General features: G+C 40.1%; 5 protein-coding genes across 5 annotated transcripts; 1 reads left to right on the top strand and 4 right to left on the bottom strand.

Moving 5' to 3' along the window:
- Positions 1-5,034: 5,034 nt before the first annotated feature.
- On the bottom strand, positions 5,035-5,994 carry LOC122213917 (olfactory receptor 7G2-like). The gene has a single exon (XM_042928321.1). It carries the CDS (start codon positions 5,971-5,973, stop codon positions 5,035-5,037), a length of 939 nt encoding a protein of 312 aa, XP_042784255.1. The 5' UTR covers positions 5,974-5,994.
- A 9,554-nt stretch (positions 5,995-15,548) lies between these two features.
- Positions 15,549-16,487, bottom strand: LOC122213919 (olfactory receptor 7G2-like). The gene has a single exon (XM_042928323.1). It carries the CDS (start codon positions 16,464-16,466, stop codon positions 15,549-15,551), a length of 918 nt encoding a protein of 305 aa, XP_042784257.1. The 5' UTR covers positions 16,467-16,487.
- An 11,069-nt stretch (positions 16,488-27,556) lies between these two features.
- LOC122213911 (olfactory receptor 7G2-like) lies at positions 27,557-28,505 on the bottom strand. The gene has a single exon (XM_042928312.1). The coding sequence runs from the start codon at positions 28,475-28,477 to the stop codon at positions 27,557-27,559; it is 921 nt and encodes a 306-aa protein (XP_042784246.1). The 5' UTR covers positions 28,478-28,505.
- A 5,875-nt stretch (positions 28,506-34,380) lies between these two features.
- On the bottom strand, positions 34,381-35,319 carry LOC122213908 (olfactory receptor 7G2-like). Its single transcript, XM_042928309.1, has one exon. It carries the CDS (start codon positions 35,317-35,319, stop codon positions 34,381-34,383), a length of 939 nt encoding a protein of 312 aa, XP_042784243.1.
- Positions 35,320-55,844: 20,525 nt separating this feature from the next.
- LOC122213916 (olfactory receptor 24-like) lies at positions 55,845-56,810 on the top strand. The gene has a single exon (XM_042928320.1). The coding sequence runs from the start codon at positions 55,860-55,862 to the stop codon at positions 56,808-56,810; it is 951 nt and encodes a 316-aa protein (XP_042784254.1). The 5' UTR covers positions 55,845-55,859.
- Positions 56,811-72,022: the final 15,212 nt, after the last annotated feature.

Below are 72,022 nucleotides of genomic sequence, written 5' to 3'. Positions count from 1 at the left end.
TCTTTTTTTGTTAAATTTATTTTTATTTTTTGACAGAAAAAGGGAGAGTGCGAGCTGGGGGGGGGGGGTGGGGTGGGCAGAGGAGAGAAAGAATCCTAAGCAGGCTCCAGGCTCAGTGTGGAGCCTAACACGGGGCTTGGTCCCACTGCCCTGGGATCATGACCTGAGCTGAAATCAAGAGTTGGACACTCAACTGATGGAAACACCCAGTCGCCTCCATCTTTATTTTTTCTGATTGAGGTACAATTGGCATAAAGCATTATATTAGTTTCAGGTGTACAACACAATGATTCAATATTTGTATACATATTTTGAAATGATCACCACAATTAGTTAGTAGTGGTCATGATAAATAGTTACAAATATTTATTTCTTGTGATGAAAATTTTAAGATTTCCTCTCTTAGCAACTTTAAAATATGCACTACGATTTATTGCATTACATCCCCATGATGTATAATTGGAATTTTGTACCTTTTGACCACCTGCACCCATTTCCCCTACCCCACTCCCCACCCGTCCCTACCTCTGGCAACTACCAATCTGTATTTTGAGGCTCAGGTTTTTGTTTTGTTTCGCTTCATTTTGAACTCAACATATAAGTGAGATCATATGGTATTGCCTTTGTCTGTTTTACTTATTTCACTGCACATAATGCCCTCTAGGTCCATCCATATGTCTTGAATGGCAGGATTTCCCTCTTTTTTATGGATGAATAATATTCCATAGTTTGTATGCACACCCGTGTGTGTGTACATTCATATGCCAATCACATTTCTTTATCCATCTAATGCTGTTGGACACTTAGGTTGTTTCCATGTCTTGGCTATTTGTAAACAATGCTGCAATGAACATGAGAGTGTACATATCTCTTTGAGACAGTGATTTCATCTCCTTCAGACATATTCCCAGAAGTGGGGTTGATGGATCATATGGTAGTTCTATTTTTATATTTTTGAGGAACATCATACTGTTTCCCATAATGACTACACCAATTTACATTCCCACCAATAGTGGGCCTGACTTCCCTTTTCTCCATATCCTTGCCAACACTTCCAAAAAGAAGTGTACAGAAACCATTTCAGGCTTCCAGAGGAGCCCAATAAGGTTACAGATACAGGCTTATTAGAGCCCATAACTTGGGCAACAGTTGGGGAAGTATGCAGTCAAACACATTACAGGAGAAAAGTGGGAATTGTACCTCTATTGTCTTTTTGGTGATAGCCATTCTAACATGTGTGAAATGATACCTTATTGTGGTTTTGATTTGCATTTTGTGATGACTGGTGATGCTGAGCATCTTTTCATGAACATGTTGGGCATTTGTATGTAAAAACCTACAGCTAATATCCTAAGTGGGGAAAAACTGAGAGCTTGTCCTCTATGGCCAGGAACAAGACAGGAATTTCCACTGTCACCACTGTTATTTAACAGTACTGAAAGTCCTGGCCTCAGCAATCAGACAAGAAAACGAAGCCAAGAGCATCCAAATCAGCAAGGAAGAAGTAAACTCTCACTATTTGCAGATGATGTGATACTATACATAGAAAACCTAAAACACTACACCAAAAATTTGCTAGAACTATATGTCTTCCTTAGAAAATATCTATTTAGTTCCTCTGCTAAATTTTTATTTTTATATAAATGTTTGTTTTGAGAAAGAGAGAGAGAGAACAAGCAGGGAAGGGGCAGAGGGAGAGGGAGAGGGAGGGAGGGAGGGAGGGAGAGCGAGCGAGAGAGAGAGAGAGAGAGAGAGAGAGAATCCCAAAGAGGCTCCACACTGTCAGTGCAGAGCCCAACTCAGGGCTTGATGCCATGAACGGTGAGATCATGACCTGAACCGAAATCAAGAGTCAGATGCTCAACCGACTGAGCCATGCAGGCGCCCCTTCTCTGCCCATTTTTAAATCACAGTGTTTATTTTTTTCTATTGAGTTATATGTTTTTTAAAATATATTTTGGCTATTAACCTCATCAGATAGATGATTTATAAGTATTTCATTCCATAGGTAGGCCTTTCATTTTGCTGTGCAGATGCTTTTTAGTTTGATGTAGACACACATTTATTTTTGCAATTGTTGCTTATGTTTTTGGTGTCATAGCTGTTGCCCAGACTAATGTCAAGGAGATTTTCCCCTATGTTTTCTTCTAGGAGTTGTATGGTTTTCAGGACTTATGTTTAAGTCATTAATCCATTTTGAGTTAATTTTTGTGAGTGATGTAAGATAGGGGTTCAATCTCATTCTTATGCATGAGGATATATAGTTTTTCCAACACTGCTTACTAAAGAGATTATCCTTTCTCTTTTGAGTATACTTGACTCCTTTGTCAAATACAAGTTGATTGTATATGTGAGGGTTTATTCTGGGCTCTCAGTTCTGTTCCATTGGTCTATGTGTCTGATTTAATGTGAGTATCACACAGCTTTGATCACTGTAAGTTTGTAGAATAGATTGAAATCAGGACATCTGATGCCTCCATCAGAATTGTACAGAAACCAGGGCACCTGGGTGGCTCAGTTGGCTCAGTGTCTGACTTCAGCTCAGGTCATGATCTCACAGTTCATGAGTCTGAGCTCTGTGTTGGGCTCTGTGCTGACAGCTCAGAACCTGGAGCCTGCTTTGGATTCTGTGTCTTCCTCTCTCTCTGTCCCTCCCCCACCTGTGCTCTGTCTCTCTCTCTCAAAAATAAATAAAACATTAAAAAAAAAAAAAGAAGTGTACAGAAACCATTTCAGGCTTCCAGAGGAGCCCAATCAGGTTACAGATACAGGCTTATTAGAGCCCATAACTTGGGCAACAGTTGGGGAAGTATGCAGTCAAACACATTACAGGAGAAAAGTGTGAGCCTTGTGTTTTCGCAGCCTCCCTCTTTGCTGAGCCCAGGAGTATAACCACATGTACCTGTGTAAAAACTGCCCATTGGTTTCCTGTGGTATCTGGGGACTTGTAATGCCAAGCCACATTGCTCTCAGCTAGAGGATTTGGGAGCCAATCCCTAAGGTTTACCATAAAAGTTGGTGCCCTATGTGTGTGGTCCTAACCCTTCACTCCTCAGGGATAAGCTGAGTCTGGGATTCTCTCCTGGTTGTAAGGTGCTGTCCCAGCGGGTGGGGTCGATGGTGTGAGCATACCTCAGCTTTTCTTACCTGTTTCTATGTAGGTCCTTTCTCAGTCCCCTGATATGTACGAGCCACCCAGCCAGTTTCTGAGTTTCTCTCAAAGGAAATTAATCTGTGTGTACCAGTATGGTCAGTGTAGGAACCTCGTATTCTGCCATTTGGTGATGTTGGTGAGAATTCATTAAGTTTAAACTTCTAATAAGGTCAATATAAGGTCAAATTTATTTAATTCATAGAATTGGGTAATGTTAAGGAGTGACAAAGACACATTAGGGTCCTATAAAAATGACAGTTTTGTGGGACAAGAATGGTCAAATACTGGAAATCAAATACTGTCTGCATGAGGGGTGCCTGGGTGGCTCAGTCGGTTGAGCGTCCAAGTCTTGGTTTCAGCTCAGGTCATGATCTCACAGTTTATAGTTTTGAGCCCCCTGTCAAGTCCTCTTCTGTCCCTCCCCTGGTCACACTCTTGTGTGCTTTCTCTCTCTCTCTCTCTCAAAAGAAATAAATTAAAAAAATACTGGCTGTATCAATGTAATATCTGTCTCCATGGTCACATTGCCTCTTTCTGTGTCTCCTTCACTCCCATCTATTTTATAAGGAAACATATCATTTATGGTTAGGACCCACCCATTTAATGCAGTATAAGTACATCTCTTGCAAAGGCCCTTTTTCCAAATAAGTATGTTCATCCTTTCATTATATACAAGTTACTTTACTTTTTTTTTAATATTTATTTATTTTTGAGAGAGAGAGAGAGAGAGAGAGAGCGTGAGCAGGGGAGGGGCAGAGAGAGAGGAAGACCCAGAATCTGAAGCAGGCTCCAGGCTCTGAGCTGTCAGCACAGAGCCCGACATGGGGTTTGAACCCATGAACTGCGAGATCATGACCTGAGCCGAAGTTGGACACTTAACCAACTGAGCCACCCAGGCGCCCCCATTATATATGAGTTACTAATCACAAATTAAGGGGATTGGGATATTAGCCATATTGGACTGAGGGCCACCATTTAACCTCCACCAGATGTCTTTTGGTTGACTCCATCAAAAGGCCTGTTATCATCTGACCCTGGGAAGGACAATTTTCTGTCTCTGGAAATCAGGTGCAAGTATGGCATCCATATTTGCTGCCACTATCTTGTGACTTGAAGAGAACCAGTCCTAGGACAAAGCCACCAAATGGAGAAACAGAGTGAGGCCTACTCCCCTGTTCCTGTACATTCCCTATCTCTAAAGTCCTAGTAATGACAAACAACTGTTTACCGTTTGACCATATTAGAGATAGGAATTTTTTCTTATTAGAACCGAAGACTTCCTCACTGATGAAGTACAAATAGCTCATAATTATTTCAGACTGAGATGATATCATCATACCAATTTTATAGATAATAAAACTGTGTATAGTGAATGCTAAGATTGCCTCAAAAGAATACAGTTTACCAGCGAATGGTCTCTATGATTACTAAATTGGGGTGTAAAAGGTGAACTCCCTTGCCTCACTGTAGGCCTGACTTTGGGTTTCCACTGACACGTTCTATTGTGGGATAGATGGAAGCCAGTGTCTAGATCTGACCACAGCTGCACTTCTATCCTGTCTCTGAGCTATCCATATTCTACAGCTTTCCTTTTTCTGAGAATCATCCATATAAACATTATAAAACTTTAACTTCTGCCTCAGGTTCTGCTTCTATGGAACTGAGAAAAAAATTGAGGAATTGCAATAATTGGTCAAACATAACAAAGCTAAATAAATGTAAAAGTCAGGTTTCAATCCCAAGTCAAAATGTACTTGGCTGTTATGTTATCTAGTCATGTTAGAGGCATTTGATGAAAGAATAATCTAGCATCCGAGTCCTCATATGACTCCTATAACTTTGATTTATTCTAAACACCCAGCCCAAAGTGGATGGCACAATCACAGAAGAGAAGGTATCCTACTGACAAGTTTCTTCAAGACACCCTGCATGTCACTGTTCCTCAGACTGTAGATAAAGGGGTTCATCATTTGAGGAATGACAATGTACATCACTGAAGCCATGTTAGTCTTCCTGGAAGAGTCAGTAACTGCAGAATTAATGTACACTCCAATACTTGTCCCATAGAACAAGAACACAACTGACAGGTGAGACCCACAGGTGGAAAAAGCTTTATACTTCCTGCCCGCTGATGGCATTCTCAAAACAGAGGAGAAAATTTGAGTATAAGAGAAAATGATTCCAGAGAAAGGAACACCCCCAAGTAAACTAGCCATAAAATATACTAGGATATTATTGATGAGGGTGTCAGAACAAGCAAGCTTGACCACCTGACCAAGCTCACAGAAGAATTGTGGGATGTTCAAGTCCTTGCAGAAGGAAAACCGTAGCACCATCAGACTATGGAGCAGGGCATTGGCACTACTAATGAACAGTGAGAGCACCATCAGCAGACCACAGAGTCGGAGGTTCATGATAACGGTGTACCTCAGGGGATGGCAGATGGCTACATAGCGGTCATAGGCCATTGCTGCAAGAAGAAAATTTTCCAAACCAACAAAAACCAAGACAAAGCAGATCTGTGTGAGGCAGCCTGCATAAGTGATGCTCTGATTCTGTGCCTGGATGTTCACCAGCATCTTTGGGATCGTGGCTGTACTTAAACAGATGTCAGTAAAGGACAGGATGGAGAGGAAGAAGTACATGGGCGTGTGGAGGTGGGAGTCTGAGCTGATGGCCAGGATGATGAGCAGGTTTCCCAGGATGGTGACCAGGTACATGGACAGGAACAGACTAAAGACTAGGGGCTGCAGTTCTGGATCCTCTGTCAATCCCAAGAGAAGGAATTCGGAAACTCCTGTTTTGTTTCTGGGTATCATGTTGTTAATGAATCTGATGGAAAAGATGGAGTGAAAATAAAATAAGATGAGTGGTCCCCGACCGAGTGGCAGCAGCATCAATGGGGACCTTGTTAGAAATACAAATGCTGGTATCACTCCAGACATGCTAGTGATAAACTCTGAGGTGAGGACCAGCGACTGATGTTTTGGCAAGCTCTCCGGATGAATTTGATATATGCCAAAGTTTGAGAGCCAGTGCCTTCTAAAAAATGAAAATGAAAAAAAAAAAAAACCTATTTAGAATCAATGTGAACATTTCAATCTTTCCCTCTGCTAATTTTTCCCTCTATCATCTTCTTCCCTCTTTTCCCACTATTGGCCTTTATATCACCAGCTCTGTTTCACACACTGTGCTAAGTGCTGAGTCTAAAATGAATAAGAATGGTGCTTCCTTCAGAAGTATTTCTTGCCTTCGAACAAATAGATGAGAATAAAGTTATCCGATCTCTCCTGCAGAGTATGCTTCCCAAACTTTGACATGCTCAGAATCATCTGAAGGTTTGTCAAATTACTGATGACTTAAATCATATTACTCCATTCTCCCCTGGGGACACTCAGATGAGACGAGATTATATCATGGATGTGAAGTACACAGTGTATGGAAAAGACTAGATCTGAGTTCAGGTTGTCTGACTGCTGATTTGATGGTCTTTTTTTTTTTTTTAATTTATTTAAACTCCAGTTAGTTAAATACAGTGCAGTTTTTAAAAATTTAAATCCAAGTTAGTTAACATACAGTATAATAATGGTTTCAGAAGTAGAATTCAGTGATTAATCACTTACATATAACACCCAGTGCTCATCCCAACAAGTGCCCTCCTTAATGCCCATCATCCACTTAGCTCAATCTCCCCACCCGTCTCTCCTCCAGCACCCTCAATTTGTTCTTTATATTTAAGAGTTTCTTATGGTTTGCCTCCCCCTCTGTTTTTGTCTTATTTTTCATTCCCTTCCCCTCTATCTGTTGTGTTTCTCAAATTCCACATATGAGTGAAATCATGATATTTTTCTTTCTCTGACTGGCTTATTTCACTTAGCATAATACACTCTAGTTCCATCCATGTTGTTGCAAATGGCAAGATTTCATTTTTTTGATTGCCAAGTAATATTCCATTGTGTGTGTGTGTGTGTGTGTGTGTGTGTGTGTGTGTGTGTACCACATCTTCTTTAATTATTCATTATTCATGAACATTTGGAGTCTTTCTATACTTTGGCTATTGTTGATAGTGCTGCTATAAACATTGGGGTGCATGTGCCCTTTTGAATCAGCAAATCTTTTATTTGAATCAGCAGTATTTTATTGCATTTTAAATACAGTGCACTATTAGTTTCAGGTGCACGATACAGTGATTCAACATCTCATAATACCAGGTGCTCAACACAAGTGCCTTCCTTGATCCCCATAACCTATTTGACCCATCCCCCCACCTCCTCCCCTCTGGTAACCATTAGTTTGTTCTCCATAGTTAAGAGTCTGATTCTTGGTTAGCCCATATCTCTCTTTTTGCTCTATGCTCATTTGTTTTGTTTCTTAAATTCCTCATATGAGATGAGTTGAGTGTCTTGACCAATCATTGTTAATGCCTCTGGATGATGCAGCATTAGCATTCTTAAACCATTTCTCATGTTTCAGAATTTCCTTTTAAAATTTTAATATTTTCATCCTGAAAAATGCCTCAAATCTTTTCCCTCAGCTACAAGGCATGTCCACCTGTACCCATGAAATAGAGTAGCAGTGTGAAAAAATACAGTAGGTCATGGCATCCATTCAAGTATATCCTCTGCACCTAAGCATAGATTTTAAAATGTTGCTTATAAACCTGAAATTCATAGGACTCCTCCATGGACATGTTAGTCACCTGTGTTAGTGATTCATTCTAAGAGAAACTGGACAACTATGTCAATGATGTTCTCCATCCTAAGGGGACTTTTCCGACCAAGGTGATAGGTAGGGTATCATTTTTAAAGAACAGCTAAATGAGAGAAAAAATAAAATGCATAGACACTTAAGGAAATAAAGGGAAATCACAGCAGTTATTGACCCTTGGAAGACAAAGACTTTCAAGAGAGTACAGATTTATAAGATACTCGTAAGATAATCAAGTGCCCTAACAGAAATGTTTCTGTAAAGCAGTCGCTCTCCTTTGCCTGGGGGAGACAGAAGTGGTCATGACAGCCTTTATCATTTGGTGTGTTACTTAGACTCAAACATTCTGAATTTAATCCAAACCACCACTTGCTTTGTGAATAGGGAAAATTGTTCAACGGTATGAGATGCCTTGGTGTCCCTGATGTAGAGTGGAAATTGTCAAAGTCTTATGGGGATGCTGCAGTGATGAGCAATGCATAGAAAACAAGCAGCCAGCACAGCACTGAGTATATGGGACCCTCCTAATAACATTTCCTATTGTGTGTGTGGTGTTTGGTCCATGAACAATGGCACCTGGAATATTTCAGTTCTCAGAAGGAAGCAGTGGGGTGGGCAACAGAGGAAAGACAATAAAAAAAGAGTACATCCCTAGCATGATAACTGCAAATTTCAGGGAAGCATTTATGAGCTGAACCTCTAGCTGGGAACCTTCATTGTGTGGAAAAGGTATGAAATGAACACGAATGATATCAATATTCATTTGGCATGGGCAGATGATGAAATATATAGCAATTAAAATGAATTAAATAGTAAAATGAATCATATTTATAAGTTGAGAAAAAATAAAAACCTATATATTATGCTAAGTGAAATTAGTCAGAGAAAGACAAAAATCATATGACTTCACTCATATGAGGATTTTAAGAGACAAAACAGATGAACATAAGGGAAGGGAAACAAAAATAATATAAAAGCAGGGAGGGGGACAAAACAGAAGAGCTCATAAATATGGAGAACAAACTGAGGGTTACTGGAGGAGTTGTGGGAGGGGGGATGGGCTAAATGGGTAAGGGGCATTAAGGAATCTGCTCCTGAAATCATTGTTGCACTATATGCTAACTAATTTGGATGTAAATTTAAAAAATAATAATAAAATAAAAGCAAAAAATGTAAAAAAAACCTATAAAAATTTATATGACAGTAAGTCTATAGCATGAGAAAACATGAAATATATATTGAAATCTTTCAGATAGTAATCCATAATAAAAATAAACCCAAGCAAAAAATAGCAGAGATAACAACAAAGGTCCATGTTTCCCACTGGTTGACATCATTAAATTTAGACACTTTACTGTCCTCATTCTAGGTGTTTTTATTGTAACATAATATAGATATAGGTGAAACCCCCACATCATAAATCTGCACCATCAAATCTTGATTCTTTTCCTTCCCCAGGGGAACCACTACACTCACTTTATATACATTATTCCCCTGTGATTTTTACTATGATTGGTATTATCATTTTATGAAAATTACATTCTCTTGCATTTTAAAAGCTTCATATAAATGGAATCATACAGCCCATACCATGTAAAATGAGCATTCTTATGGAATTTATTTTCTGATTATGTTGGTATATTTATTACTATTTATTTCTCCATTCCCTATCAGATAGATATGATGTTAATGCCTTTTATCCTATACCTGTTTATGAAAACATGTGCAATATAAAGCCATGCATGGGGGGATGACATCATATTCAAGATTGTATTGTCTCTGAGAAGGGGAACAAAGAAGAACTGGGTAGGGACGCCTGGGTGGCTCAGTCGGTTGAGCGTCTGTCAACCTAGGTCATGATCTTGTGGTTCCCAAGATTGGGAACCACATCGGGCTCTGTGCTGACAGCTCAGAGCCTGGAGCCTGTTTTGGTTCTGTGTCTCCCTTTCTCTCTGCCCCTCCCCCACTCACGCTAGGTCTCTCTCTCTCTCAAAAATAAACATTAAAAAAAATGAAAAGGAGGTGTATAGAAAGAGGTGCTTTCTTTTTGCGCGCGCGCGTGTGTGTGTGTGTGTGTGTGTGTATAACTTTATAAAAATGACCTGAAGCCAATACAGCAGAAAGTCAACATTTAAATGTTTACTAATTCTGGAATGAGTTGAAGGGTGATCATATGTTTTTTATTGTATATCTCTGCTATAGTTATATAAAATGATTGGTAATTTTACAGAGAAATATGTGTACTAGGAAGGTAGCCGGCTATATCTTTGTATCTTGTGTCTCCTTTGTGTCCTCAAGGAAGCTACAGGGATAATACACCCTTCTATGCAATGGTATATCAAGAATCAAGAAGGCAAATAAAAGGAAAAGCTGACCAAACCCGTTCCCTACAACCACCACAAGAATTCAAGTAAATGTCAGAGAGTTTATAATAGTCATCTTGTGTTAAAAAGAGCAGATTTCTAAACCATCAAAATCCTAGAGAAGAACATAGGCAGCAACCTCTTTGACCTTGGTGGCAACTTCGTACTAGACTCGTCTCTGCAGGCAAGGGAAACAAAAGCAAAAATGAACTATTGGGACTTTATCAAGATAAAAGGCTTCTTGCACAGCAAAGGAAACAATCAACAAAACTAAAAGGTAGCCAATGGAATGGAAGAAGGTATTTGCAAATGACACATCTGATAAAATGTTAGTATCCAAAATCTATAAAAGAACTTACCAACCTTAAACTCAAAAAACAAATAATCCAGTGAAGAAATGGGCAGAAGACATGAACAGACATTTTCCCAAAGAAGACATCCAGATGGCTAACAGAAACATGAAAAGATGCTCATCAGGTAAATACAAATCAAAACCGCAATGAGATACCACCTCATACATGTCAGAATGGCTAAAATCGACAACACAGGAAACAAGTGTTGGTGGGATGTAGAGAAAGAGGAACTTCTTACATTGCTGGTGGGAATGCAAACTGGTACAGCCATTGTGGAAAACAGTAGGGAGGTTCCTCAGAAAGTTAAAAACAGACCTACCCTATAACACACTAATTGCACTACTAGGTATTTACCCAAAAGATACAAAAATATTCATTTGAAGGGGCACATGCTGAGAACAGAGGGTTGCTGGAGGGGAGGTGGGGGGGAGGAGATGGGATAAATAGGTGATGGGTATTAAGGAGGGCATTTGCTGTGATGAACACTGTGTGTTATGTGTAAGTGATGAATCACTAAATTCTACTCCCAAAACCAATATTACAGTATATGTTAACAAGAATCTAATAAAAATTAAAAAAAAAAAAGAAATTGAAAAAAAAAAAAGAAACCAAAAAAGGACAACAAAAGTTCCTTGTAAGCTTATACCTATAGGTGACTTTTCTTTACATTAATATTACACATGCTGCTTTGTTTTTTTTTTTTTTTTTATTTTTTTAACATTTACTTATTATTGAGAGACAGAGAGACACAGAGCATGAGCAAGGAAGGGGTAGAGAGAGGGGGAGACACAGAATCCGAAGCAGGCTCCAGGCTCTGAGTTGTCAGCACAGAGCCTGATGCGGGGCTCGAGCTCACAAATTGCGAGATCATGACCTGAGCTGAAGTAGGACGCTTAACCGACTGAGCTACCCAGGCACCCCTACCCATGCTGCTTTGTAATTTACTTTATCCACTTGAAAGTATATCATGATTTGCTTCACATGTCAAATGTCCTTTTACATTAAAAAAAGGGAGGGGGAGATTTCCACTCAGGAGGGAAACAGGTTCAGTTATTTTTTATTTTTCTGTCATTTTTAAGAGAGTTTTGGAGACCAGCAGATTGAGAATTGGGTGAGTGATTGGTACAAAGATAGATGGGAACTAGTCAACAGGAAGTCAACCTGGAGTGCCATTGGATACTCGGTTCCCATCATTCCATGCATGCACACCCCTCATTGCTTCTTCTGGATGAATCTAGTAAAATACCTGTCCTCCTTACAGAAGCATTAACTAAGGTACTTTCATTTACTTGGCTGGCATCAATGTGGAATGATGTATGACATGTCACTGAGATACAAAGATTGAAGATCTGTCTTCTGGAAAGGCAGAGAGACTGAGTAAGGCAATGGGCTTGTGGTCAAGAAAGATCATTCCTGGATGGAACCTCAGGTGTGCTTCTTCCTGACTAGGCAAGGGCTGTTGGAAGAAGCTGTCACAGGCTGGCACTTTACAGTGTTGTATCTCTGGGGATCAATATCCAAAGCTCCTCATTAGACAATACTTTTAATGTCATTCTGATCCCTGGGCTGTGAAAATCCTTAAAGACCAAGACCATAGAATAGAGGAATGTATGATGGCTAATCCTTGACCCTATTAGGCCAGGTGTATGCCCTCTATTTTCTCTACCTGCTCATGCTCACCCTCATTTGAAATACCTTGTGCACATATACACAGAATCCTTTTCTAATGAATTCTAGGTTTCTTTTTTTACAGTTACAAAGAGAGGCATCACTATGTGATTAATGATGTATTGAAACCTGATTCCAATTTTAAGTGTGCAAATATTGTTTATGTACTGGGTATAAATACCATATTTGTGATTATAGTTAAGATATTGTAAAATTCAAACTCCTAGACATATTTCACCTCTAGAGTCACTGAATGTTTCCTGTACCTTTTTTCCTTTTCTCTGTATTTTACATGGCAGATTCTCATCTATCCTTTGTGATCCTTGTAGCTGCAATCAATGTAGATAGGCTTCATCCTCTCCTTTTAAACTTTCATAATCACTGGTTCCAATTCCACAAATGGGTTCAATGTATATTATTCTTCACACTGGGAGATTTTGGATTGAATTATGGTTCTTCATTTTTTTTAAGTTTGTTTATTTTTGAGAGACAGAGAGAGACAGAGCATGAGCAGGGGAGGGGCAGAGAGAGAGAGGGAGACACAGAATCCGAAGCAGGCTCCAGGCTCTGAGCTGTCAGCACAGAGCCCAATGTGGGGGTCGAACCCACAAACTGTGAGATCATGACCTGAGCCAAAGTTGGATGCTTAACGGACTGAGCCACCCAGGGGCCTCTGGTTCTTCATTTTTAATTGTGTTGTGGTAAAGTACAACGTAACTGAAAGGCGGTAATGTACAATTTGTCCATTACCCAGAGATTTCATCTGTGATTTAATAGGTATAGATGATATTCCATGTTAATACTCAAAAATATTTTTCTTTAAGGACTTCAGTATTTTCATGTATTCACCAATTTATTTCACATTTTAACACCCTCTAAAGGAATTTTCTTTATATTTTGAAATATAATTTTCGAAAATAAAGTTATGACAAGATGGCCTTGTAATATCACTCTTCCCCATATTAACACTAATGAACTTGAAACACATGAATAATAGGGAAATACGAAGACTTTGCTGAGGTCAAAAAATGATAAAGTTTCCCACGTACCAAAAATAAACAAATAAACAAAAAAACCATAATTGGTAGGTGGACTGGAGCCAAGCAGTTCTGCTGATTTATGTAAACAGGTGAGTGGATACTAACTCTTCTGGGTAATGAGGATTAAAGAATGAAACTGGGTCCCAATCTTACACCACTCACAAAAGTCAATTCAGAATGGATCGAAAACTTACACGGAAGATCTGAAACTGTAAAGCTCTTAGGAGAAAATGTGGAGGATAACCTCCCTGACGTTGGTCTTGATGATGATTTTTTGGACTTGACACCAAAAGCAAAGGCAACAAAGCAAAAACAAACATGTCAGACTATATCAGACTTAAAAGACTCTACACAGGAAAGGAAACAATCAACAAAATGAAAAGGCAACTTGTGGAATCCAAGAAAATCTGCAAAGCTCGTATCCAATAAGGGGTTGATATCCCCACTATATAAGGAACTCATACAACTGAATGGCAAAAATACAGATAATCTGATTTAAAATAGGCAAAGGACCCAAATAGACAGCTTTTTAATTCATTAATTAATTAATTTTAATGTTTATTTACTTTTGAAAGAGAGAGAGAGAGAGCACAAATGGGGGAGGGACAGAGAGAGAGACAGGGAGACACAGAATCCAAAGCAGGCTCCAGGCTCTGAGCTGTCAGCACAGAGCCTGACACGGGGCTCGAACTCACAAACCATGAGATCGTGACCTGAGCTGAAGTCAGATGCTTAACCAACTCAGCCACCCAGGCGCCCCTATTTTTTATTTAAATTCCAGTTCATTAGCATACAGTGTAATATTAGTTTCAGGTGTATAATTTAGTGATTCAACACTTACAGCTTTTTTTAAAAAAAGACATAGAAATTGCCAAAATGTACATAAAAAGTTTCCCAACATCACTAAACATAGGGAAATGCAAATACAAACCTCAATGAGATATCACTTTATACCTGTTAAGATGGCTATGACTAAAAAAGACTAGACAACAAATACCAGCAAGTACATGGAGAAAAGGCAACCATTTTACACTATTTATTGGAATATAAACTGGTACAGCTGCTATGGAAAACAGTATAGCAGGTCTTCAAAAAAATTAAAAATAGTTATAAAGAAGACTCAAATAAATAGAAAGAACACTCTATTTTTGGATAGATATATACAATAGCATAGAAATGTCAATGTGTAGGGCACCAGGATGGCTCTGTGGATTAAGTGGCTGGCTCTTGGTTTTGGCTCAGGTCATGATCTCATGGTTCATGAGTTAGAGCCCTGCTTTGGACTCTGCACTCATAATGCAGAGCCTGCTTGGGATTTTCTCTCTCTCCCTCTCTCTCTACCCCTCCCTTGTTCACTCTGTCTCTCTCAAAATAAATAAACATAAAAGAAATGTCAATTTGCCTTAAATACCTTTATAGATTAAATGGAAATTCTGAGATGTTACTGTATTTGAGGGACAGATTTTAAAATTTATATGAAAGAGCAGTGGAGAAAGAATACTTGACTTGATGAGAGAGAAGAACAAAGTAGAGTAATTGCTTTCACGTCTATCAAGATTAATTATGGAGATACAGTAACTAAAATGGTGTGGTTCTGGCACAGACTGAAAAGCAGAACCAATGAAACCTGCACACATGTGAAGATTTATTGAGGACAGAAGCATTGGACAATTTACTTATGACAATGTGCTTTTGCAGGGGAAGGATGGTGTCATTCAACAAAAGCCTTTAGCTTATAGGACTCAGAATATTTAAACAAATTGGTTAGCAGGAAGCTGGCACCATTGGAGTTCTTGTTATAGAAGATTATCAGGAGAATTGGTAAAGGAAAGGAGACCTTAATTTGCCAAATTCCTTCTCTTTCCTAAATTCACATAGGCTGATTATCTCACGCTGAGAGACTAAGAAATCTATGCTTTTCTCTCTACCTCCTTTTAAAATTATATGTTTAAGGTGCACATAATGATTTGATATACAATGGGATGTAATGGAATTATTACCATCTGCTTTGATGGTTCCAAAAAAAAAAAAAAATCAAGCTCAGAGTGTCCACATAAATTTTCAAAGATACCAAAGTTAAAGAAAACTAAAGTTGTTTTTCAAACTAACTTGAGCTACTCTTATGGTATTTAACCACTGAAACTTAAGAACTTAGTGAAGGAAGGGTCAGACAATCTGACTCTCCCAATATTCCTGCACTTTGGCTTACCCTAGAAGCCCAAGACCAAGACAGGTAACACAATAATAAAAAAGGAGATGTTTCTCAGATCAGTTTCCTCAAGGCTCCCTTCATGTCCTTGTTCCTCAGGCTATAGATAAAAGGGTTCAACATTTGAGGGACCACGGTATACATCACGGAGGCTACTGCAGTATCCTTGGAAGAATGAGTAACTGCGGAACTAATGTACACCCCAAAAGCTGTCCCATAGAACAAGGAAACCACGGAGAGATGAGACCCACAGGTGGAAAAGGCTTTATGTTTCCCCCCAGCTGATGGCATTCTCAGAATGGAAGAGACAATTTGAGTATAAGAGAAAATAATCCCAAGGAAAGGAATACCACCCAAAACGCTAGTCACTAAATACACCACGATGTTATTGATGAGGGTATCAGAACAGGCGAGCTTGATGACCTGAGCAAGTTCACAGAAGAAATGAGCAATTCCCAGGTCTGCGCAGAAGGAGAGTCGCAGCACCATCAGACTGTGGAGTAGGGCATCTGCAATGCTGATGCTCAGGGAGAGTAGAATCAGCAGGGCACAGAGGTGGGGGTTCATGATGACTGTGTACCTCAGTGGATGGCAGATGGCCACATACCGGTCATAAGCCATTGCTGCAAGGAGAAAGTTTTCCAAGCCTGCAAAAAACAGGACGAAGCAGACCTGGCTGAGGCAGCCTGTGTAACTGATAGATTTGCTCTGTCTTTGGATGTTCACAAGCATCTTGGGGATGGTGGTGGTGCTGAAACAGATGTCAGTGAAGGCCAGGTGGGAGAGGAAGAAGTACATGGGTGTATGGAGATGGGAGTCAGAGCTGATAGTCAGGATGATGAGTAGGTTCCCAAGCACAGTGGTCAGATACATGGTCAGGAATAGCCCAAAGAGAAGAGGCTGCCATTCTGGATTTTCTGAGAGACCCAGGAGGAGGAATTCTGTTACACCTGTTTGGTTTTCTGGTTCCATGTTCTTGATAAGTCTGATGGGAAAAATACAGGTGAGACAACACATAACAGAGAGGACACATAACAAGGATGCCTTATTTTAAAGTTTGTTTATTTAGAGAGAACGAGTGGGGAAGGAGCAAAGAGACAGGAGGACAGAGGATATGAAGCAGGCTCTGTGCTGACAGCAGAGAGCCTGCTGTGGGGCTTGAACTCACAAAATGTGACATCATGACCTCAGCTGAAGTCGGATGCTCAACTGACTGAACCACCCAGGCACCCCAGTGATGCCTTATTTTAGAAAATCCTGACATGAATCGAATTGAACTCAGGCTTCCAGACTTTGGAGCTGAACTCATAACACCATATGATGCAATCTCTGACTAGTGCAGATTTAGGTGTCCTAAAGCATTGATCAGACTTCATCGCTTGCCTTTTGGAAGTTTCCACTGGCATAAGACTGCAAGTGCTTTCCTGGTGCTTTAAGCTGTTGTGGTTATTATTTTAATAGGATTCACTTTTCTCCTAACATTAGAGTATTTAAACACTCGCAGGGTGCCTGGGTGGCTCATTCAGTTAAGTGTCTGACTCTTTTTTTTTTAAGTTTATTTATTTTGAGAGAGCAAGAGAGAGCGAGAGCAGCGGAGGGACAGAGAGAGAGAGGAGAGAAAGAGAATCCCAAGCAGGCTCCTTGCTGTCAGTGCAGAGCCCAACACGGGGCTCAGATTCTCAAACTGTGAGATCGTGACCTGAGCTGAAATCAAGACTCAGACATCTAACCAACTGAGCTGCCCAGGCGCTCCAAATATCCAACTCTTGATCTCAGCTCAGGTCATGATCTCATGGTTTTCAGGATCGAGCTCCAAGTCGGGCTCTGCTCTGACAATGCAGAGCCTGCTTGGGATTCTCTTTCCCTCCCTCTCAGAGCCTCCCCTGCATTGCCTGTGTGCTTTCTGTCTCTCTAAATAAATAAATAAATAAATAAATAAATAAATAAATAAATAAACAAACGTTAAAAATGTAAAAAAAAAAAAAAAACCCATTCTTATAAGGTGATACATAACACATCTCTGTTTTTTTTCCCCCAAACTGAGGAATTGGATGAAGGAGGAAATGCACGGGGGCCTTGAAAGAGAGAGAAAAAAAAGCAAAAACAAGTATGTTTTTAGTTTTTAAAACAAGTAAAACAAGTAAAAAAACAAGTATGTTTTTTTAGTATGTTAAAAGCAGAATCCTGGGATGAGAAAGGTAAAATCTACGGGCACTAATGTTCAGGATGTTTGACAGGAGCATTGCTGCAGTAGTGAGAAGAGGAAGCAGATTGTCAAGTTAACCCTAAGAGGGGAAACGGAAATCAAGAAAGGTATATCTGGATACCTCAAACCCCTTGTTGGTGGGACTTAAAAAGTTTAATCAATATAAATGGGAGCTTAGTTTTAGGAATGACTTACCTCCCCCCACCAGGGACAGGGACACACACACACACACACACACACACACACACACACACACACAGAGCAACAGCATATGAAATAAATACATGTACACTCCTTAATTGCCAGTCACATTTTTACATGCAAAACAATGGGAAAAGACTATAAACAAATTCAAATTTTAGAATAACAAGTTGATCATTATCTTCATTAATAAGCAATTACTTCTAAATCAACTTTGACTGTTTTCCTTTCCAAGGTACCTTCTTGAGATCAGTGCCTTCTTTCGTTTTCCTCTTTTTATGGTAGTTTATGGACCACCCAGGCACCCCTCATTTCCCTCTTTTTTTTTTTTTGCTTAAATATGAAATTTATTGTCAAATTGGTTTCCATACAACACCCAGTGCTCATCCCAACAGGTGCCCTCCTCAATACCTATCACCCGCCCTCCTCTCCCTCCCACCCCCCATCAACCCTCAGTCTGTTCTCAGTTTTAAGAGTCTCTTATGTTTTGTCTCTCTCCCTCTCTAACCTCTTTTTTTTTCTTCCCCTCCCCCATGGTCTTCTGTTAAGTTTCTCAGTATCCACATAAGAATGAAAACATTCCCTCTTTTTACGGTAGTTTATAGAAATAATCAATCCCTTCCTACTCAGCAGTTTAATTGATTTTCTGTTGCTTTTTGACAAACGACAACTCTGTCTCTATTGTAAAACAGATAATTTTAAGGAAAGAAATGTTGAAAATCAATGATAGAAATTTAGATCATCCTCTTTCTATGTCTTTTAGGCCCCATCAAAGTCTGGGTCAGGCAGCATTGGCCAGTCGTTTCCAAAGGAATCCTTAGTTTATGTATCAGGAAGAACTCAATGACACTCCTATTTCCTGTTTTACAGTGAGCTCCTGAGAATAATGTTATTGGATTACCTCAAACAGACAAGACATAATTGGCTATGTCCTGGGTGCATCAATGGACCTGCTAGATACTCTTATGAACCAAAGTTTTAGAAAAAGTCTAAAAAGTTTTCTTCTGTGAACAGTCCATTAACATACTAATGTTTAGAACTGAATGGCCCTAGGTAATCTCTGTTTCACCAATGAGAAAATATGAGCCCTTAGCATGGAGTCATAAAAACAAGCAACCGAGAGCATCCATCAGTATTTCAATTCGGACACATCTAAGTTTAATTCTGTCTCCAGTACTTGCTTTGTAAAGAAGGGCATTTTGTTTTTTCAACTGTGTGAGAAGACTTGGTCTCATTTGGATAATGTGAGACACTGTAAAACCTTATGGGAATGTTGCAAGAATTAGTAATGAGTAGACCAAATCACCAAGCACAGTGTTTGATATATGAGACACTTTTAATACTTCCTATTGTGATTTGGTTCTGTCACAGACACAAGTGTACCACCTGGTGTGATTCATTACAAAAGGGAAGTGATAGGTGGGACAAAGTGTAGGAAGAGAGGAGAAACAAAGGATATCTTTAGCATGGCAACCATAAAATTCAGGGAAAAATGGATGTGTTGAATCTCTTTGCGGAATAATTGCTTACATAGGGAAACAGAGGTGAACAATCTGAATGGACATCAATGGTTAATGCTCATTTCTCATAGACATGATAAAATGTATAGCAAATAAAATGAATACATTAGACCCAGATGTATCAACACAAATAATAAAAACTCCAAAGAGAAAGTAATTCGCCTAACAAGACCTATATCATGATATAATTTAAGTGTTTTAAATAACACTGATCTTAAAACTTTAATTTCTTATTATAAAACATTTCAAGTATACAAAAAGTATAGAGAAAACAAAGTCCTGGGTATCTACCACTAAGGACCACTAAATTAAAATGTATTGCCATATTTTAGTAAATATTTTAAAGAATTAAATTAATACATATTTATTTTCCCATGTCCTCAATAACTTTTTCTTGCCCAAGGGAATCACCATATTGAATTTAGAATTCATTATTCCCTTGTGGTTTTAATATTTGAATAAAAATACATAAGCTTTTGTTTTGCATTTTAAACCTGACATATTGCATTTGATTTTTGTTTATTTTTTAGGAAGTTTTTAAAACTTTATTTTAGAGTGAGAGAGCAACATGTGCACGAGTGGGAGAGAGAGGCAGAGAGGGAGAGGGAGAGAGAGAGAGAGAAAGAACCCCCAAGAAGTCTCCCTGCTCAGCACAGAGACTGATGCAGGGCTCAGTTCCATGACCCTGAAATCACAACCTCAGCCAAAACCAAGAGTCAGATGCTCAACCGACTGAGCCACCCTGGCACCACTACAGTTTGCTTTTAAAAATAATACATTTAAGGTCTTGGTACTTTTTTCTCTGGTTTATTAACTTTAACTACCTTACTTTATTCTAATGTCTTATTACATCACAATTTAACTTTTTTCCAGCTGAGAAGCATTTTATTGTTGCCTTTTATACATCCCTCCCCCCCCCCCCCCACACACACAATGTGTAAACAATTTAAATAACATGTGGAGAACAACCAAATTCAAGACTGTGGTTGCCTCTGGGAATGGAGGGGAACAGAAAGGATATGCTGTCTTTATTTATATTATTTTGTTACCTTTTAAAGGTTTTTTTTTTTGTTTTTTTCCAGTATAGTTAACATACAGTGTTGTATTAGTTTCAGGTGTACAATTTAGTGATTCAACAATTCTACACATTACTCCGTGCTCATCACAATAAATGTACTCTTAATCTCCCTCACCTATTTCACACAGTGCCCCCAACCCCCCGCCACGTCCCTCTGATAAACAATAGTTTGTTCCATGTTATTTTGTTATTCAAAAAAAGAACTCTGTGTGAAAAATAGTATGGATGTTCCTCAAAAAGTTAAAATAGAACTACCATATGATACAGCAATGGAGCTACTGGGTATTTACCCAAAGAATACAATAACACTAATTCAAAGGAACACACACTCCCTTTGTTTATAGCAGCATTATCTACAATAGCCAAAATATGGAAGCAGCTCAAATATCCATCAATTGATGAATGGAGAAAGAAGAGGTGGTGTATATGCATACAATGGAATATTTTACTCAGACATAAAAAAAAAAGAATGAAGTTTGCCACTTGCAACAACATGGATGGAGCTAGAGTGTATTATGCTAAGTGCAATAAGTCAGTTAGAAAAAGACAAATGCCATATGATTTTATTCATGTGGAATTTAAGAAACAAAACAAATGGGCAAAGGAAAAAAAATAAGAGAAAAAGAGAGAGAGAATAAGAAACAGACTCTTAACTATGGTGAACAAACTGATGGTGAACAAACTGATGGTTACAAGAGGGGAGGTGGGGGTGGTGGTGAGTGAAATAGGGGGTGGGGATAAAGGAGTGTCCTTGTGATGAGCACCAGGTGTGGTATGAAAGTGTTGAATGACTAAATTGTACACCTGAAACAAATATTACACTGTATGTTAACTAACTGGAATTTAAATAAAAACTTAAAAGAACTCTGGTGGCAAAATAATCAAGTCTTACTAAATCTTGAAGCATGGGTACATGCTTATTTGTTTTATTATTCTATGCTCTTTTGTCTTTTAAATATTTCATAGATTACTAAAAAGAAACAGGTAGGCTGTGGTGTAGTTTTGGGATCTGCCTCATTCTCTACCTCCTCTTTCTCAGAATACTTACAACCAGGAAACAGTGTCAAAACCAAAGATCTCTTCTAGAAAGGAGTATCATGAGCCAGGAGAGGAAAGGAAAGGAGAGGCTGGCCATACATCTCTGTACTATGCCGAAGAAATTTTTTAAAATGTTAGAGAATTCTAGAATTGTATTCAAAATTGAGCAAAAGTAGATTGCTCTTGAGAAGGGAAAAAGTACCAGGACTTTAGGATCGGAGTCGGTGATTAGCAGGATGAGAGATGGTCAAGCATTGGTGCAAAGGTGAAATCAAACAGGTGGGGGAGAAGATTGATGGGCCATTAGGGAGGCACCTCAGAGGTGGCCCAATTCTCATCTTCTGCGTGTTCTCATCTCAAAATCGCCAAATGGCCCTGTAAACAAAGAACTGTCCTTATTGTAAAACATAAAGTACGGGACTTGAGATTACCTGGGTGTCAACAGTAAGGAATAACATTTAGTTCTTCCTTGGGTGTGAAGAAGAAACACGAAAGCCCTGTTCTCATTGAGCACAGAAAGATAGTGAAGCACTGGACTCCCGTGCAGAAATAATGGACCCTGAGACTAGCCCCAGGTGGGTGTGGCTGTTGAGTGGGGTGGTCACAGGCAGACTATTTGCAGTCTCTTTGTCCTTTGGGGGTTCAATATCCAAAGCTCCTCATTAGCCGAACTCTTTTACTCTCATGTGATCACAGGGCAGCACAAATCCTGGAGGCTTGTGGCTCAGAGATGAACTCTGTTTCGTCTGATGCTCTCACTCTGAGTGGTCAAACATATGCTTATCTTCTTCCTCCACAGTTCTTGGCTCACATCCATTTCAAGTCACCTACACACCCAAACACATCTTCCTTCTGTTATTAGATTCTAGTCTTTTTTAGAGGTCTGTTTATTTGTTTTTTTCATGTTTATTTATTTACTTTGAAAGGTGGGGGAGGGGCAGAAAGAGAGGGAGAGAGAATCCCAAGCAGGCTCTATGCTGGGGACAGCCTGATACAGGGCTCCGTCTCACAAACCGTGAGATCATGACCTGAACTGAAACAAAGATCAGATGCTTAACTGACTGAGCCACCCAGGAACCCCTAAAGGTATATTTAAATTCAACCCTGTTTTAATAACAATCTCAAGAAGACCTACACATACTACATTTGAGCTAAAAACATATAATTTCCTTCCATGGATTGATAAATATTACCTAGATTAATACATGTGATAATGTAGGAAATATGCCTTAAAAATGCAAACACTAAGGGCTAATGTTATGTATGGCTCATTGAATGCTGATTTCACCTGTGCATATTATATTTAGCAGTTGCTGATATAGTCTATGTACTCAAGTGTAACAGACATTTGTTCTCTTTATAAAATTTCATTACCAACTTTTCCCAATTCAATATTAATGGCTTAAATACACTTTTTTTTTTCACATCAAGGACCATGGGTTAAAATTATGGTTCTTGGCTATCCATATAGTTGCACTAAATTACAAATTATCAGAGTAGCAGTCAATCTGTGATGCCATATGGCTCTGAGGATGTAATCGTAAGATTTGAGGACTGTTTACTTGTTGGGGACAAGAAATTTTATTTTAGCTGTTAGGATACAATTTTTTTTTAAAGTAGACTTCATGCCCAACACAAAGCCCAAAGTGAGGCTGGAACTCACAACCTAGATCAAGACCTGAGCTGAGATCAAGAGTCGGACATTAACCGACTCAGCCACTCAGGCACCCCATGTTATGAGACAATTATTAAGACATTGACAGAGACAAGTGATCAGAAGCAAGAGCCCAGATATGAACGGGCAACTTTTTTTATTGAAGAAGTGGGATTACAGTGAATGAATGAACTAATTAAAAGGTACAGGGACATAAAATGAATTTAGCTACCGATATCACATCATAGTCAAGGTCAAACTCCAGGTAGGTTCATGCCTCAAATGTACAAGCCAAAGCTATAAATCCTTTATTTTGAGGTAAGTATGGGTTATAGAAACAAGACTATTGAGAACAAACCACTCAAGAAAACATTGACAAATTCAACAGTAGTAAAACTAAGCATTTATGTTCATCCAAAACACATTGCAACTTATTTACAAAATAAAGTACAAAGTTTTTGAAACAAATTTTCAATGTATGTAACTAAAAACAATTTACCATCTCAATTAAATAAAAACTCCTATGAACTAATAAGAAAAAATAGGTAGCTCAATAGAAATACTATAAATAGATATTTCACAGAAGAGGAAAAATAAATGGCCCATAATAAGTGACAAGATACTCTCTCTCAGAACAAGAGAAATCTAAATTATTGAGATAATGTTTTACAACCACTAGATTGTTAGAGTCGTGTTGGGAAGTGATGTGGATCTCAAGAAACATCATATGAGAATTAAAATTGACTCAACCACTTTGAAAAACTTGTGTGGACCACCCAAAGGAGAATAGGCCCTTATATCCAATAACTTGGTTCCTAGTATAAAACTTTCCCTCATTTTTGCCAGGAGATACGTATGAGATTATTCAAACTGTGGTATTCATAATAGTGAAAAACAAGCTACCAAATGTTCCATCCATGTAGGAATGGACTACTATTTTGTGATATCATCCTTCACAATGTCAAATTATATGATATAGAAAGTGAATAAATTAGTGCTATACCCCACAAAAGGTTTGAAACCCAATGGCAAAATGATGCAAAAAATAAGACACAGAATTCAAACTTAAAGACTAAACTTTTAATAAGTTCAAAAAGAGGCAAATTTATTTGTAGAATATAGTTAACAAATGGTATAGGGATATATACAGGGTGATAGAAAGACGCAGTTGAATCTATGAATATGTCTGAGTGTAGAGGAAACATGACAAAATACAGGCAATTTCATAGAATTCAATGGACTAAAACATTAAAGAAATGGTGCATATAGAATTCAGAATAGTGGTTACCTCTGGGATGGGAAAGGTGATGTGACTTGGAAACTCTTTGAGTATATTCTTTTTCTTTTTAAAAACATTTTTTTAACGTTTATTTATTTTTGAGACAGAGAGAGACAGAGCATGAATGGGGGAGGGTCAGAGAGAGAGGGAAACACAGAATCTGAGGCAGGCTCCAGGCTCTGAGCTGTCAGCACAGAGCCCAACGCGGGGCTCAAACTCACAGACCGCGAGATCATGACCTGAGCCAAAGTCAGATGCTTAACCAACTGAGCCACCCAGGCGCCCCTCTTCAAGTATATTCTATGCTTTAACCTGGTAATGGGTATTATGTTTTCATCATATTACCATTTAAGAACTATAGATGTACTTTATATGCCACTTCATCTACGATGTTTTAACGAGTAAAATTGAAGTAAGGTCTTTCATATTCTGAAATACAAATATATTCTTCCACGTTCTTTTAATATTTATGTCATGTTTCTCAGACTTTGGAGTGTATCAGAAATTTACAAAGTACTTATTTACAAACTCATCCTTTCGATGTCTCTCCAGTGACACAAAGTCAGTAGTTCTCAGAGGCAGATCAGAAATCTGCAGTGTGGACAAGTGCCTCAGGCCATCCATCTGTGCAGGTGTTCTGTGGGTGTCAATGGAGAGAGTTCTGCATTAGAAGACTCACCAGGGCAGCAGGCAGGGAGCTGTCCCCCAGCTGGGTGCTGACACAATACCTCCTCAAGGAATGGCACTCCTTTGGTTATCCTGGGAGACCTCTGTCCTTCTCCCCTAATACACACATCCATAAAGATACTTCTGTCTGATGGCTCCACATTTTTGTACTTGTGGAAAAAGTGATGGCCCCTAATGCTACCAACTTCTTTTCTCCTCTCTTATTTTACACTCAATGTCTTCTCTGCAGAAACACTGTTTTCTTCATAATAACACATGATAATGTTTTGCATAAAAGCCCTAATTTAGCAGCCAACTCTTTAAGACTTCAGTCATTCCATCAATTTTACTCAGTCATATATCTCTGTGTGGACCCCTCCTGAGATGAGTGAGAAATACTGCATGGAGAGGTAACTAAAGAAATAAATTAAAACACAGATAATTCTGTTATTTTTTTAAGGTACATTCTTAATACATCAAAGAGGGGCACCTGGGTGGCTCAGTGGGTTAAGCATCTGACTCTTGATTTCTGCTCCGGTTATGATCTCAAGGTTCATGAGATGGAGCGTCGTGTTGGGTTCTACACTGACAGTGCAGAGCCTGCTTGGGATTCTCTCTCTCCCTCTCTGCCCCTTCCCCTCCCTCTCTCTCAAAATAAGCAGGCTTTTTAAAAAAAATAAATAAATGAGAAGGAATCGAAGCAAATAGAGTGTCAGAAAAAAAGATGAACACCCATTATCCTACCTACTCAATAATTAATGATTACATTGCTCAGACCAGAAAAGCTGCAGTAAAGATAAACAAATATAAATGTAGAAATAGGCGGCAAAAAGATGTGAGTTCAAAAGGATTATTAAACTTATGTATATAGATAAGATATGAAAAACTATGATACCAGTTAGATGCTGTTGAGTTCCCCAGTATGTCAGACATCGTATTAGGTGCTTGTAATAGTTATGACAGTTGATTGTCCAACAAGAATTAACCTCAGACAGTCAGTCTAAGGCTTTGATTTTAATCATTTCTCCCACACCAGTAATTAGATTAAGAAGGAGCATATGATTCTCTTCTCAGCGATGAGACTTAAGGGGATATCTTCTGAATGATGCCATGGAAAAACCAATTATCAAATAGCTCAGGGAAAGACAGTATTCTGTCCCTGGGCATCATGACTGAATATGACACCTGTGTCTGCTGCCACCATCTGTCCTTGAATGAAGCCACTTCATCTAAAGCTAAATATATTCCTACTCTCCCATCCATGTACATTCCCTATCTCTGAAGTCCCTGTATGAAAAATAGCTCCTGGAGAACCTGAGTGGCTCACTCGGTAAATACTCTGGTTCTTGATCTCGGTTCAGGTCACAATCTCATGATTTGTGAGATCAAGCCCCAAATGGGGCTCTGTGCTGACAGCATGGAGCCTGCTTGGGATTCTCTCTCCCTCTCTTTCTGCCCTTCCCTTCATGCTCATGTTCTCTCTCTCTCTCTCTCTCTCAAAATAAACAGTAAACTTAAAAAAAGAAGAAGAAGAAGAGGGGTGCCTGGGTGGCTCCGTCAGTTAAGCGTCCGACTTCGGCTCAGGTCATGATCACACAGTTTGTGAGTTTGAGACCCACATCGGGCTCTGCACTAATAGCTCAGAGACTGGAGCTGGCTTAGGATTCTGTGTCTCCTTCTCTCTCTGCCCCTCCCCCAATTATACTCTGTCTCTCTCAAAAATAAATATTAAAAAAAAATTTTAAAAGAAGAAAAAAGATAGCTAACTTTCTTGTTTGCGAATATTAAAGAAATTGTCTTTTTATTATAAGAACCAAAGATTTTCAGTTTCAAGTTCACATATCTGACAACTGCCTAAAACCACTGAGATAATCAGATTTCACTGATGCTACAGATGATAAAACTGAGTTTGGTGGATTCTTATGTTGCTCCAGAGAGATAGAGTTTGAGAGAGACAACTCTCAGTGATTACTGCGTGGGGGTAAGAAAGGCCAGCTTTCTTGCCTCACGGTGTATGCCTGTCTGGGGGAAGATTCTCACGGTCTTAACTGTGGGATAAGGTGGAAGTTAGTCTGTACCTGTAACCATGATGTTGCATATACCTTTTGCCTGCCCTATCCATCTTCTCCCACCTTATTCTGAACATGCTGTCCCCCAAAATCACTATAACAAGATCCCAGGATTCAGGTTCTCCCTCTATGGAACATGACCCCAAAAAACTGATTTTAGACATTTGAAATCACTTGTCAAACATCACAAAATCAGATATGAAGCCCAAGTTGATGCGGCCATCATGTTATCTAGTCATTTTAGATGATCTTGGTGATAGATCTGAAACACCAGAATACCTTTTACTTTGTTTGACTCATTCTGAAAATCTGACCCAAATATGATGACAGAATCATTAAATAAAAGTTATCCTACCTGATGATTCTTCTCAAGGCTTCCTTCATATCCCTGTTACGCAGGCTATAAATAAAGGGGTTCATCAATTGAGGAACCACAGTGTACATCACTGAAGCTACTGAAGTCTTTCTGGAAGAGTCAGTAACTGCAGAACTAATGTACACCCCTAATCCTGTCCCATAGAACAAGGAAACAACTAAGAGATGAGACCCACAGGTGGAAAAGGCTTTATAATTTCTGCCAGCTGATGGCATTCTTAAAAGTGAAGATAGAATTTTAGTATAAGAGAAAATGATCCCAAAGAGAGAAATACCACTCAGTGTACTAGCCATAAAATTAGCCAAGAGGGTATTGATGAAGGAATCAGAACATGCAAGCTTGATGACCTGTGCAAGTTCACAGAAAAAGTGGGGGATTTCCAAGTCAATGCAGAAGGACAATTGCAATACCATCATACTGTGGAGGAGGGCATCCATGATGCTAACATACAAGGGGAGGAGAATTAACAATCCACAGAGGCAGGGGTTCATGATAACCGTGTACCTCAGTGGGTGACAAATGGCAACATAGCGGTCATAGGCCATTGCTGCAAGGAGAAAATTTTCAAAACCAAGAAAAACCAAGACAAAGCAGATCTGGGTGATGCACCCTGTGTAACTTATGCGCCGATTCTGTGCCTGGATGTTCACCAGCATCTTTGGGATCATGGTTGTGCTTAAACAGATGTCAGTAAAGGACAGGTTGGAGAGGAAGAAGTACATGGGGGTGTGGAGGTGGGAGTCAGAGATGACAGCCAGGATAACGACCAGATTTCCCAAGATGGTGACCAGGTACATGAGCAGGAATAGGCAGAAGAGTATGGGCTGCTGTTCTGGATCCTCGGTCAATCCCAGAAGAAGAAACTCTGATACATCCGTTTGGTTTCTGGGTTCCATGTTGTTGATATAAAATATTGGGTGACAAGAGAATAAAATGTATGGCCACTGGACCAACAGCAGCAGTACCTGGGAATTTGTTGGAAATTGCAATTTTTGGACTCCAGACTTATTGAGGAAAAGCTCCAGGGTGGGTGATCAGCAGTCTACTTTAACAAGGTCTCCAATGATTCTGACATATGATAAAGTCTGAGAACTGCTGTTCTAGAAAAATGTTTATCTATATTGTGAACCTAAATGGATATTTGAATCTTTCCCTCTGTGTATTTCTCCCTGCATCCTTCTTCTTTCCCTCATCTTCTTCCCTCCATTCAGTTAATCAGCCAAAATTCTAATGAGCAATGAATGTCTAACACATTGTGTCAAGTCAAGAATGAAATAGAGAAGACATGGCATTATTCCTTTAGAATTATTCCACACCTTCAAACAATCAGAAATATAAGAATAAAATTACAAAATCAGTCTCATCTTTAGGGATCTTCTTCCACTAATACAGTAGGTGACATATGATTACAAACAACAACAACAACAACAAAAAGCCCAAGCTAAATGGGAGAAAGGATGAAATGCATAGACATATAAAAATAATAGCAATTTGTCTTTGGAAGACAGACTCATAAGATGACACTGGCACCAGGCATCCTAAGAGGCTTGTCCCTGTGCAATAGTGATTGTCTTTTCTTGTGGGACACAGTGGCCATCAGAGGATCAATCACTTGGTATAATACTTAGTCCACACACTCTGAACTGAATCTAGGCTCCAGTACTTGCTTTGTGAATAGGGAAAAGGTTTTAACTGTATTAGAATCTCGGTATTCTTGTGTGTATATTAGGAACTATCAGAATACTTTATGGAGTTGTGATGATAAAAAATGAATAGGCTTGGGGCACCTGGGTGGCTCAGTCGGTTAAGCCTCCGACTTCGGCTCAGGTCATGATCTCATGGTCTGTGAGTTCGAGCCCCGTGTCGGGCTCTGTCCTGACCGCTCAGAGCCCGGAGCCTGTTTCAGATTCTGTGTCTCCCTCTCTCTCTGCCCCTCCCCTGTTCATGCTCTTTCTCTTTCTGTCTCAAAAATAAATAAACGTTAAAATAAAAAAAAAAGAAAGAAAAAAATGAATAGGCTTAAATCAGTCTGCGCAGTGTTTAGCTAATGAGACCCTCATAGTGACATTTCCTATTGTGATTTTTTTTTCTGTCATAAACAACAGCATCTGGCATGTTTCACTCCTAGGATGGGTTGGGGCAAGTTGAGGAAAAAGAAAAGTAAGAAGACATCCTTAGTGTGATAATTGCAAATTTCAGGAATGGGTTTACGTGCTGAAACTCCCTTGGAGAATCTTGATCATATTACAGGGGAAAGGGGAGAATATCAATATATCAATGTTTATTTGGCATGGACATAAAGCAATTAAAATAAATTAAATATTACAAGAAATTGGATCTGTGAATCAATATAAGAAATGAAAACCAACAAGAGATAAAATTATTCATATAAAATACCATAAATATATACACACATATCATATACATATACACACATACAACATGAAAGCATGCTTGGGGGACACCATTACACTGGTGTTTCCTCTGTGAGGAGGAAATAAGGGGTACAAGAAAAGAATGCCTTCTGCATTTACATTATTTTGTTAATTAAAAAAATAGACATGAGATGATATAGTAGAATGCCAACATGTGTTAATTCTGGAAATGTGTTAATGGTAGCATATTAAATGTATTGTTATAATATCTATGCCATTCTTGTAATTTAAAATATGTGGTATTTTTATGAAAAGGAATGCGCAGATAAAGGAGATAGCCTGCTCTGCCTGAGTCTACACTTCTTTCTTCTAGGTCTTCACAGCCAGGCTACAAATATAACACCAAGGTTCTTCTGTATAATGTACGGGAGTTAAAATGAAGCTGATATCTCTCCCTTCCGCCACCAAAGGATACAAGTAAGTGTCAGAGAATTTCATAATAGTCATCATGTTTGTGAAGGGGAGGATTTAAGCTCATGAGCAAAATGGTTCCTGCCATTAAATAGACGGAATAGAAAACTAGAAGAATAAGAGCCTCATTAGCATTGTTGAGGAGGTACGAAATAACATGTCAAGATGATGATATTCAAGCAGGAGTCCCATTGGGGATTTAGTACTGGTCATCTTAGGCATGGACTCTCCGGATGGCTATGCAGGGTTACAACTCTAGTAAACACCTTCCCTCATGTCCAAAGCATTGTCTAAGGGACTCTCTGTTACCTGGCTGACATCATTGCTGGATGACACTTGACATCTTCTCTGGATTTGAATGATGGAAACAGAAGGTCTGCTCTGATAAGGGCAGAGCGATCGAGTGAAGCCCCACATTTCTAGGCAAGTGGGATCATTTCTGGGAGGTGCCTCACGTGTTGTTTCCTGACTGGGCAGGGCTGTTGAGTGAGGTGGTCATAGACAGACTATTTGCAGTCTCTGCATCCCTGAGGGTTCAATATCCAAAGCTCCTCATTAGATAAACACTTTTATTGTTATTTGGATCCCAGGACAGCGTAGATCCTTAAAGACTAAAACTGTAGAAGAATAGAATTCAGGATAGTTGATCCCTGACCCCGTGAGGTCACACACACACACACACACACACACACACACGCCATGTAGTTCTCTCCATCTGTTCATACTCACCCCCATTTCACATACTTTGCATATGTGGACACACCATCCTTCTCTAATTGGATTCCTGTCTTTAAATTTTTTTATGTTTATTTTATATGAAAGAGAGAGCACAAGCGGGGTAGGGGCAGAGAGAAAGATGGAGACAGAATCTGAAGTAGGATCCAAGCTCTGAGCTGTCAGCACAGAGCATGATGCCGGGCTCAAACTCAGGAGCCATGAGATGATGACCTGAGCTGAAGTCGGATGCTCAACCAACTGAGCCACCCAGGCGCCCTTGGATTCCTGTCTTTAGATATAAGCAAGGACATCTCTATCTAATTAGTGATATCAGGAAACCAGATTCTAACTCTAAGTGTGAAAATATGTTTATATATGTGGGTATAAAAATATATATTTATAAATACAGATAAGCTACATAAAAATGCAAACAGTGATGATTTTTTCCAAGAGTCATTGAATGTTTCTTGAACATTAATTTTCATTCTGTATGTTTCATATGGCAGATTTGAGTCTATAATCTGTAAACAATTCTGACTGTGATCAATATAGACAAGACTTTAGAATTTCATAAACAACATTTTCAATTTCATCATGATGGTTTCAGTGTATATTTTTTTCACATCAGTGGATCATGGGTTGAAATTATGACACTTTTTAAAAAATAGAGTTATGGGAAATTACAATGTCATGGAGAAGGCAATAGTATGCTGGTTCATCCATATTCTCCATGAAATGAGTGTGATTTCAGCCATAATTTAATAGGTAAAGATGCTGCTTCATGTTAATACTTAATTATAAACTTTCCATTATTTAATGAATTTAATATATTCATGCACTTATCAATTTATTTTTATCACATGTTAACTTTTCTATATAACTTCATTTTTAAATCAATAGAGTTCTTGCTCTAGTATTTGAAACCAACATGAGACAATGTGGCATTTGAATGTCATCCCTTGGGGCACCTGCATGGCTCAGTTGGTTGAACATCTGACTCTTGATTTCAGCTCAGGTCAGGATCTCATGGTTCATGAGTTCAAGCTATGCCTGGGGTTCCCCACTGACGTGCAAAGACTGCTTGGGATTCTCTCTCTTTCCCTTTCACTCTGCCCTCCCCCCCCGTTTGCACATGTGCGCGCTCTCTCTCTCTCTCTTTCTCTGTCTCTCTCTCTCAAAATAAATGGGTGAACTTAAAATAAGTAATTTCTTTAAAAAAATAAGAGAAGAGATAACATGTTGGCAAAGGTGTGGAGAAAAGGGAATGCTTGTGCACTGTTGGTGGGATGCAAATTGCTACAGCTACAATGGAAAACAGTATGGAGGTTCCTCAAAAAATTAAAAATAAAGCTACTATATGATCCAGCAATTCCACTTCTTGGTATAGATCCAAAGGAATTAAGATCAGGATCTTGTAGTGATATCTGCTCTAGCATGTTCACTGCAGCATTATTCACAATGGCCAAGTTATGAAAACAACCTAAGTGTCAGCAGATGAATGGGTAAAGAAAACATAGTATATATACAGCAAAATATTATTCAGCCATGAAAAAGTAGGAAATCCTGTCTTTTGTGACAACTTGGATGAACCTTGAGGACATTATGCTGAATAAAATGAGTCAAACAGAGAAAGACAAATACTGTATGATGTTATATGTGGAAAATCTAAAAGAGTTAAACTCACAGAAACAGCCACCAGGGGCTGGAAAGTGGGGAAAATAGAGCGTTGGTCAAAGGATATAAAACTTCAGTTATAAAATTAGCAGATTCTGGGGATCTAGTATAGATCATGATAATTATAGCTAATAGCAGTATGTTATATACTTAAATATTGATAAGAGAATAAAATCTTAAATATTCTCACCACTAGAGAAATGGTAATTAAGTGCCAGGATGGAGGTTTTACCCATGCAATGGTATAAAATCTGCACATTGTATACCTTAATTTTACACAATGTTATATATAATTATATCTCAGTAAAGCTGGGAGAAAATGACCAAATACTGGAAATTAAATACTGACTGCATAAATCCAATTTCTGTCACCATGGTTACATTGCCTCCTCTTTTTTTCTGGGTCATTTCCATTTCTGTTTATCTTATAAGGACACATGTGATTCTATTTAGGGCTACCCAGAAAATAAGGGAATAAGCTAATATACAAAGACTCCAAATAAGTACAATTCACTCTTTTATCACAAAATGTTAATACGTTAGAGGACTAAGACATGGACAAATTCTTTTGAGGACCACCATACAACCTGTTGCCGTTGTGGTTCTAGTTGACTCTTCTAGTTGACTCTGTGGAAAATTCTATAATCATCTGACTCAAGAAAGGACAGTCAAACTTCTTTCTCTGAGAATCATGCCCAAATATGACATCTCCACCTGGTGCCACTACCTCATGACCCTGAGGAGAACCAATCCTAGGTCAATAGAACCCATGGAGGACTGAATGAATCTCTACTACCCTGTTCCTGTACATTCCCTGCCTCTAAGTGCCTGTAATGAAAGATAGCTCTCTATATTGTTGGTAATATTAGAGTTAGGGATTCTTTTTCTTATTGCAACTGAAGATTTCATCACTGATAAAGTTTGAATATCTCACAATCATCTCAAACCACTGAGATAATGTAATCACATAATTTTCATAGATAATACAATGAAATATGGTAGGTGATGAATTTCCTCACAAACATACAGTTTATAGTCAACAAATTAATTACTAAATAGGTATATAAAAGGTCAATTCCCCTACTGTATTATAGGTATAACTCCTAAGTGCAATTGCCATGGCCCTACACTGAAATCAGGTGGAAGCTAGTCTCTAGATATGACCACAGTCTTGCTTCAATAGTTTCCCTGTCCTATATACTTTCTTCAGTATTCTTTCTGACAGTGATCCAAAACAAAACAAAACAAAAAAATAAAACAGAACAAAAGAAACCAAACCCAAAAAACCATTATAACTAGAACCCTTGCCTCAGGCTCTGCTTCTGCATAAAACCCAAGCAAAGAAGCTGAATTTAGAGAATTGAAATCATGTGTCAAACATCATAAGACTAATCAAAAAAAGCAAAGTATGTTTCAACCCCAAGTTAAAATTAGCTTGAGCAATCTGTTGCCTGGCTAGCTTAGAAGAATTCGGTGATGGAAGAATCAAGAATTATGGCTCATCCAGGATTCCTATCCCTTTGCCTCCTTCTAGAAACCCAAGTCCAAAACATATGGCACAATCACAGCAAAGAAGGCATACCATTGATGAGTTTTCTCAAGGCTCCCTTCATGTCTCTGTTCCGCAGGCTGTAGATAAAGGGGTTCATCATTTGAGGAACCACAACATACATCACTGAAGCTACTGCAGTCTTCTTGGGAGAGTCAGTAACTACAGAACTAATGTACACTCCAACAACTGTTCCATAGAACAAAGAAACAACTGATAAGTGAGACCCACAGGTGGAAAAAGCTTTGAGCTTTCCCCCTGCTGATGGCACTCTCAAAACGGAGGAAACGATTTGAGTATAAGAGAAAATGATTCCGGAGAGAGGAATACCACCAAACAGGCTAGCTACAAAATATATCAGGATGTTATTGATGAGGGTATCAGAACATGCAAGTTTGATGACCTGAGCAAGTTCACAGAAGAAGTGAGGGATTTCCAAGTCCTTGCAGAAGGATAACCGTAGCACCATCAGACTATGGAGCAAGGCAACCACAGCGCTAAAGAACAGTGAGAGTAGAATCAGCAGAACACAGAGTTGGGGGCTCATGATAACGGTGTACCTCAAGGGGTGACAAATGGCCACATAGCGATCATAGGCCATTGCTGCAAGGAGAAAATTTTCAAAACCACCAAAAGCCAGGACAAATCCAACCTGGGTGAGACAGCCTCTATACGTGATGCTCTGATTCTGTGCCTGGATGTTCACCAACATCTTTGGGATCGTGGTTGTGCTTAAACAGATGTCAGTAAAGGACAGGTTGGAGAGGAAGAAGTACATGGGGGTGTGGAGGTGTGAGTCAGAGATGGCGGCCAGGATGATGAGCAGATTTCCCAGGATAGTGACCAGGTACATAGACAAGAACAGACAGAATAGGAAGGGCTGCAGTTCTGGATCATCTGTCAATCCCAGGAGAAGAATTTCTGGAACACCTGTGTGATTTCTGGGTTCCATTTTGAAGAATCTAATGGAAATGGAAAAGATGGGTTAAAAATAAAATAAAGTGAATAGTCCCTGGATGAGCAACAGTAGCATCATCTGGGAAATAGTTAGAAATGCAAATTCTTGGTATCACTCCAGATACACTGCTGATAAACTCTGAAGTAAGGACCAGCAATCCAAGTCTTAACAAACCCTCCAGATAAATTTGATATACATTGAAGTTGGAGAGCCAATGCTTAAACAAAAAGAAATCTTTATGTATATGGTGAACCCAAGAGAATATTCAAATCGTTCCCTCTGCTAATTTCTCCCTTCATCATCATCTCTTACTTTGCTCCACTCAAAGTTTTGCTTTGATTTTTATTGATCACCAACTCTTTTTCATACATTGTGCCTAGTGCTAAGACTGAAACAAAGAATAAACTATGGCACTTCCTTCAGAAATATTCCTCATCTCAAACATACAGAAAGACGAGAATAAAGTTATCCAATCTCTGTTAAGAGTTTGGTGTCCAAACCTTGGAATGCCTCAGAATCAACTGAAGGGTTTGTCAAATTACAGATGAGTTACATCGTACCATCACTCCATTTATCTATAGGAAAACTTAGGTGAGGTGAAGTACACAGTGCCTGGAAAAGATAAGATGTTAAGTGGTTTGACAGCTCAGCTGACTGTCTAGACCAATTATTGGTAATGCCCCTGGATAATACAGAATTAGCATTCCTAAACCAACACCCAGATTTCATAAAACTTCCTTTAAAATCTTAATGTAGTCATCTTGAACAATGCCCCAAATCTTTTCCCTTGTCTACAGCACATGTCCACCCCTACTCATGAAGTATGGTATAGTAGGTGCACGACATCCATCCCAGTATCTGCTCTGTACCTCAGCAAAGATTAGAAAATGTTGCCTATATGGGTGTCTGGGTGGCTCAGTCGGTTAAGCGTCTGACTTCAGCTCAGGTCATGATCTCGTGGTCCGTGAGTTTGAGCCCTGCGTTGGGCTCTGTGCTGATAGCTCAGAGCCTGGAGCTTGCTTCAGATTCTGTGTCCCTCTCTCTTTCTGCCCCTACTCCTGCTCACACTCTGTCTCTGTCTTTCTGTCTCTCTCAAAAATAAATAAACATTAAAAAAATTAAAAAAAGAAAGAAAATGTTGCCTGTAAACTTGAAGCTGATAATCCCCATAAAAACACTACTCACCTGCACTAGCAATTAATTCTAGGAGAAGCTGGGCAAATATCAGTGCATTCTCTACCTTATCCTAAGGAGACTTTTTCCCTAGGTGATGGGGGCAGGCATATCATTAAAAAACAAACAAACAAACAACAGCTAAATGAGAGAAAAAGCATAGGCTTCTAAAAAATGGGTGAAAATAGGGGCACCTGGGTGGCTCAGTTGGTTAGGCATCCGACTTCGGCTCAGGTCATCTCGCAGTTTGTGGGTTCGAACCACGCGTTGGGCTCTGTACTGACAGCTCAAAGCCTGGAGCTTGCTTCGGATTCTGTGTCTCCCTCTCTCTCTCTGCTCCTCCCCCACTCATACTCTCTCTCTCTCTCTCTCTCAAAAATAAATAAAGCTTAAAAAATTAAAAACAAATAGGTGAAAATAGCAACAATTATTGGTCCTTGGAAGACAGAGAATTATAAGCTAAGACAGACTTATATGGTACTTACAAGATAATTGGGCATCCTTAACAAAATTGCTTCTGTGAAGCAGTGGTCAAGATGGAAGTAGCCATGACAACCTTTATCATTTGGTGCATTACTTAGACTTAAACACTGAATTTAATTCCGATCAGTACTTGATTGGGGGTAGGGAGAATTGTTCACCTGTATGAAAAGTCTAGTGTCCTCATTTGTATGATGGGAACGATCACAAAACCTCATAGGGAAGTTGCAGTGATGGAAATGAATAGAAACACATCTGACACAGTACTCAGTGTATGGGACCCTCATGCTAATATTTCCTATTGTGCTTGTGTGTTTTTTCCTTCCACGAACAACGGCACCTTGTATATTTCAGTCCTCACAAGGAAGCAGTGGGGTGGGGCCAGTTGGGGAAAGACAACAGAAAGGAAGAACCCTAGCATCATAACTGCAAATTTCAGGGAAAAGATTATGAGCTGGGAACATTTATTGTGTAGAAGAACAATGAAGGAATCATCAACCATATCAATATTTATTTCAGATGAACATATGATGAAATATATAGCAATTAAAATAACATGATAAAATGTATTAGATATACAAATTAGTATAAATAATGAAAACTTATAAGAGAAATATTTTCAAGTGACAAAGTATACATCATTAGAAAAATTTTAATTTATTTTGTACTGTCGTAAGGAATAATCCATAATAAACATAAACTTAATGGTTTTTGTTTTTATTATGGATTATTCAAATGAAAAAAAGACCCACAGAGATAAATGAAGGATGGTACCCACCAATCAACAGTATAAAATTCATACACATCACCATCTTCAATCTAAGTGTTTTTATTGCAATAAATATTATAATATTATAAATATGTGAAGCCCCCACATCATGTATTTGAACAATCTTGATTCTTTTCTTTCCCCAGGGGAGTCACTACATGAACTTCATATACATTATTCTCTGGCATTTTTTTACTATAATTTGTATTATTGTTAATATGGTAACATAAACAACTACATTATTTTCAATTTTGAAAGTTTATATAAACAAAACCATATAGTACATGTCATTTACATTTGGCATTCTTATGTAATTTATCTTCTTTATTATTAAAATATTTAACCTCACTTTATTAATTTTAATTGCCAGAGAGTAATCCACTGTATTGTTATGTTATGATTTATTTCTCCATTCCCTAACTGATAGGTAATATGGTTAATGCCTTTTATCCTGTATATGTTTATGAAGACATGTACAATATAAAGTCATGTCCATCACATTCAAGATGATGTTGTCTCTGAGACGGGAGTAACAAGAACTGAGAATACAAAAGAAATGGCTTCTGTAAGCATATTATGTCGTTAAAAAGACATGAACTTTGTATAGCAAAATGTCAACATTTGTTGATTCTGGAGTGCATTGGAGGGTGTTTTAAAATGTATTGTACTATCTCTGTTGTTCTTCTTTAAAATAATTGGTAATTTTATAAAGTAAAAGAGGTATATTAAGAAAGCAGCCAGCTAGACCTCCCTGTCTCCACTTTCTCCCCACCGTCCTCAAGCAAGCTACGGGGATAATAAGACTCTTCTGTGGAATGGTGTATCGAGAACCAGGAATGCAAATAAAAGGAAAAGCTGACCAAAACCCTTCCTCATGACTACCACAAAAATTCAAGTAAATTCCAGAAAGTTTCATAACAGTCATCTTGTTTGAGAAGGGACAGATTTCTGCTCAGGAGAATAATGGATGCTGCCATTTTCTAGGGAGATTAGGAGACCAGCAGACTGAGAACAGGGTGAGTATCACTGCAAACATAGATGAGAACTTGTCAGCAAGAAGACTGGAGTGCCATCGGACACTAACACTCGGTTCCCATCATTTCATGCATGCACACCCCTCATTGCTTCCCCTGGATGAATCTGTAGTAAAATACCTGCCCTCCTTACAGAAGCACTAACTAAGGGACTTTAAGTTACCTGGCTGGCATCAGTGTGGAACGATATCTGACATATCACCTGAATATTGAAGACCAGAAGATCTGTCTTCTGGAAAGGCAGAGAGACCAAGTGAGGCAATGGGCTTGTGGTCAAGAAAGATCATTAGTGGATGGAGCCTCAGGTGTGCTTCTTCTTGACTAGGCTAGGGCTGTTGAATGATGTTGTCACAGACTGACTCCACAGTCTCTCTATATCCCTGGGGAATCAATATCCAAAGCTCCTCATTAGACAAATATTTTTAGTATCATTATTCTCACCAGGCTGTGCAAATCCTTAAAGACCAACACAGGAGAGGAAAGTAATTCATGATGTCTAATCCCTGATCACGTGGGGCCAGGTACACACCATGCTGTTCTCTCCACCTGCTCAATGTTCACCTCCATTTCACATACATTCATGTGTAGACACACGTCCTTCTCTAACTGGACTCCAATCTTGAGGTTTTAGAAATAGGCAAAGGCATCTCTATCTCATTAGTGACATCAGAAAGACAGATTCTAAGTGTGAAAACATAGTTTTATATGTGGGTATAAAATATATATTTATAAATACAGCTAAGCCATGTAAAAATGCAAACGAGCAGTGATGATTTTGTCTAAGAGTCATGGAATGTTTCCTGAGCATTCATTTTCATTCTGTATATTTCATACTGCACATTTTGACCTGTATTCTCTAACAATTCTGACTATGATCAATATAGACAAAACCTGAGAATTTCATAAACACCATTTCCAATTTCATCACTATGGTTTCAGTGTACATTTTCCTTCACATTCATGGATCATGAGTTGAAACTATGACATTTATTTTTTTTTTCACTCTGCTACTCTTTTAAAAAGTTTTGCGGGGGGCGGGGGCGCCTGGGTGGCTCAGTCAGTTGAGCGTCTGACTTCGGCTCAGGTCATGATCTCATGGTCTGTGGGTTCGAGCCTCGCGTCGGGCTCTGTGCTGAGGCTCAGAGCCTGTGCTCAGAGCCTGGAGCCTGTTTTGGATTCTGTGTCTCCCTCTTTCTCTGACCCTCCCCCATTCATGCTCTGTCTCTCTCTGTCTCAAAAATAAATAAACATTAAAAAAATTTTTTTAAAAGTTTTGGGGGCAGCTGGGTGGCTCAGTTAGTTAGGCATCTGACTTCAGCTCAGGTCATGATCTCACAGTTCATGAGTTCGAGCCCCATGTCGGGCTCTCTGCTGTCAGCACAGAGCCTGCTTCAGATCCTCTGTCCCCCTCTTTCTCTGCCCCTCCCCAAATTTAGTTCTCTCTAAATAAATAAATAAATAAATAAATAAATAAATAAATAAATAAACAAACATTTAAATGAATAAGTAAATAAATCATTAAAAAAGTTTTTATTGGGGCACCTGTACGGTTCAGTTGGTTAAGTGTCCTACTCTTGACTTTGGCTCAGGTAATGACCTCACAGTTTGTGAGATTGAGCCCTGCATGGGGTTCTGTGCTGACAGTGCAGATCCTGTTTGGGATTCTCTTTCTCCCTTTCTCTTTGCCCCCACCCCACTCACATTCTCTCTCTCTCTCTCTCTTTCTCAAAATAAATAAACATTTTTGGGGGCACCTGGTGTCTCAGTCGGTTAAGCGTCGACTTTGGCTCAGGTCATGATCTCACGGTTCGTGGGTTCGAGCCCTGCGTCACGCTCTGTGCTGACAGCTCAGAGCCTGGAGCCTGCTTCCAATTCTGTGTCTCCCTCTCTCTCTGCCTGTCCCCTGCTCATGCTCTGTCTCTCTCAAAAATGAATAAATGTTTTAAAATTTTTAAAAAATTTTTTTTAAGTTTTTATTTAGGAGAGGAGTTAAGATGGCAGAGAACTAGGGGAACCCTGGGCTTCTCTAGTCTCAAACACAGCTGTATTGAGTAGATCATTTGGGGCACCCAGAAAATTGATCTGCAGACTGGCAGAAGGATCTCCACAGCTGGAGGGAGACAGTGTAACAGGTGCAAGGTGAGTGGATGTGAATTGGGGGAGAGAAAAATGGCAGTGCTAGGAAGGGGACAGAGTCCTTTTCTTGGAGAGACAAAATGGAAAGAAAGAGAGAAGGGTTAAGAGAGTATGGCATCAGGGTCGCACCAGAGGAAAACCTCTCTGGACCACGGACTGGGGGGAGAGAGAAGTACTGAGTGTTGAGGGGTTTGTTTGTTTTTTGTTTTGGCAAATAGTGTTTCGAGTTCAAACACTGTTTTGGAAGTGCTCAACTTTATCATGAGGAGAGCTGTGGCACGCCCTCCTGGGGAGGAGAGAGCTGGTCCCAGAGTGCATAATGTAGGGATCTCTGGGGCACACTGAGAGAGAACATTCCCCTTCCTTTTGGAAGAGGGTATGTTGCCTCCCCAAGGACAAAAGACCCTGCAGGTGCCAACAAAAGGGTTTTCATCAGCAGGGGACAGAGGCACACCCAGAGAAAATATAACCTTTGCTGCTTTTAGCCGTGCTACACCATAGATTCCGCACACTGTGCAGGCATGGGACTGTTTTTCAGGAATAAAGGACTTCAGACACAGCATGGAGATGCTCTACTCCAGAGGAGGGGGTGGGTCTGGGTGGTGTCAGGTCCTTTAAGACTTCAAGTTTTGGGTGGTTCAGTTGGTTGAGCGTCTGACTTCAGCTCACGTTATGATCTCACGGTTCGTGGGTTCGAGCCCCGTGTCAGGTTCTGTGCTGACAGCTCAGAGCCTGGAGCCTGCTTCAGATTCTGTGTGTGTCTCTCTCTCCATCCCTCTCCCCCTCATGCTTTGTCTCTTTCTCTCAAAAATAAATAAACATTAAAAGAAAAAAAGACTTCAAGTTTTGAATCCCAGCTGCGCACCTAAGAAAAAGCTCATCAAGGGACGCCTGGGTGGCTCAGTCAGTTGAGCATCTGACTTCAGCTCGGGTCATGATCTTGTGGTCCATAAGTTCAAGCCCCACGTCAGGCTCTGTGCTGATTGCTCAGAGCCTGGAGCCTGCTTTGGATTCTGTGTCCCCTCTCTCTCTTCTCCTCACCTGCTCGTGCTCTATCTCTCTGTCTCTCAGAAATAAATAAACATTAAAAAATTTTTTTAAAAAAGAAAAGAAAAAGCTCATCACAAGTGCCCTCTTTAATGCCCATCACCTATTTAACCCATCCCTCCCCCCAACTCCCTCCAGTAACCCTCAGTTTGTTCTCTGTAGTTAAGAGTCTGTTTCTTGGTTTGCCTCTCTCTCTTTTTTAGTCCCTTTGCTCATTTGTTTTGTTTCTTAAATTCCACATATGGGTGAGATCATATGGTATTTGTCTTTCTCTGACTGACTTTTCTCACTTAACATTATACTTTCCAGCTCCACCCATGTCATAGAAAATGGTGAGATTTCATCCTTTTTTTCTTTTATAATAGAGTTATTAGAAATCTCAAGGTCACTGGCAAAGCAATAATATGTTGTTTCATTCATACTCTAGGTAGAATGAGTGAGATTTTAGCCTTAATTTAATAGGTGAAAATGGTGCTCCTTGTTAATAATTACTTACTTTTCTTCAATTAGTGAATTTAACATGTCTAAAAGAAAATAAAGAAGTACAGAATTCTGTACCCTTAATGCAAAATTAATATTTTAAACACATTGCTCGGTCAAGTTTTGTTGAATTAATGCTATTTGACAGTAAGGATTTGACAAATTAACTGCCGCCCTTCAAATCCTTCCTGCAATCTGTAGCAGAATCCATTGCAAATGTTGCCAACATCACCAACCCACAGAGCTTCATGGCCCTCAGTCACCTCTGTGTCAACGCCGTTGACCAAAACTGATGAAGGTTCTTCCCAGAGCATCGTGTTGATCTCCAGAGCAGATGTTTATGTCGTGAGTCATGCCGTTGCAAGTGTCAGAAATGCTGTGGCTAATGTATTTTCTTCTTTTTTCTTTCTTTTTTTTTGAAAGGAGCAAGCTTTTTTATTGTTTTTTTTTTTTCCTGTAACCCATTTCATTTTATTTTTTCTAAACTTATTTATTGTTTAATTTACATCCAAGTTAGTTAGCATATGGTGCAACCATGATTTCCGGAGCAGATTCCTTAATGCCCCTTACCCAGTTAGACCACCCCCCCCCCCACAACTCCTGCAGCAACCCTCTGTTTCTTCTCTATATTTAAGAGTCTTTTATGTTTTGTCCCCCTCCCTGTTTTTATATTATTTTTGCTTCCTTTCCCTTATGTTTATCTGTGTTGTATCTTAAAGTCTTCATATGAGTGAAGTCATATGATATTTGTCTTTCTCTAACTGACTAATTTCACTTAGCATAATACACTCTAGTTCTATCCACGTAGTTGGAACTGGCAAGATATCATTCTTTTTGATTGCTGAGTACTACTCCATTGTGTGTGTGTGTGTGTGTGTGTGTGTGTGTGTGTGTACCACATCTTATTTATCCATTCATCCATCGATGGATATTTGGACTCTTTCCATTCTTTGGTTATTGTTGATAGTGCTGCTATAAACATTGGGGTGCATGTGCCCCTTTGAAACAACATACCTGTATCCCTTGGATAAATACCTAGTAATGCAATGGCTGGGTCGTGGGGTAGTTCTATTTTTAATTTTTTGAGGAGACCCCATACTATTTTCCAGAGTGGTTGCACCAGTTTGCATTCCCACCACCAGTGCAAAAGAAATCCTTTCTGTCCGCATCCTCGCCAGCATCTGTTGTTTCCTGAGTTGTTAATTTAGCCATTCTGACAGGTTTGAGGTGGTATCTCATTGTGGTTTTGATTTCTATTTCCCTGATGATGAGTCATGTTGAGTATTTTTTCATGTGTCGGTTGGCCATCTCGATGTCTTCTTTGGAGAAGTGTCTCTTCATGTCTTTTGCCTATTTCTTCACTGAATTATTCATTTTTTTAGGTGTTGAGTTTGAGAAGTTCTCTATAGATTTTGGATAATAACCCTTTATCTGATATGTCGTTTGCAAATATCTTCTCCCATTCCATCGGTTGCCTTTTAGTTTTGCTGATTGTTTCCTTCACTGTGCAGAAGTTTTTATTTTGATGAGGTCCTCATAGTTCATTTTTACTTTTGTTTCCCTTGCCTCTGGAGACGTGTTGAATAAGAAGTTGCTGCGGCCAAGGTCAAAGAGGTTTTTGCCTGCTTTCTCCTCTAGGATTTTGATGGCTTCCTGTCTTACATTTAGGTCTTTCATCCATTTTGAGTTTATTTTTGTGTATGGTGTAAGAAAGTGGTCCAGGTTCATTCTTCTGCATGTCGCTGTCCAGTTTTCCCAGCACTTTGCTGAAGAGACTGTCTTTATTCCATTGGATATTCTTTCCTGTTTTGTCAAAGATTAGTTGGCCATGCATTTGTGGGTCCATTTCTGGGTTCTTTATTTTATTCTCTTGACCACCTTTGCTGCACCCCAGAGGTTTTGGGCTGTGGTGTTAACATTTTCATTGGCCTCCACATATTTTTAAATTTGCTCTTTAATTTCTTGGTTAGCCCATTCATTTTTTAGTAGGATGTTCTTTAGTCTCCAAGCATATGTTATCTTTCCAAATTTTTTCTTTGGTTGATTTCAAGTTTCAGGGTTCATCCATATTGTATCATGTGCCAGAACCCCATTCCTTTTTATGATGTAGTAATAATCCATTATATGCACATACACTACTGGGCTGTCCTTGTGTGTTAACAGATGCTAAGTAGCATCCCTGACTTCTACTTGCCAGATGGCAGGAGCACTGTTCTCAATTGTGACAACCAAAACATTGCCAGATATCTGCTGGAGCACAAAATCATCCTGATTCAAAACCACTATCTTTGCTTCTTTCTACCTTAATTCACTAGGGAGATATACATTCAGGAATGACATTCATATTTAAATAATAGAAACATCATTACTGAGGCCTAGCTGACAATTTCAATATGGCACTCCACTGAGGTCATAATGTCTACCCAAGGCTGACACTCAGGTAACTCCTATTCCAGGTGTAGAATTCTTATCAACTGGGGCTCTCAGGGACCGGAGTTCCCCCTTGTAAATAGGCAAGAGTCACCCACGTACTGATCATGTTCCAGAGTTTACCATCAGAGGGTGCCCACCCTTACTCATCTCATTCCACATGCCTTCGTGCACCTGTAGTCACATAGTAGGTGTTGTCCCAGCACAGAATAGACAAACTCCTTCTGTGTATTTGTACACAATTCTCCACAGTAAAATCTGACTCATAATTGTGTGTCTAATGGGATACCATTTTCTTCTAAGGAAAAGAAAATTATACCTATATCTGTATCTATCTATATCCATTTCTCTCTCTCTCTCTCTCTCTCTCTCTCTCTCTCTCTCTCCCCCTCTATAGATAGATAGATAAGATCAAAGCCCTGGGCAAGAAGGATCAAATCGACTTCCCCTTTCTGAATGCCAATAAGAAACACCAAGTCAGTCAACCATAGTAAATTCCCATAAAACCAAAAATTTTGTTTGATTTTTTAATCTCATGAGAGGCAGAGTTCCCATCCTGCTCATGCTTTTTTGTCACTTTTTATTTTGAACTATTTTTCGACTCACATAAAAGTTGCAAAAACAGCACCAAGAGCATTTCAGTGTACATTTCCCAGAGCTCCCCTTGATGGTGACATAATCTTTCATAATCTTCGTAAATTACCCAAACAAGGAAACAGACCTTAGAGCAATACTATTAACTAGAACTATATGCCTTACTGGGATTTAACCTGAGTTCCCTTTTGGAAACACAGAAGAGACAAGGCTTAATGCATTCATGCTGAATCAGATCGGAAGCCTTTGTCTGATCAAAGTCTTAGTTCATTCAAAGAGGACATAGCCATAGTTGAAAGTATGAATAATCTATCCATTTCCAGGCTCCATGTGGGCCAGTCTGCATTCATCAAAAAGGAAATCACTCTAGGACACCCCTTTTTACATTAATCCACATGCATACATGCATGTCTTTTCTGTCTCAATTGCTCGAGGCTGCAGCTCTCAGGCCTGGCTGTACTTTCCAACCTCTCATAGTGCTTTTGAAAATTCCAGTGCATGAGACTCCTACTAGAGCAATTATGTTAAAAATCTCTAGAGGTCAGATTTTTAAAATTCTCCAAGGATCCCAAACCACAGCCCAAGTTGAGAATCTCTCTCACAGATTTTGCAATAAGACTCAAATCGACAGGATCACAGGCTAACCATAAGCTGTAGTGGGAGACAGCCTCCCCACTGAGTTTCACATCAAGGCTCATTTTAATTTGTGTGGCTCCAAGATCATCATGAACAGCTGGCCAAGAAAGAAAGAGGACAGAGAAAGACCACAACCAGAGGCCACTTGTGAGCTAATGTCAAGGAGAAAAATTTGACATCACATCATTTAAAAAATATCAGAAGACATTAAAAAAAATTCTCTACTGGTCTAGTCTTTAGGAGTGGTCATATTATAATCAGACCCAAAGGAAGAAAGTCAAACAGAAATGCCCAGCAAGGGAGTTGAACCTCCTCGTTTACAAATGTGATTACCAGATGGTAAATCTGAGAGCAGATTTCTGTAACACCCAGTTAGAATACATAGGACTGGAAACAGCATACTGCAGGCATGCAAAAAATGACTTAGTCCCTTGAAGTTAAGACTATGAACCAACTAAAATAACTTACTTATCAAGACTAATACTAGGCTCGTTAAGATTCACTTCCACTCTGTGTTGTGACCGTCATGCAAAACTACTGTGTTATAAACTGCCCTATCCTAACCAGTCCCTTGCCTTACAAGACCCTAACTTGAAATCACCCACCCAGCCTAAGACCCTACAAAGATCCTTCCTTGATTTACCCCTCTCGGACAGTATTGAGATCCTCTCAAGGTGGTGTTTTCCTTTGCTATGGTAAATCTAATAAGCTCAGCAGCTTGTTTTACAGCATTTTCAGGTGGTGTTTTGAAGAGTCAACCGTTGACAACAGCTTCAAGATTCATGGTTACATCACACTTTAAAAGTCCACATGGGGGAAGAATGATGTCAGCAAGATGCAGCATAAGGGTCACTGGTGATCATCTGTTCCCAGAAACATCCTTCAAAACGATGAAGCACACAGGAAAATACCTTCAGGAGATCTAAGATTCAGGTGAGGGATTACAGCACAGAAATAAGAGAAGATGCATTGAAGTAGATGGGGAAAATCAGTTTCACATTGCCTCAGCAACCCTCTCCCAAGACCAGGCAGCACAGATGGATAGAGACACCTTCCTGGGGTGCAGGGAGAGAGAAGTGAGCGCCCTCTTTCACCATGTACACCAGCACCAGGGTAACTCTCACGGATCCAGGCTCCTGGCCCACCTCAGTGCCAGTCCAGCCCCTGTGGACCTAGAATCTGAACCAGTTTCCATAAGCCGAGATTCCTGGAGCACCCCAGCACTCTGGCAGACCGAGGCTCTAGGCAGGTTCCCAGGCACTGAAGCTCCTGGCCAGACTAGTGCCAGGTCAGCTATTATAGACCCAGATTCCTGGCTCACTCCATGGCCAAGCTGAATCGTGTGACCCCAGGTCCCTGGCTTGCCCCAACACCAGGCCTGCCCCTGTGGACCTAGAATCCAGACCAGCTCCCATGGACCCAGGCTCCTGACACACTATGGCAATGGACTGACCTCTGTGGCCCCAGATTCCAGGTAGGTACCCACAGACTCAGCTTCCAACCTTGCCCCAGGACCAGATCAGCCCCAGACTCCCAACTGGCCCTAGCACCTGGCTGATCCCTGTGGCCTTAGGCTCCAGATTGGCTCCCATGGACTCAAACTCTGGTCTTCCCTGGTGCCAGGTTGGCCCCTGGACTTCCAGACCAGGTACCACAAACCCAAACACCAAAGCCACTTCAGTAGTCTCTGATGCCTGTTTGGTCTCCATGAACCCTGGATCCAAGCCCAGTCATATGGACTCAGGTCCTAAGTCCAAGTCTGTGAATCCAGGTTGGTCCCCATGTATCTAAGCACTGGACCCCTGTCCATCTGGCAACCCAGGTAAGACTGCCTGCTTGAGAACTCCAGTAGCAAGCATGTAAAAAAGCCAGTTTTATTGGTCAAAAATAGTGGAATGTTGGCAATTTCATATGACTCAGCCTAGTATTACGTTCTCTACTTTTGTCTATGGTTGGCTGATTTCCATAATTAAAGGTTTTTAAAAACTGGCACTTAATGTATCAATCAGTTCCGTGGGTGCTTATTGAGCGGACATATGACCTGAGATTTCTGGCTGTGACCTCCTAAAACTGAATTCCTAAATATGCAAAGATAGAGACTCCCACAGATGCCACCCTGGGACCAATATTCAGAGCAAGGGTCTGGCTGCAGAGCCATGCAGCCAGCCTCTCTCTTGGCGTGTGTCCATCAGGTGAGATTCCACTTGCCCCCTTAGCAGAACTGGAAGGCAGCCACGGTGTCTTTACAGACAGCTGCCCTCTTGGGGGTAAGTGGGGCTGGAGGTAGTCTTTGTTTCTTGGTGTGACATCACTGGGTGAATGTATGGAGGTATTTCTTGGTTCTTGAGCTGATGAGGAACACTGGCTTCAAAGAAGAGTGGTCACCTCCTCTAGGGGAAGCCCTTGACCTTGGAGAGATCCCCAAGGAGAGGTTGAAGAGCCATTGGTAAACCTACAACTTGCACCCAGTTGCCTCCTAAAGACCTGAAATAGTCAATACAGGCGTCCTACTTCCATATCCCAGCCCCCACAGGAAACTGAGGTATTCAGGGAACAGACGTGAAATGGGACAATTTGTCTAACAAGGAGCCTTGGGAATTGACTTCTCATTGGCCCAGAAATTGTAAATATTCCCTCTGTTCTTACAATTCATCCCCACCCTAGCTTGTCTTCTTTGAGCCAGGTGGATACCTACCTGTGCCTCTGTGAGGCATCCTCTTTGTCTCCGGGATCTGGTCCTCTTTGGGCAACAGAACCAGGATCTCCATTGACCATCACCAGGGAGGAAACTGAGCCAAGTTTGCCTCAGTGATAATGTCAAGAAGAGGAAAGATATCCCAGTAAGTGGGTTTGGAGGACAAGGAGAGAGAGCAAGAGAGAGAACCTTGATGAATGTTGGCAAAGTGAGTAGGTGGCAGCCTTTGTGTTTCCAGAAACACTGGGAGATTTTATGTGGCTGAGTTCACTCATTTCCCAGCCCAGAATTCAATAACCACACCTATCTACCTAGCTCAACCTCATGCAGCTGTGATGCCACCAATCTCTTTCCAAAACCAGTGATTTATAACACAGTTCCTAGTATCTGAACCTGATTTTCCAAGCCCACTTGAGCACCTTGAAGAACAGAGGCATTCCCTCTAAGACATTTGTATTATTCCCACCACTGAGTCCTTGAAGCCCTTGGATTTCTTGATGTTTTCAGGCTGAGAGGCCCTAGAAACAAGTCTGGGGATTCATCTAGGGTAGGATTTAGGCCTACTTGAGTAGAGCCTAACCAAGAAGATGAAGGGAGCACATGAGTCTCCCAGTTCCTGAGACTTAAAGCTTTCCCAAGAGCTTTGGACAGACAAGGAGGGACAGAGTAAGTGGGTGATAGCCTAGGTGTGCAGGACAGAAGAATGTGAGATGAGCACATTGATTCAGTTAGTAATTTAATCTATAGGGTACTCACTAGCTCCTTTTAGTGTTAAAAAAATACCTGAGTCTTTTAGCCAAATTATGATACCATGAGGTAGGATGTTGTCAGTGCCACAGAGTGGCATAGCCTCTGATCTGATGCCAAAACACAGAGTAAGAAACCACCTTTGACAAGGGGGCTCTGTAGCAGTGAAATCTGGTGGAGCATGGTCAGGGGGACAGGGAACTCCAGGAAGAAAGAATATAAAAGGACAGTGTGCCTCAGTGGAAAGGCTGTGAGCTTTGGACTCAGGAAGACATACAGCAGAGCGAGGCTCACCTTTAGGAGCTGTGGGAGCTACGCCTCCTTTCTCCTCTTTGGGCCTCAATGATCACACCTGTAGAAAGGGATCATAATCCCTTCCCCATGGTTTGTCACTAGGATGATATGTCATATATGTAAGCATCTATCCTAGTGCTTGGCACATATTATGAACTTATTAAATGATTTGAAATGTGAAGAAGCATGGAGACAGAAATAGCAGGGAAGGATGTGATTTTAATAAAGGGATTGACCTACTGTCCCCCAAATCTGCTGTAAAACATAATTTTAGGAGGGCAGTAGTAAATAAAGTGAGAAGTGTAGATTTGCATGGGTGTCTGAACCTTTGAAGAAATAAACACTTCTTCCAGACTTCATGGACTGACTTCAGTAAGAGAACAATTTCACTTGTGGGCGGGGGTATGCTGGAGCATGCGGTGACCCGGGGTCTAGCCGTGTGGGGTGCTAAGTGCAGGGGCTTGTGGTGGCTTGGACAGGGAGGTGGTGATGTCTTCTCAGCCCAGACTGCTGGGACCCACAGCGTTGACACCTGTGTGGTGGGTGGTCCTTGGTGAGTGCTGCAGGGAGGTCTACAGTGGCTGCAAGGGCTCTTGGGGTCCTCAGCAGTGCCTTCAGATCCTTCGGCTAGGGAACTCAGCAGGCAGCAGGGGTGGCTGGAGCCAGTGAGGTGCACGCACTTGGCTGTGGGGACCAGGGGCAGGTGCCTATATATGGCAGGGGCTGGTTGCAGACACACATGTAGTGGGGGGGGGGGGCAGGGTAGCAGCAAGGCTGAGGCCAGCTATGGACTCGCTGGCAGCTTGCGGAGGCCCTGGCTACTGGCGTGCTTTCCCATGGCTGCATACACGGAGGCCAATAATGGGTAGCAGGCCAAGAGCTTGTAGGTACACAGCTGGGGTGGCTAGTCCCAAGCACGCACATGGTTGTGAGGGTCAGCAGGAGAGTCTAGTCTGGCATCTTGCACTTGTGTGGCTGCAGAGGCCTGAGCTGACTGCAGGTGAGGTTCCTGGGCTCTTGCCCGGGCAGGGAGGGACCCAGGCAGCTGGCTTCCATGAATGGAAATCCCTGTGGGGTGAAAGCTGGTGAAATCTTCAGGTAGTCCTGGCAGCTGTGCTTATTTACCATTGATTCCTTCTTCGGGGGTAAACTCTGCTGAGTTTAATCTGCAGAGCAGATCACTGGGAATTGTAGTCACTTATACTGTGGGGCTGCTTTTCTTTCTTGTTTTCAGCTGTCTCTATACATTTCAGCTTTGTAGGGTTTGGGGAGGGTAAAACCGAAGTGAGTCCTTTACACGGTGCTCCAGAAGGCTGGAGAAGCTGGCTGCTCGCCTGACTCCTTCTTTACTGGTAAGGGGATCTCTCTGCAGCTGGGAATGTCCCTCTTGATGCTTACCACTGCTAACTTGGGGGATAGGATAGTGCAGGCAAACAGATGCTGTCTTTCTTCTTCTCTTCTGTGATTGATCTCCGGTTTTGTGTTCCACTGAGTTGCGAAAACTCCTTGAGTGGATTCTAGAGTTCTCCCAGAGCTTGTTTTTATTCAATAGCTGGCTAATTGTTGATCTTTGCAGAGGGGCAGAAAGGCTGGGTCTTCTGTGTTGCCATTTTGGTCCTTTGTGCTTCTTGGCTGATTTTAGTCAACCTGGGATGATTTAAAAATATCCTTTAGCTGTGGGGTGCCTGGGTGGCTCAGTCGGTTAAGTATTCGACTTCGACTCAGGTCATGATCTCACAGTTGTGGGTCTGGCATCAGGCTCTGTGCTGACAGCTCAGAGCCTGGAGCCTGCTTTGGATTCTGCGTTCTCTCTCTCTCTCTCTCTCTCTCTCTCTCTCTCTCTCTGCCCCTTCCCCGCTCATGCTCTGTCTCTCTCTCACGCAAAGACAAAAATAAATATCCTTTAGCTGTAATGACCATGACCACGAGCATAAAAGCTTTCAGTGAGATCTCTGAGTCTTTCTAGCAAATTGATGAACCGCAGGGGGCTTGGGGACCCCCTTGAAACTTGCAATTGGTGTCAGACATGGGAATGATCTTGTGGACTGTGTTCTCTTTAATTTTGTAGTGTGCCAACTCCCCACAGTCAGTGTCAGAGCGGAATTCACTAGAATGACCCACTCACTGAAAAACATTCATCCTTCCACTTTGACTCTTGGATGACCTCAGGGTCACCCTGTGTATGGAACCGAAGCTGTGCTGTAATCAGTTATTAGAGATAAAAGTTATCCATAGAATTTAAAAAAGATGGATCTAAATCCTGAGGATTGGCTCACTGAATGCATCAGGAAATATAAGCTAACAAGAAATTAGCCAGTTTCCAGGCAATCACTTAGTTACTATTACCTGTAATAGCTAAAATGTAGTTGAAGGACAATATTGGGGCAGATCCTGGCTCTGGTCCAAGTTTGAATATAGGACAAAGGAAAGTCTGCATACACAGCTGGTGAATCAGACGGATTTGGTGACTGAGGCTCCAGATGGCTGTTGATAGGACACTTACTCTGCACTGGGCTTTTCATACCCAGTGGCAGATAAAAATGCTCAAGATACTATGAAAGGGCTGAATCAGAAGACACTGTATCACTGTGGACCACTTAGTCACATCCGATCAAGGAGCACACTTTCATCCTCAGAGTAGTAGTTTGGTGGAGCATTGCAGTGAACATTTGAAACAGTGTTGTCTAGAACAGGAGAGATATAAAGTCATGATGTGTTGGCTTACGTACCTTTACAAGTGTGATACCACACTGAACCTGAGCGTGCCCAGGAATACCTTCACCAGATAAACCCCTGCACTTATCTAGGGGATCTGGGTCAGTAAGTTCGGGGCAGGATAGTGTTGTGGCTATGCATCTTCCTTACATCAACTTTATTTTTCCTGCTTGATGCAATGGTCCCAGGACTGGTGCTACTCTGTGCATGCTGGGTGTGAGGAGAATCCCTCATCAAGGAACTCTAACTCTACTTCTAAATCTTTATGTCAGAATTCCCAAGAGCCTGACAACTTAGATTTTTGCCTTCACCCCATCTAGGAAAATTGGGGTAGTCGAGACAGCCACTAGCTCTATACCCGTAAAACTTCATTCCATACAAGTGGGGGCAGACTGAGGGGGTAGCACTAGGTCGAATATTTCTGCCCACCATGTGGACCAGCAGACTCACAGAACAAAGGTGTGCAAGGTTGGGCGAAAGGAAGTGATAAATGGGAAAAAAGGAGGAACAGTTATTGAGGGTAGAGGGATACATAGACTAGGCAGTTAGGGAAACCCAATATTCTACTGGTGCCTTGACGCAGGCTCTGAGCAAAGGATGATATTGTTTCTTAGCTCAGTTATAGAAGATGCTGAGGCCACCACTCCTTTTGGAACCTGACCAAGTCAGATGGAAGGCTGCCAGTCTGAATGGCATTGCTCTGGATGACATTTTGGTCATATGATATGAGAACGGACTGGACTCATTGTTAGTGACTGAGTGCAACTCTGGTAATGTTCCCAGTGTCTTTGGTATTTTTCAGTTTGTATCTTCTAATATCCTGCAATATATTATAACATTAACACTGTTAGTAAGAATATAATACTGATATTGATGGCTTCACATATTGGGAAATTGAGTTAAAATCCCCCTCATTATGAATACTAATGGAAAATGGTCTGAGGAAGAGCCGATTTTAGTAATCATCAATTACTTTCTATGCTAAATAATTCACAAGCTTATCATAATGTATAAATAGAGGTAGATCAAGCGACAAAAGTACAACAATGGATGTAATGGCTTTATAGGGTGGATTAGTTATTTCTTCAAATTTATCCCTATCCATACTGATGGCAAGAAATGTTAGGCATATCATCATTTTGCTGTAAGACAGCCTTAGCCAAGGACAGCAGTGTCTGCCTGTGTGATAAAGAATTTATCCCTGCTCAAAAAATTTCTGGGATGTATTCTCTAAGCCCTTTGAATGTCATGCCTTGTAAGAGAGTCTTAGTTTGTCTGGAGATCTTGAGTCACATTTGTTGTGATTTGAGGTGGGGATTGGCCCTACCAGATAGTCTTAGGGAGGAAATGGCCACAATAGGTAGTAATAACACGATTTCAGGAGGGGATTTGGGTCACATGGTATCAGCCAATCTTCAGAGGACTGGAGCTTAGAGACTGATATGAGGGACGAGGACAGTCATTTGTTCCCACGTGATGGAGTCTCCGTAAAAATTCCAAACACTGAAGTTAAGGAGAGCTTCCCTGATTGGCAATATTCTGTGTGTATTAAAGACGATGCCGTCTTGACTCTGGTGATAGTTGACAACGGAGGCTCAATATTTGGTATTTTACTGGGCTCTGCCCTGTGTGCTGCTTTTATTGGTTGATTTTAATCTGCACCCTTTAGCTGTAACAAACTACTTTTTAATTGAAGGATAGTTGACATGCCATGGTACATTGATTTCAAGTGTACAACATAGTGATTCAACAATTCTATACATTATTCAGTGCTTACCACAATAATACAGTTACCATCTGTCACCATACAAAGTTATTAGAATACGATTGGCAGCTGTAATAAACTCTAACTGGGAGGATAATAATTGTAACCATGAATATAACAGCTGTGTGTCTTTCTAGTGAATTATGAAAATGTGGGTTGTTAGGGAGCCCCTAAACATGCAGTTAGTGTCAGAATGAGGGCAGTCTTGTGGAATGAGTTCCTTCCGACTTTATAATGGGCCAACTGTCACACTCTGATAGCATTTGGTGATTTCCATGGTGTAAGTAAGATCACAATGATCAATTTTAGACTACTGACATTTTAACAAAATTTATTAAAGTTTAAGTATCTACTCTTGTGAGACAATATAAATAAACTTCAAAACACCTTTCCTGTTCCAGGTGGTATGATGAAAATTTATTTATTTCTGATGTATCCATCATACCAAGTTAGAAGTTAACTTCATACCAAGTTAGAAGTTACATACTCTATGTTCTTTATTTTAGTGGTTTCATAAAATCTTTTATCATATGTGTTTGACAAAGAAGGTCCAAAATACTCGATATTTCTATTCTCCTGCAAAGCAATACAAGAACATTGTAATTTTTCATTCTAATTACCTCTATTGTATTCTCTGTTATTGTTGCTTAATATTTTAATTCACCTTGATTATGCACATTTTACAATTATTACTTTATAGACTCAGTGTTTTGTTTAAATTTTTCCTACACATATACCAATTTCTTAGTAAACCATTGCTTCTTGGACATCACTTACTCTGTGGATTCGATTTATTTTAGCCTGACACATATTCTTGAGTAATTCTTTCAGCAAAAACCCATGCGTGCTGTCCTCTCCCAATATGTATCTGAAGTGGCAATACCCCAGTCAAGGTCCTTTGTTTTTTTTTTGTTTTTTTTGTTTTTTTTTTTTTTAATATATGAAATTTACTGTCAAATTGGTTTCCATACAACACCCAGTGCTCATCCCAAAAGGTGCCCTCCTCAATACCCATCACCCACCCTGCCCTCCCTCCCACCCTGCCCTCCCTCCCACCCCCCATCAACCCTCAGTTTGTTCTCAGTTTTTAACAGTCTCTTATGCTTTGGCTCTCTCCCACTCTAACCTCTTTTTTTTTTTTTTTCCTTCCCCTCCCCCACGGGTTTCTGTTATGTTTCTCAGGATCCACATAAGAGTGAAACCATATGGTATCTGTCTTTCTCTGTATGGCTTATTTCACTTAGCATCACCCTCTCCAGTTCCATCCATGTTGCTACAAAAGGCCATATTTCATTTTTTCTCATTGCCACGTAGTATTCCATTGTGTATATAAACCACAATTTCTTTATCAGTCAAGGTCCTTTGAACTGAGTCTTCAAACCTGTTTTGTTGCAATGTATCAATTGTTCAAGGTGCAAAATATGTATAAGCTAGTATTGTAAATAACACAGATAAGCAATTGGTTATAAGCTCATCTAAACTTCTGGACTCATCTCCATGGCATTCATGTAACTTCCCCCTTTCAATACTTTCAGAGGAATGATACCCATGGAACCAAGGAACCAAACCAGTGCATTCGAATTCATCCTCCTGGGGCTTTCAGAAACTCCAGAGCAGGAGACCCTCCTCTTCGCTCTGTTCCTCTGCATGTATGTGGTCATGGCCATGGGAAACCTTTCAATCATCCTGGCAATCAGCTCAGACTCCCACCTCCACACCCCCATGTACTTCTTCTTAGCTAACCTGTCTTTGGTTGATTTTGGTCTGGCCACCAACACAGTCCCCAAGATGCTGGTGAACATCCAAATCAGGAGCAAGTCAATCTCCTATGCCTGCTGCCTGACCCAGATGTACTTTTTCCATTTCTTTGGCATCGTTGACAGTGTCCTGATTGCCGTGATGGCTTATGACAGGTTTGTGGCTATATGTCACCCCTTACACTATACCACCATCATGAGCCCACGCCTCTGTGGCCTGCTGGCCGGTAGCCCATGGGTGTTTTCCTACTTTATATCCCTCACTCATATTCTCCTGATGGCTCGTCTGGTTTTCTGTGGGAACAATGAGCTACCTCACTACTTCTGTGACCTCACTCCCCTTCTCAGGCTTTCTTGCACTGACACGTCTGTGAACAAGATCTTTGTGCTTATTGTGGCTGGGCTGGTGATAGCCACACCTTTTATCTGCATCCTGGCCTCCTATGCTCACATCATTGTGGCCATCATGAAAGTCCCTTCTGCAGGAGGCAGGAAGAAAGCCTTTTCCACCTGCAGCTCCCACCTCTCTGTGGTTGCTCTCCTTTATGGGACCACCATCGGGGTCTATCTGTGTCCCTCCTCTGTCCGCACAGCTGTGAAGGAGAAAGCCTCTGCTGTGATGTACACTACAGTCACCCCCATGCTGAACCCCTTTATCTATAGCTTGAGGAACAGAGATCTGAAGGGGGCCCTGAGGAAGCTTGTCAACAGAAAGATCACTTCATCTTCCTGACCACAAGGACACCTGGAAACTTCCAGGAAGTAGGATCTCAACATCTAGGGTCTTGGGCACAAGCATAGAATTGCACAGTTTGGGAAAACAGCCACTTTGGAGTTTGAGTTGTAGAAGTTTCGAAGGAAATCTCAAGATGGCCCTGTTACTATGTTCTCAATTACTGGGACAAGTAAGGATGTGTCAAGATCAGTCTAGCCCTACCAGATTGGATTTGTCCTGATTCAAAATCCAGTTAGCTTTCCACAAATATTTATTGAGTTCATATTCTGAACTTGATATAGGTGCTAGCCAGGGAGTGGTGAGGAGACACAAGATTCCTATAGTGTGGAGTTTATAGCTGCATGTAGGAGATGACACTGGACACTAACTATAATAGAACGAAATATGCACACGAGGGCAAGGATAGGGCAGAGTAGGAAAACCCAACAGAGTCTGGAAGGGGGGATCAGGGAAGGTTTCCTAAAAGAGATGATCCTTCACCTCAAAGGATAAGATGATGTTTTTCAGGCAAATATGAGGAGAAAGAGTATCAGGAAAAAAAAAAAAAACCAGTATGTGAAAAGACAAGAGAGCAAGAGAAAGTGAAAGTGAAATATCCAGTTATGGTGAATGACTTGGGTCATGCCAGATCAAGGACTTTGGGACCACCTCAAGAGTTTTGCTTTTTCCAGAGAACCAGGCAGTTAATTGACTTCCAGGGACCAAAGTCAGGGAGCATGTGAATGAATCATGCCCCCCCCCCCACTTCACTCCTATTCTATATTCTGGAGAAACAAGATGGCATGACCTAGATAAAAGTTCCACAAGTCACAAGGGAAAAAATTCAGACCATGCATTAAGGGGATGAGGAATAGTATAAGGCTTTCAAAGAGAAAAATGCCAATCAATTGAATCATGAATGTCTAAGCCAAAAGGAAGCTAAGGCATATCTCCATCACCATATATATGCCTGTGGAATGCATAGGAGTAGTAACACTGCTTACAACAGAAGTGAGAGCTATTCATTATGAGTTTATCTTGTGCCATACACCGTACTGTGTTTCTTTTCTTTGTTTCATTTAGTCATTCTAAAGCCCCTATGAAGGTAATACATTTCTTTTTTTTTTTATTATTATTATTGGGTAGTAGTGCTAATACTCATATGGAGATTTACAACTGAAGTGAAATGAGTGGTGCCTTTTCAGGGGCCAGAAATTTTCAAATGGTGCTAAGGAGCTGACATCATCTTAAGCCGAATGGCTTTGAATAATCACACATCCAATTTGCCTTTGGTACTTCCTTTCATGAAAATTAAATTAGAATTTCTCAGTTGAACAAACAGATACCAGACCTGGTGCTGTTATGGCAACTATTAGCGACAGCACAGGTAGAAAAATACATTTAGTGGGGGAATGTCCTAATGGATAAAATACAGAATTTAATAATTTTAGAGTTTGCAATGGAGTACCCATGCATCTGGTCATGGCATGTTTTGGATAACCAAAAACACAGGCGAAAGTTGATCCACAGCCTCTCCCTTCCTAAGTTTCCTTCCATTCTCTTGCCACATGCATGGAAGTAATCACAGTGTTGGCTGGGAGAGAGTTGGAATTTGCAAACTTGGAAGACTGTTACAACCTGGGACTCAGAATATTTGTGAATATTTCTCTCTGATACAGAAAGATATGGCTTCAGCTCAAGCACTGATTTGACCCCCTCCCCCTCTATGGAATGAAAGATTCATTGTCCAATAAAAATCTCTTAAGGTTTTGTTAGCTAAACTGCTTCAATTGTTTTATGTTAAGACATAAAAAAAATGCTGATTCAAAGGGGCACACATACCCCAATGTTTATAGCAGCACTATAAACAATAGTCAAATTATGGAAAGAGCCCAAATGTCCATCAGCTGATAAATGGATAAAGATGTGGTATGTGTGCATGTATGTATGTATGTATGTGCGTATGTGTGTGTATGTGTATATACATATACATGATGGAATATTACTCAGTGATCAAAAAGAATGAAATCTTGCCATTGCAACAACGTGGATGGAACTAGAGGGTGTTATGCTAAGTGAAATAGGTCAGTCAGAGAATGACAAATATCATATGATTTCACTCATATGTGGAATTTAAAAAATTAGGAGGAGGGAAGGAAAAATAAGACAAAAAGAGAGAGAGCACCAAGCCATAAGAGAGTTTTAAATACAGAGAACAAACTGAGGGTTGCTGGAGGAGAGTTGTTGGGGGGGATGGGCTAATGGGCGGGAGCATTAAGGAGGACACTTGTTGGGATGAGCAGTGGATGTTTATATGTAAGTGATGAATCACTAAATTTTACTCCTGAAACCAATACTACATTATATGTTAACTAACTTGGATTTAAATAAATTTAAAAAAAAATTTTAGGGGCTTCTGGGTGACTCAGTCCCTTAAGCGTCTGACCTCGGCTCAGATCATGATCCTGCGGTTCATGGGTTTAAGCCCCATGTCAAGCTCTGTGCTGACAGCTCGGAGCCAAGAGGCTGCTTCAGATTCTTGTTTCCATCTTTCTCTCTGCCCCTCCCCCACTTGGGTTCTTCTCTCTCTCTCTCTCTCTCTCTCTCTCTCTCTCTCTCTCTCAAAAATAAACATTAAAAATTTATTTTTTATTTTTTATTTTATTTTTATTATTTATTTTTGAGAGAGAGCAGGGGGAGGGGCAGAGAGATAGAGGGAGAAAAGATCCCAAGCAGGCTTCATGCTGTCAGCACAGAGCCCAATGTGGGATTTGAACTCACAAACCGTGAGATCATGACCTGAGCTGAAATCAAGAGTTGGACATCAACTGACTGAGCCACCCAGGCACCCCCCCACATTTTCTTTTTTTAAAAGGAGATTGCATCCTCTGGGCAAATATCTAGTAGTGCAATTGCCCGGTCATAGGGTAGCTCTATCTCTAAGTTTCTGAGGAGCCTCCACACTGTTTTCCAGAGTGGCTGCACCAGTTTGCATTCCTGTCAACAGTGTAAGAGGGTTCCCTTTTCTCTGTACCCTCACCAACATCTTTTGTTTCCTGTGTTGCTAATTTTAGTCATTCTGACAGGTGTGAAGTGATATCTCATTGTGGTTTTGATTTGTATTTCCCTAACGATAAGTGATGTTAAACACTTTTCATGTGTCTGTTAGCGGTTTATGTGTCTTTGGAGAAATGTCTGTTCATGTCTTCTGCCCATTCCTTCACTGGATTACTTATTTTGAGTGTTGAGTTTGATAAGTTCTTTATAGATTTTGGATACTAGTCCTTCATCTGATATGTCATTTGCAAATATCTTCTACCATTCCATTGGTTGCCTTTTAGTTTTGTTGATTGTTTCCTTTGCTGTGCAGAAGTTTTCTATCTTGATGAAGTCCCAGTAGTTCATTTTTCCTTTTGTTTCCCTTGCTTCCAGAGACATGTCTAGTAAGAAGTTGCTTCAGCTGAGGTCAAAGAGGCTGCTGCCTGTTTTTTTCCTCTAGGGTTTTGATGGTTTATTTTCTTACATTAGGTCTTTCATCCATTTTGAATTTTTGTATATGGTGTAAGAAGGTGGTATCGTTTCATTCTTCTGCATGTCGCTGTCCAGTTTCCCCAGCACCATTTGTTGAAGAAGCTGTCTCTTTTCCATTGGATTTTCTTTCATGCTTTGTTGAAGATTAGTTGACCATATAGTTGTGGGTCCATTTCTGGACCCCATTTCTGGGTTCTCTATTCTGTTCTATTGATCTATGTGGTGTTTTTTTGTTTTTTTGTTTTTGTTTTTTTTTTTGTGCCAGTACCATACTGTCTTGATGATTACAGCTTTGCAATACAGCTTGAAGTCCAGAATTATGATACATTCCACTTTGCTTTTCTTTTTCAACATTACTTTGGCCATTCATGCTTTTCTTTTTCAACATTACTTTGGCTATTCAGGGTCTCTTTTTCCATACAAATTTTAGAATTATTTGTTCTAGCTCTGTGAAAAATGCTGCTGTTACTTTGATAGGGATTGCATTGAATGTGTAGATTGCTTTGGATAGTGTAGACATTTTGACAATATTTGTTCTTCTAAAATACTGATTTGAAGGGGCACATGTACCCCAATGTTTATAGTAGCACTATCAATAATAGCCAAATTATGGAAAGAGCCAAAATGTCCATTGACTGGTGAATAGATAAAGAAGGTATGGAGGGGATATATATATAAGATGGAATACTAATCAGCTATCAAAAGAAAGAAATCTTGGCATTTGCAAAGACATGGATGGACCTAGAATGTATTATGCTAAGTGAAATAAGTCAGTCAGAGAAAGATTTCACTTATATGTGGAATTTAAGAAACAAAACTGATGAACATAGGGTAAGGGGAAGAAAAATAAAGTAAGATAAAACAGAGAGGGAGGCAGCCCATAAGAGATTCTTAAGTATAAAGAACAAACTGAGGGTTGCTGGAGGGGAGTTGGGACGTGGGCTAAATGGGTGATGGCATTAAGGAGGACACTTGTGATGAGCACTGGGTGTTATATATAAGTGATGAATCACTCAATTCTGCTCCTGAAACAAATACTATACTATACATTAATTAACTTGAGTTTTAACAAAATATTGGAAGAAAAAAACTTAATAAGAAGATTGAATTGGTAATCCAAAATCTCCCAAGAAAGAAAAGCTTGGGACCAGATGGCTTCAGTGGTCCAAACTTTTAAAGAAGAATTAGCACCAGTACTACTCAAACTCTTCCAGAAAGAGGACGAACACTTCCAACCTCGTTCTGTGCGGCCAGTATTGTCCTGGTATCAAAGCCAGGCAAAGACACTATAAGAAAATAAAATTACAGACCAATATCCTTTATGAATACTAATGCAAAAATCCTCAACAAAATACTAACAAACCCCAACATAGTGACAGGATTGTACATCATGACCAAGTGAGATTGATTCCTGGAATGCAAGAATAGTCCAACACAAGAAAAATCAGTCAATGTATATAGCACATCAATAGAGTGAAGGGGGAGAAACACATGATTGTTTCAATTGTTGAAGAGAAATCACTTGATGAAATTTAACAGCCTTTTGTGCTATAAATACCCAAGAAACTAAGAATGGAAGGAAACTACCTCAATACAATAAAGGTCAGACATTAAAAAAAAATAAAAGAAAAAAAAACCAACAAATATAGCTGACACCATACTTAATGGTGAAAGACTAAAAGCTTTTCTTCTAAGATCAGGAATAAAACAAGAATGCCTGATTTTATCACTTCTTTTCAACATAATATGAGAAGTCTTAGCCAGAGCAATTAGGCAGGAAAAATAAATAAAAGACATCCAAAATGGAAAGGAAAAAGTAAAATGGTCTCTGTTCACAGATGGTATGATCTTATATGTAGAAAACCCCAAAGATGTCACACACACACACACACACACACACACACACACACACACGCTAATGAATTCAGTAAAGCTAAACACACTAGAGCTAATAAATTCAGCAAAGCTATACAAAGTTGTACAAAGGATATAAAATCAGCACACATAAATCAGTGTGTATCTATACACCAACAATGAACCATCTGCAAAGGAAATCAAGAAAATAATCCCACTTACAATAGCATCAAAAAAGGATACAATGTAATGCTTAGGAATAAACTTAACCAACGGGCAAAAAATTTGTATACTGAAAACTACAAAACATTGTTGAAAGAAACTGAAGAAGACACAGATAAATAAGAAAAACTTCTGTATTCACAGATTGGAAGACTTAATATTGTTAAGATGTCAGTACTACCTAAAGCAAGTGACAGATTCACCATGCCATAAAATCCCTATGCAAATTTCAGCAACATTTTATGCAGAAATAGAAAAATCTACCATAAAGTTCATATGGATTTCAAAGACTCTAAGTAGCCAAGTTACTCTTGAAACATAGGAACACACTCAGAGGTCTCACACTTCATGGTCCTAAAACTTACTACAAAGCACAGTAATCAAAATAGTATGGTACTAACATAAATACAGACATAGAAATTAATGGAATAGAATAGAGGGCCCAGAAATAAACCCTTGCATATATGGTCAAATGATTTTTGATGAGGGTGGCAAGACAGTTCAGTGGGGTAAAGGACTATCTTTTCAACAAATGGTGTTGGGAAACCAGAATCCACATGCAAAAAAACTGACCCCAAATGTTGGGCCCCTACCTTCCACCATATACAAAAATTAACTTAAAATGGATCAAAGACTCAAACCTAAGAGCTATAGCTATAGAATATTTTGGAAGAAAACATAGAAGGGAAACCTTAGGACATTGGATTTTGCAACGATTTCTTAATTATGGCATCAAAGTCACAGACAACAAGAGAAAATCCAGATAAATTGTCCTTCATCAAAATTTAAAAATTTTGGAGCTTTCTGAGTGGTCTGTATGCCCCAAAGGTACCACAAGGGAAAGCTAGTGGGAGCTGCTGCCTTGTGCCCACTGGTAGATCTGGGGTCACTGTGGTCTCCTGCTCCACCTGAAACTTCCAAACCTTATGGTAATGTCTCTTAGATCAACTCTAACTCAGAAAGGGATTGTGGAAGACCTGATTCAGGGTTAGACACTTTAGACACAGTGTGAAATCACCCCATGAAGCATTGTTCTGTTCTACTCTTTTACTGAAATCATGTACATGTGTGTCCCCATATGTAAATGTGGTTGCCAGTGGTTAAATTATGGGTTTGGTTACATGCAATAAATATAAAATTTGTATATAGAAAAAAGTTTTTAAAAACTTCTGCACATCAAATGACACTATCAACAGAATGAAAAGGCAACTCATGGAATGACAAAAATGTTTGCAAACCATGTATCTGATAAGGGATTAGTATCTAAGATATATAAAGAACTCCACGTCATCAACAATGACAGAACCAAACAATGCAATTAAAAATGGGAAAGGATGGGGCGTCTGGGTGGCCCAGTCAGTTAAGCATCCGACTTCAGCTCCGGTCATGATCTCACAGTTTGTGAGTTAGAGCCCCGCATCAGGTTCTGTGCTGACAGCTCAGAGCCTGGAGCCTGCTTCGGATTCTGTGTCTCCCCCTCTCTCTGCCCCTTCCCTGCTCACTCTCTGTGTTTCTCTGTCTCTCAATAATAAATAAATGTTTAAAAAAATGGGAAAAGGTTTAAATAGACATTTTTCTAAAGACGATATACAAATGGCCAATAAACACATGAAAAACTATTCAGCATCATTATTCATTAGGAAAGTGAAAATCAACCCCAATGAGATACCACTTCACACTTATTAGGATGACTATTATAAAAACAAACAAAACAAATGGAAAAAAAGTTTTGGCAAGTATATGGATAAATGGGAAACTTTGCTGGTTAGAAATATAAAATGGTGTAGATGTTATGGAAGATAGTAAGGCATTTCCTCAAAAAATGAAACCTAGAATTATCATATGATCCAACATTCCACTTTTGGGTATATGCCCCCAGAAATTGAAAGCAAAGACTCAAATGGATGCTTATACATCTATGTTCATAGCAGCATTATTCACCATAACTACATGTGTGGAAGCAACCCAAGTGTCCATTGCTGCTACAACATGGATGGATCTTGAAGACATTATGCCAAGTGAAATAAGCCATACACAAAAATCCAAATACTGTGTGATTCCACTTATATGAGGTGCAAAGAGGAGTCAGATTCATAGAGACAGCGAAATGGTACTCCCAGTGGCTGGAGGGAGAGGGGATGGGGAGTTAGCCTTTAAGGAGACAAGGTTTTAGTTTGGGAAGATGAAAAGTTCTGGAGATGGATGGTAGGGATTCACAAATGTGAATGTGCTTAATGCCACTGAACTGTACAGTTAAAAATGGTTAAAGTGGACGGGCACCTGGGTGGCTCAGTCAGTTAAGTATCCAACTTCGGCTCAGGTCCTGATCTCACAGTTCATGAGTTCGAGCCCCACATCAGGCTCTGTGCTGACAGCTCAGAGCCTGGAGCCTGCTTTAGATTCTGCATCTCCTTCTCTCTCTGCCCCTCTGTCTCTCTCTCAAAAATAAATAAACACTAAAAAGGTTAAAAATGGTTAAAGTAGTAAAGAGAGAGAGATAAAATCTTTTCCTTTAAGCAGTAAGAATATGAGTGATTTTACTTTCTCTTTTGTGCCTTCCCGTGTTTTCCAAGTTTCCTTCAATTAACATTCTTGCTTTGGTAAAAGAAAGAAGCATGGATGCATTTAAAAAATACATTTTAAAGGATGTTCAAGAAAAATAAAGGCTATTTTGAAAGTTGACTCTTATCAACCACGTCTAATGGCAATAGCATCAGGGAAAAAAAGAACAGGGGAAGCGAAATCATATTTTAGAGGCAATTTATAAGGTGACTTTAGTGAGTGGAATACTGTCCACCTCCCTTCCCCGAAATTCATGTCCACCCAGAACCTCAGACTGTGACCTTATGAAGATTAAGATTTTTTTTTCAGGTGAAGTAAAGGTAAGGATTTTAAGATGAAACCATTTTAGGATTGGCACTAAATCCAACAACTGGCATCCTTATATAAGGAAGGGATAGCTTTGAGGCACACAGAGCAGAAGGTCATGTGAGGACGAATGCAGATATTGGGTTTATATAGTCCCACGCCAAAGAATGCCAAGGGTCTCCAGCTGCCAGAAGAAGCTAGGATAGAAGCAGAAAATGGATTCTTTCTCAGTTTCCAGAGGGAGCTAAGCCTGCCCAAACCTTGATTTTGGACTTCTGGCCTCCAAAACTATGAGAGAATAAATTTTGGTGTTAAAAAAAAACGTTAAAAATACAGGGATTCAAATAATGATTGAAAAAAACCCCACACTCATTGTCACCTGTGGAAAATGTTAGACAGCCAAGAAATTATTTTGAAAATCAATAAATAGATGGAAATAATATTAAGATTCAAGCATTTTTTTTTTTTTTTTTACCAACACTCCTCTACAAATAGTACCTCAGACTGACCAGAGACTTAAGGAGGGGAAGTTTATTTTTGTAGTATTCCAGCTCATAAATGAATGCCTGGTAGACATTTATTTGCAATCTTTCATCAAATATTGTGTTTATACAATGAATCTCAATGACTGCAGATTTCACAAAAAGAGAGACAATGGAAAATATGTGCTTCATCCAGCATTACAGTTTGTAGGGATATAAACTGGTGTGGCCACTATGAAAAACAGTGCAAAGCTTCAAGAAATAAAAAAAAATGGAACTACGGTATGATCCAGCCATCTCACTTCTGGGTATATGTCCAAAGGAAATGAAATCAACTTGAGAAAATACCTATATGCCCATGTTCACTGCAGCATTATTCACACTAGTCAAGATAAGGAAACAACCTAAGTTGTCCATTGACGAATGAATGAGGAAAATATGGTAGGTATATGTACAATGGAATATTATTCAGTCTTAAAAATGAAGGAAATCCTTATACTAAGTGAACTAAGTCAGAAAAAGACAGATATCATATGTTTTCACTCATATGTGGAATTTGAGAAATTTAACAGAAGACCGTGGGGGAAGGGAAGGAAAAGTGAGTTACAAATAGAGAGGGAGGCAAACCCATAAGAGACTCTTAAATACAGAGAACAGACTGGTGGGGGGCTGGGGGGCAGGGAAAATGGGTGATTGGCATTGAAGAGGGCACTTGTTAGGATGAGCATTTCGTGTTACATGTAAGTGATGAATCATGCGAATCTATTCCTGAAGACAAAACCATATTGTGTACAGTGTATGTTAGCTAACTTGACAATAAATTATTTTTTTAAAAAAACAAAAAAAAATGAAGGAAATCCTGCAACAACTCGTATTGTTTGTAAAAAGATAACAAATTTTCAGTTATAAGATGAATAACATCTGGAGATATAATGTATACCATGGTGACTGTAGTTAATAATACTGTACCACACCATTGAAATTTGCTAAGGTAGTAGAATTATTCTCACTAAAAAAAAAAGTAAACCTGTGAGGTGATGGATACGTTAATTAACTTGATTGTGGGGATCCTTTCACAATGTATGTGTATATAAAACCATGACTTTGTATGCTTGAAATATATCACAAAACAATTTTATTTGTCAATTATATCTTAATAAAGTTGGAAAAAGATATATGCCTTCTGAGGAAAGTGTAGCAACCACCTGTGGAGTATCCTTCTTCCCCAAAATCAAGCCTGATTTTGATTCAAGTGTATACATCTAAACATAAATTTATAATTACAACCACTGCGAGGCATATTTGAGACCATACCATACAAATCAACCAGTAAAATCTAGACCACTTCAACAGATAAATTCCAAGAGGGCATAAACAAGAGGGAAAGAAATCCTAGAACTTAAAAGGGACTTTAAGCAGCAATCAATTAAAAAAATTTTTTTAATGTTTTATTTATTTCTGAGACACAGAGGGAGACAGAATGTGGGCAAGGGAGGGGCAGAGAGAGAGGGAGACACAGAATCCGAAGCAGCCTCCTCCAGGCTCCGAGCTGTCAGCACAGAGCCCGATGCAGGGCTCGAACTCATGAAAGGTGAGATCATGACCTGAGCCCTGAGTCAAACGCTTAACCGACTGAGCCATCAGGTGCCCCTAGACAGCAATCAATTAATTGGAACATATGGGTATTTTGGGATTCTAAACATGAAAAACATGTGAACATTCTAAACATGTGAAAAACATGATAAAAAGCTATGAGGCAATTTGGGTAATTTGAATATTTGAGGATATATATTTATTATTAATATTTTAAAGTAAAATAATGGTATTGTGTTTATTCTTTTAAAAAGAAGGTTTTTTGGAGCACCTGGGTGGCTCAGTTGGTTGGGCGTCTGACTTCAGCTCAGGTCATGATCTCATGGTTTGTGGGTTCGAGCCCCACGTCGGGATCCGTGCTGACAGCTCAGAGACTGCAGCCTGCTTCAGATTCTGTGTCTCCCTCTCTCTCTGCCTTCCTATGCTCGCGCTGTCTCTCTCTTTCTCTCTCTCTCTCAAGAATAAATAAACATTAAGAAAGATTAAAAATAAAAGATTTTAAAAAGAAGGTTTTTGGGGGGTGCCTGGGTGACTCAGTAGGTTAAGCCTCTGATTTCAGCTCAGGTCATGATCTCACAGTCTGTGAGTTCAAGCCCCACATCGGGCTCTGTGCTGACAGCTCAGAGCCTGGATCCTGCTTCAGATTCTGTGTCTCCCTTTCTCTTTGCCACTCCCCTGAGCGCTCTCTCTCTCTCTCTCTCTCTCTCAAAAAATATTTTAAAATTTTTAAATAAATAAAAAGAAGGGTTTTTTTTAAAAGAGGCATACTGAAATCATATGATATATGGAATTTGCTCTGATATAATTCTGGTTAAGAGCTCAAAGTAGAATACAGGTGAACAAGACTCTGAATCAATAATCATTAAAACTGAGTGACAAATACACATGGTTTCATCACATTAAGCTGATCCATGAGAAAAATTGCCCATCTTCTTGGTCAAAAATGGTAGAATGTTGGCAATTTCATATGACTCAGCCTAGTATAATGTTCTGTACTTTTGCCTATGGTTGGCTGATTTCCATAACTTAAGGTTTTTAAAAACTGGCACTTAATGTATCAGTTGGTTCGGTGGGTGTTTATTAAGCGGACATATGACCTGAGATTTCTGGCAGTGACCTCCTAAAACTGAATTCCTAAAAACGCAAAGGTAGAGACTCCCACAGATGCCACCCTGGGACCAATATTCAGAGCAAGGGTCTGGCTGCAGACCCATGCAGCCAGCCTCTCTCTTGGCGTGTGTCCATCAGGTGAGATTCCACTTGCCCCCTTAGCAGAACTGGAAGGCAGCCACGGTGTCTTTACAGACAGCTGCCCTCTTGGGGGTAAGTGGGGCTGGAGGTAGTCTTTGTTTCTTGGTGTGACATCACTGGGTGAATGTATGGAGGTGTTTCTTGGTTCTTGAGCTGATGAGGAACACTGGCTTCAAAGAAGAGTGGTCACCTCCTCTAGGGGAAGCCCTTGACCTTGGAGAGATCCCCAAGGAGAGGGTGAAGAGCCCATTGGGAAACCTACAACTTGCACCCAGTTGCCTCCTAAAGACCTGAAATAGTCAACTCAGGCATCCTACTTCCATATCCCAGCCCCCACAGGAAACTGAGGTATTCAGGGAACGGACGTGAAATTGGACAATTTGTCTAACAAGGAGCCTTGGGAATTGACTTCTCATTGGCCCAGAAATTGTAAATATTCCCTCTGTTCTTACAATTCATCCCCACCCTAGCTTGTCTTCTTTGGGCCAGGTGGATACCTACCTGTGCCTCTGTGAGGCATCCTCTTTGTCTCCAGGATCCGGTCCTCTTTGGGCAACAGAACCAGGCTCTTTATTGACTGTCACCAGGGAGGAAACTGAGCCAAGTTTGACTCATGCCTCAGTGATCATGTCAAGAAGAGAAAAGATAGTCCAGTAAGTGGTCTTGGAGGGTAGGAGGAGAGAGTGACAGAGAGCGAGAGAGAGAGAGAGCGTGCGCGCGCAAGAGCGAGCAAGAGCTTGAGAGCCCTTGGAGAGAATGCACACAGTAGAAAGAGAGGACAGACACTGTGTCCTCAGAGAGTGAATGATTCTACCGGGCTCTAGATAGCACCTAGGTCACAAGCCTGAATCCAGTGACCACCCATGCATCTGCTTAATGTAGTCCGGCTGTGATGCTAAGCAAGCCCTTTCCAAAGCCCATGATTTGTAGCATTATCTTTTTTAAATGAATCTATAAATTTTATTTTAAAAAAATTACTCAGTGGGGCGCCTGGGTGGCTCAGTCGGTTAAGCGGCTGACTTCGGCTCAGGTCATGATCTCGCAGTCCGTGAGTTCGAGCCCCGCGTCGGGCTCTGTGCTGACAGCTCAGAGCCTGGACCCTGTTTCAGATTCTGTGTCTCCCTCTCTCTGACCCTCCCCCATTCATGCTTTGTCTCTCTCTGTCTCAAAAATAAAAAAAGTTAAAAAAATTAAAAAAAAAAGAAAACTAAATTGAAACTTTAATTCATGTTGTTTGGGTTAATTAAAAAAAATAGTCATTGAAACTCTTGAGGTTTTCAAATTCAATAGCTCAATGATAACTGTTTCTTTAGGCAGACAATTCTTTGAACTGGAGACTTTAAGTATAAGGAGTCTCACTTCTCCTGCAACAAGAATGAAGCATAATCTTAGTATGTGGACCTGCTTTCCCAAGCCCACTTGAGTATCTCAAAGAAGAAAGTGTTTCCACCAGGCTCTGTTGGAGTTTGAGTTATTTCCATCACTGAGCTTCTGAAGTCATTGGAAATCCCTAATCTTGCCCAACTGAGAAACCCTGGACACCAAGCTCTGGGGCTCCATGTGGGATACAAGCTGTGTGCTTCCTTGAGTGGAACTTCATTAAGATGATTAGGGAGCATGTGAGACTTCCAGTTCCAGAGACTTAAACTTTTCCCAAGAGTTGTGGAAAAACAGCAAGTGGCAGAATAAGTGAGTGAGAATTTGGTGGAGGATGGTACGGGAGCCAGGGAAAGCCAGAAAGAGAGAATGCAGAAGGGCAACGTGGCTCAGTAGGAGGGCTGTGAGTTTTGGACTCAGGTGGACACGCACTGGAACCAAGCTCATTTAATAACTGTGGGAGCCTCACAGAATTCTCCATGCTGGGCCTCAATCATCTCATTTGTAAAAAGGGGAGCATAATCCCTTCCTCACAGTTTGTTGTTAGGACAACATGTCATATATGTAGTATGTCTACTATAGTGCTTGGCACATACTAGGGATTCATTAGGTAATATGAAATCTGAAGAAACATGGAGACAGGAAATGACGGGGAAGGAGGGGTGGTGAGGGGGATTTGCATATTGGTTACCCTCCCCCCTCCAATCTGGTATAAAACATAATTTTAGGAGGGCAGTAGTAAATACAGCAAGACATACAGGTTTGCCAGAGAATCAGATTTCTTTCATGTGAAGGTAAACATTTGTATTTTGTTTAGTGGACAACAGTGTTTCATAAAGTCTTTTGTGTAGATGGCAGAATTTCCAGGGATCACTGCCTGATTCAGCTGCATTTCCTGAGTACTTTTATAATTCTCAGGGCAATTTTCTATTATGTCCATTTCCGCATAATTTGATAAATGCCTCTCGAGTCTGTTTCCTTTATTAAACTGTGAATTTATCCATTCACTTCAGATTCTTGAAATACAGAGATCAAGAGTATAGGCTCTAGATTCAGACTGTTTGGTTTAGCTCTGCGACCTGCTGTCTTTGAGACACCATTTGATTTTCTTAATCTCCTTGTGTCTCCATTTCCTTATATGTGAAACAGAACCCGCCTCAGTGGGTTGTTGTGAGTAGCAAATTGGCAAAGAACTTAAGGGCAGGGTCTGGCATTATTGGAGGCACTCAAAATAAAAGAAAATTATTATTTAATCATGCACATATTGAGCAATTGTGTTTATGCCTCCTATATCTCGGATAAGATGCTGGGTGCAAAAATGAACAGACATACAGTCTCTGCTCTCATGTCTTAGGAGGGCAAGGTCTGTGTCTTTTCACATCTTTGTCCCACCACTCAGCCCAATCAATAATTGTTGATGGAATTGGTAGAATAAATGAGTGAATGAATGGGAAAGTGAATAAAAGTGATATGGTCACAGGTATACTTCATGAGAATTTATCTGGCAGTGACTTCAGGATGGTTTGGAAGACGGAGAATGGATGCATAAGGACTAACTAAGAACCAGAACTTGGATTAAGGCAACCCAGAACTAATGGAAGCCTTGATTTACTCTCAAGTAATGGCAGGAGGAGGAGGTAGATGGAAAACGACTAGAAGAATGGAACGTTCAACTTCTGGAAGATGTGGTGGCTCATTGATGAATTGGCTTTGGCAGTGGAAGCAATGAGGGAGGAAGAGTCAGTTTCGGTCACAGTTGTCTAGAAGGACGGTGATTTCATTCACAGAAAGAGAGGCTCTAGCAGAAAATAGACTTTATTTTTTTATCTAATGAACTTGCCATGCAGGATGGAAAAGAAAGGGCTATCACTGCTTATTATAACCATTCTATTCTGTGTCAGACACTGTAGATAATTTTATGTGCATGTCTCATTTAATCCTCGACCATTACCATCATTCCCTTTTGACAGAGACAGCGAGGTTTTAGTGGTTAGGCAATTCACTCAAGGTCACTTAGCTACCAGGTGGTGAGCCCAGGAACCATCTAGGTGT

This window comes from Panthera leo, chromosome A2 (assembly GCF_018350215.1).
Source record: "Panthera leo isolate Ple1 chromosome A2, P.leo_Ple1_pat1.1, whole genome shotgun sequence".
NCBI lineage: Eukaryota > Metazoa > Chordata > Mammalia > Carnivora > Felidae > Panthera > Panthera leo.
The sequence above is the reverse complement of the archived record's forward strand: the minus strand, read 5'-3'. Positions and strand labels throughout refer to the sequence as shown.

Excerpts from the sequence above, each read along its gene's own strand:
- LOC122213919 (XM_042928323.1), bottom strand. The coding sequence starts at position 16,466 with ATGGAACCAGAAAACCAAACAGGTGTAACAGAATTCCTCCTCCTGGGT.
- LOC122213911 (XM_042928312.1), bottom strand. The coding sequence starts at position 28,477 with ATGGAACCCAGAAACCAAACGGATGTATCAGAGTTTCTTCTTCTGGGA.
- LOC122213908 (XM_042928309.1), bottom strand. The coding sequence starts at position 35,319 with ATGGAACCCAGAAATCACACAGGTGTTCCAGAAATTCTTCTCCTGGGA.
- LOC122213916 (XM_042928320.1), top strand. The coding sequence starts at position 55,860 with ATGATACCCATGGAACCAAGGAACCAAACCAGTGCATTCGAATTCATC.
- LOC122213917 (XM_042928321.1), bottom strand. The coding sequence starts at position 5,973 with ATGATACCCAGAAACAAAACAGGAGTTTCCGAATTCCTTCTCTTGGGA.